The sequence below is a fragment of the Oreochromis niloticus genome, linkage group LG17 (genome assembly GCF_001858045.2).
Source record: "Oreochromis niloticus isolate F11D_XX linkage group LG17, O_niloticus_UMD_NMBU, whole genome shotgun sequence".
NCBI classification, from domain to species: domain Eukaryota; kingdom Metazoa; phylum Chordata; class Actinopteri; order Cichliformes; family Cichlidae; genus Oreochromis; species Oreochromis niloticus.
This window is the reverse complement of record NC_031981.2, coordinates 892,629-964,406: the sequence shown is the minus strand read 5'-3', so window position 1 is coordinate 964,406 and position 71,778 is coordinate 892,629. Positions and strand designations below refer to the sequence as shown.

General features: G+C 44.1%; 4 protein-coding genes across 4 annotated transcripts; 2 read left to right on the top strand and 2 right to left on the bottom strand.

Annotated features, from left to right (window-relative positions):
- Window positions 1–3,305: 3,305 nt before the first annotated feature.
- LOC102076024 (toll-like receptor 1) lies at window positions 3,306–7,036 on the bottom strand. The gene is made up of 2 exons (XM_005460356.4): window positions 6,978–7,036; window positions 3,306–6,682 (listed from the first exon to the last, which is right to left on the bottom strand). Exons 1-2 carry the CDS (start codon window positions 6,989–6,991, stop codon window positions 4,213–4,215), a joined length of 2,484 nt encoding a protein of 827 aa, XP_005460413.1. The 5' UTR covers window positions 6,992–7,036; the 3' UTR covers window positions 3,306–4,212.
- A 22,827-nt stretch (window positions 7,037–29,863) lies between these two features.
- mkrn1 (makorin, ring finger protein, 1) lies at window positions 29,864–44,397 on the top strand. Its single transcript, XM_003455632.5, has 8 exons — window positions 29,864–30,090; window positions 30,714–30,845; window positions 37,418–37,599; window positions 38,988–39,211; window positions 40,603–40,817; window positions 41,609–41,719; window positions 42,185–42,329; window positions 42,768–44,397. Exons 1-8 carry the CDS (start codon window positions 30,017–30,019, stop codon window positions 42,978–42,980), a joined length of 1,296 nt encoding a protein of 431 aa, XP_003455680.1. The 5' UTR covers window positions 29,864–30,016; the 3' UTR covers window positions 42,981–44,397.
- A 117-nt stretch (window positions 44,398–44,514) lies between these two features.
- tmem121b (transmembrane protein 121B) lies at window positions 44,515–51,040 on the top strand. Its single transcript, XM_005460357.4, has one exon. It carries the CDS (start codon window positions 46,893–46,895, stop codon window positions 48,069–48,071), a length of 1,179 nt encoding a protein of 392 aa, XP_005460414.1. The 5' UTR covers window positions 44,515–46,892; the 3' UTR covers window positions 48,072–51,040.
- A 4,459-nt stretch (window positions 51,041–55,499) lies between these two features.
- il17ra1a (interleukin 17 receptor A1a) lies at window positions 55,500–69,358 on the bottom strand. Its single transcript, XM_003455654.5, has 11 exons — window positions 69,140–69,358; window positions 68,183–68,207; window positions 67,679–67,825; window positions 66,984–67,105; window positions 66,141–66,267; window positions 65,608–65,655; window positions 65,372–65,526; window positions 62,468–62,539; window positions 62,231–62,321; window positions 58,460–58,564; window positions 55,500–58,312 (listed from the first exon to the last, which is right to left on the bottom strand). The coding sequence occupies exons 1-11, from the start codon at window positions 69,230–69,232 to the stop codon at window positions 56,907–56,909; spliced, it is 2,391 nt and encodes a 796-aa protein (XP_003455702.1). The 5' UTR covers window positions 69,233–69,358; the 3' UTR covers window positions 55,500–56,906.
- Between the last annotated feature and the right edge of the window lie 2,420 nt (window positions 69,359–71,778).

Sequence of the window (71,778 nt, the reverse complement as noted above, 5' to 3'; positions counted from 1 at the left end):
AAGAAATATTGTATCTTTGAAAAATAGATCCCAAGGGCAACATGTACAGAGAGAATAACATAGGGCCCAAAACAGACCCCTGGGGCACACCACAGAGAAAAGGAGCAGAGGAGGAGGAGTATTGCCCCATAGTGATAGAGAATGACCTCTCTGAAAGATAAGATTTAAACCATGATAAGGCTGTGCCCTTAAGGCCAACTACATGCTCTAACCTTGATAATAAAATGTTATGATCTACTGTGTCAAACGCAGAAGTCAGATCCAGTAAGACTAGAACCACAGAGCAACCTGAGTCGGTGGTTAAAAGGAGATCATTTAAAACTCTTAGCAAAGCTGTCTCAGTACTATGTCGAGGCTTGAAGCCCGACTGGAATTTTTCAGGGATATCATTGGAATCTAAGAAGGTCTGAAGTTGTTTACAGACCACCTTTTCCAGGATCTTTGACATAAAGGGAAGCTTAGAAATTGGTCTATAATTTGAAAGAACACTATGGTCAAGATTAGTCTTCTTAATAACGGGTTGAACAACAGCATGCTTGAAGGCAGAAGGTACGCAGCCCGAAGACAATGATGCATTCAAAATTAATAAAATACAAGGCCCAATAGTATTCAACGCTTCTTTAAAAATACGGGCAGGGAGAATATCATGTGGGGAATTGGAGATCGTTAAGTGGTCAATTATTACCTTTACATCAGAAAGAGTCACAGGCTCAAACTGCTGAAAGACAGCAGAGCATTTAGAAACTGGAACTTGATGTGAAACTACAGATAAAAACGGGGCTCTTAAAGTAGTGATTTTTTCAATAAAATACCTTAAAAAACTTTCACAAAGAGCCGGAGAAACCTCCTTGTGTGCTGTAGCACGAGGATTAATCACGGAGTTAAAAATCTTAAAAAGAGCGTGGGGCTTGTGACAATTGGTCAAAATAAGACCTGATAAGTAGGCAGATTTAGCAGCTTTGACAGTCTTCTGATATTTTGACAGACAATTGTGGAGGATTTGCGCTGACACTACAAGCTTATCCTTTTTTCGCTTCCTCTCAGCACGACGGCATTCGCGCCTGAGAGCACGGGTAGTTTCATTCAGCCAGGGTTGGCATGACGACTTAGTACGCTTAGTCTTGTGTGGAGCCACCGTGTCCAGAATAGAGGAACATGTAGAATTAAAAAGGTTATTAAGCTCGTCAGCCGATAAATCCACAAGACAAGTGGAGTCGCGGAGCGCCGAGTTGGCAAAAAGAGTAGAGAAGTTAGTGATGGTTTCAGAGTTAATCGAGCGCATCTGGCTTGATGGACGCTCGCAGTTAAGCTCCATATGTTGTAGCATAACATTAAACATAACCACAGAATGATCAGAGATCCCAGAGTCCTTGATATCCGTTATACAAATATCCAGACCGTAGGACAAAACTAGGTCAAGCGAATGGCCTTTTAAATGCGTTGGTTCACTTACCCATTGCGTAAGATTAAAAGTGTCAATAAGGGCAAGGAAATCCTTTGTTAGTGTGCTTGCCTCACAACAGACATGTATATTAAAATCACCAACAATTAAAACACGATCGTAGCGTAAAAACAGGCTCCCTAGTAGTTCAGCAAACTGAAAAATAAAATCCTTAACAGATTTCGGGGGTCGATACACCACAGCACAAAGAATTGGGGGAGCACAGTTCAGTTCCAGTAGTTGCACCTCGAAGCTGGTGAAAGAGACGGGTGGAAGTTCCCGAGATCGAAATTTGTGTTTAAAAATCGAAGCCAATCCTCCACCTCTGCCAGAGATCCTAGGAGAGCTAGCAAAGGCACACTCTGGGGGAAGAAGTTCTGAAAAAGCAGAAGATTCCTCAGGACGAAGCCAGGTTTCCGTCAGATAAAGAAAATCCAGCCCAGATGAGACGAAAAAATCGTTTAAAATAAAAGTCTTGTTTGCCAGCGATCTAACATTTAGCAAAGCCATCCGAAGTGTAATCGGGTTGTTGCTCGTAGGAACAGATCTCAGCAGGCGAAGATTGCTGTAGTTCACACCACCTCTGGAGAGCCGCACCCAGCTCCGAACAGGTGGGCACTCGGCCGGGGAGTCTAGGTAAGCATAGCGTCCAACAGGACTTATCCAGCGGTGGCAGGGCAGTCTATAGCAGAAGCGATCCCAGAGAGCATGAGAAGTGGATAGAGTTTTTACAAATGCGTGGTAACTGGTCGCATCAAGTGAGTTTAAGTAAGCCTTAAGGCGAACACGAATACCGCTCCGTTTACCCCGTCTCCTATGACGTTTCCTAGGTGGAAGGGTAGCTGGAAAGCAGCGTAAATGATCAGAGATATCCGTCGGAGTTGAGAAAAAGTTCCCTGATTGCCACTTGAAACCAGGCGTTTGGTGAGTCAATGGCTGGAGATTCAGAAGAGTTTGACGATCATAGGTAAGAAGCGCAAAGGCGTCAGGATAACACAGAGAAAATAGAATAGCAAACAGTAGACAAAGCTCGAGGAGACGGCTCGCCGCAAACACTGGCGCCATCTTGGATGACTTGGATGATCATGTGTGCTTCATTTTTGCAGGCTTCATGTTCCTGCCACAGAATCTATATATCTTCCTCATTACAATTACATTACATGTTACATGTATTTATATATATGTGTGTGTGTGTGTGTGTGTGTGTGTGTGTGTGTGTGTACATGTTTCACGCCTACTGGCTGAAGAGAAGCTGACTGCACTCCACGAACATCTGCAGCCTGTGGACACCTCTCTGTTGAGGAGGATGACTCTAAAAAAAAAGTCTCAACACAAATGTGAGATGGGTGATAAGTAAATGCAGCTTTTAGGCAGCTGTTCCAAATAGCTTCCATCTTGGAAAGCCACTGGCTGCTGTCAGTCCTGCCTGAAGTCAGCAGAGTTTAGCCTGTAACCTTTGTCTGTGCTCTGGAGCAGTCTGTCACAGCGTAGCTCGTGTTCCCTCACATACTGGTATATTAGTGTCTGAGTTCATGCAGTTCTGGATGTTGCTTCGGCTGAACAATCATGCATCTTTATTGCCTAGTGTAATTTTACGCTGTTAGGTTATTTTGTGGCAGTGTTGTAAGAATCCCAAATCCAAACAGTTCAAGGACAGGACAGACCCTGCTGTACATGAAGATTTCTCTACATGAGCTGCTGAGCTGCTGGGGCTCAGTCACAGTTGTCTTTAGGGAATAGATGTTTGTTTTTTTCTCATCTTTATAAGATACTTATGTCCCAAAACACCATTTTACACAGCATGCATCGAAGGAATAGTATTGAGTTCTCAGAGAAGGGCTTTGCCAAAATATGAAAACACACACATTTTTAATGAAATGTTTATTTAACAAACAAACTAACTAAAAGATATAAAAGATAAAATAATAATCTACTGATGACAGTTTCTATAAAACACCTAGTTAGTGACTAGATAACATAGCAGTTGTACCTAGCATTATATAACCAATCAAAAAGTGTAAATAACATATATTTATTCACACAGACAAAATTCAGTCTTCTAAAGTCATTGTGATCAGAGTCGTTTCTGCAGTTTGTACAATGGCACTGATGAACAACGACTGCCAACATAAACTGAGAGCAAAGACATGACACGGAAATAGGCCTCATTTCTTTTTCACTCACTCTGTGTTTATCTCTCTCTGCCTTTAATCATTTGTTATTATTAATCTCTGCCTCTCTTTCACACTGTGTCTTTGTCCTGTCTTCCTCTCCTAACCCAGATATTTGCCCCTCCCAGAGCCTGTTTTTGCTAAAGGGTTCTTCCTGTTAAAAGGGAGTTTTTCCTTCCCACTGTCACCAATTGTTGGGGTTTTCTCTGTATTATTGTGATGTCTCTACTTTACAATACAAACCATCTTGAGATGACTGACATAGTGATTTGGTGCTATGTGGACAAATATGTCACCTGTGCTGTACAGCAACATCATTCCTTGCTATGTGTTGCAAAGTGTCATTAAAAACAGTAGATGGAGACACAAAGCCAAAGCCACATCAAAACAGACACCACATTTCTCTGTAGGCGAAATACACTGGATCATTGAAATACTGAAATATTTCATATTTAATATTGACCAGTTATTGATTATATTTACAATGGTTTGTTTTTATTTTTCATTGACAAATATCATTTTTTATCATCAACTCAAACCTGTTTCATTGTGCACATTAATATGTGCAAATTTTACGCTTGAATAAAATTGTTTCCCGACTTACATTTGGTCTGCAACCAGAGGTACTGTATCTGAAATGGCCACTGCAATGTCTTTCAGAACAACAGATTTGTCTGCAATATGCAGTGTGGATTTAAGGCTTGCCCAGAAAGTCTGCTGCTTCCTGTCATCTTTTGGCCACTCAAGGTATGTCTGCTGCCTCAGCAAACTCCGGAGTCTCAAATACTTCTTGGGAAGAGAGTTTGTCGGAATGGGCTCCAATAATATGAAGACCAGTGAGTCCCGATGGACACTGATGGCTCGGTGCTGAGCGAAGAAGAGCTCGTAGTTGCACCATTCGCTTTGCACAAAGTGTTTGGAGAGGACAAACAGCGTCTTGTAGCTGGACTCAACACAGTTGATGATGTTGTCTATGATCCACTCTCCAGGGACAAAGTCTCTCTCATGGACACATAGGGAAAATCCAGCACCTTCCAAAGTGGGAACCAGGTGGGTGTCCACCCAGTCAGAATCTTGATTACTGTAGGAAATGAACGCATGATAACTAAATGATGCATTGTTCAAAATATTGGAACGTTTCTTGCCTCTCCTTTTCATCCTGATCCAGACCCATAACATCTTTGTATACCATGCTCCATCACATTTATGAAAAGCCAGACCTACGGCTGCAGATATAACTATTAGCACGGGCAGCGCAACTGCAGCTTGAAGCCACATCTCACACGACAGCTTACTGGGTTTGTACTCTGACAATGGCAAACCTGCAAATGACAGTGGTGTGTTACATGTATAATCTAAGGGCCAGTCCACTATCAAAGAATTGTTGAAAGCAGTGATGAACCAATAGGAGTCACATGAGCAGACAAACGGATTGCCTCCAGCTTTGAGTTTCTGAAGCCTGGGAAGCCCTGCCAAGACCTCTCTCGATATAGATGTGATAGCATTCTGGTCTATGTGAAGACTTAGCAGAGCTGGGACACTAAGATCTACCGGGATAACCTGGATGCTGTTGGAGCTAAGTGTAAGATGTGTCAGCTTGGAAAAGCGAGTCAGATCCTTTTGCATTATGGACGTTATTCCTGTCTTTGACAAGTCAATCTTCTCAAAGTCTGATGACAGATATGCAAAGACACTGTTGCCCAGGTTGTTGTTTCCAAGGCTAAGCTCAGTCAGCTGAGCAGGCCAATAGCATTCCCCATCCAAGTGGATGGAGTTGAAGCTGAGATCCAGAGACTCTAGTGTGTTCATCTGATGTGTCTTCTGAGAGATAAAGGAAAGACTGCTGAAGCGGTTCCTGCTTAAAGACAGCTTCCGCAGTTTAGGAAAAACAGAGCTGTGTGAACACGGAGTCCACCAAAAGCCCGACTCTGTCAGCAGGTTATCTGACAGATCAAGAATCTCCAGTGATGGCAGGGCAGTCATGACTCTGCAGGGTAAAATATTCATTCCAGTCCCAGAGAACTTTAAATAGGTCAGTCTGGAGAAGGCCTCAAAGCTCATGTTTATCGTGGGATATCTGTATTGATAATGATTCACACCATTAAAGATAACTGAGGAAAGATTGATTGTGTGATTAATGGTTGGTAAATGAAAGCCATCTGGTGTATCCTCATTGTAAGTGATGTTGACAAATGAGAGCTCATGGAGAGGGGAAAGCCACACGTTCTTCATAAACACCACCATAAACGTGCTGTTTATCCAGGTGTTTTCTAAGGTGAGATTCTGTATAAAAGGCATTGTTCTCAGGTTCTTAAAGGGGTTGTCGCTCACATTGCAGCTGTCTGGAAATAGAGAGATGAATCGCAACATTTTTGCTTGTGTCACATTCAAGTCCACAAGGAGGTTCTCAAACATTCCAAAGGTTCCACAAAAAGATGCAAAAAGGGACAGTTTTTTGAGAGACTTGATTTTTGCAAGAGAACCAGATTCATACTTTTGCCAGTGAGTTCCTGCTCCCAAAGCCAGATGCTGAACAGAAACATTCATCAGGGCATCAAAGTCACCGTAGCTCACTGACAGAGCAGCTGGACTACCCAGTGACAGGAAGTCTAGCTTTGTAAAGTTCTGAAAGCATGCCGGTAATTCATAGCTGGTATACAAATTGTTGGCCAGATCAAGAATTTTCAGCTGTTTCAAGGAAATGTCAGGGATGAAAGGTAAGTCATTGTTAGATATGTTGAGAATTTTGAGTGCTGGTGTGTGGGTAAACACTGTGGCTGAAATCTCCCGAAGACCACAGTGAGCTGCTTTCAAAAAACAAAGCTGGGATAGTCCAGAAAACTCAGTTCCTTCCAGCGTTTGGATGGCGTTGTAGGAGATGTCCAAATACTGTGTTTCGTTGGAAAGACTTGATGGAACACTGGTGATATTTTGATGTGAGAGGTCTTTGACACCTCGCATTGACGTGACGCATAGTTTGAATCCTTCGTTATTTTCCCTAATAGCCGTGCAGTCCGGTCTCATTAGGGACACGATGACTATGGTCCCAATCAAAACAGCCACAGATGTGCTGAAAATACCAACATGAATAAAAGAAGTCATTCAAAGACACAATCATTTATTGTGCAAGGAATATCTTAGCACAGCTATGTTTCCAAAAAAATAGCACCACCTGAAATGTAAATAAAAGTAGAATGCACACCATTTAAAGTTTACAGTAAAGTATACGGCCATAATAGGATAATTTGAATATGATTCCAGCATCAAACAGAGAATTTGACTGATCTGAAAATCATTGTATTCAGTTTCAAAGCTTTACAATAAAATAGAAAAATAGATGTACCAGAGATGAACATGTACGTTACCTTTGTGGAGACATAGCTTCAGCTTCAACTATGACAAATTCAGGTCTGAGCTGTGTGAATACTTTTATCCTGCTCTTAAAAGAAACTGTTCCTCTTTTTCCTCTTTTAAATTCCTCTTTCTCTCTGGTTCCTTTCACATGACTTTCCACTGAGAAAGCAAATGTTATGTCTAAAGGTTGCACAACTGACAGGAGAAAAAAGTATTTCCTCGTAGGGTCTTTCCAATACTATGCAAAAGTCTCAAGTATAATTTCATTTCCTCATATTTTGCTGGGAAAATGAGAAATGGGTGCAACAGTTTCTTAAAACATGTCCAACCATATATGGAAGCACAGTTTAAAAGGCAAAAACAGACTTTTTACAATTCTTTTGAACTTGACATTATTTGATATATTTATAGTCATATTTGATATGACTCCCTTTATTCTTCAATACAGCCTGAACTCTTTTGGGCAAAACTTTTTGTAATTACCTCGGGAATAGTTCTCCAGCCTTCTGAAAGGACACGTCTAAGCTCTTCTTTAGATGCTGGATGCATTTTGTTCCATATCCTACACCGTTTAATACTTTTGAGGTCTGGACTCTGGGAAGATTCCTTGATTAGTTCCATTGTGTGGTTTTCTATACAGCTGTGATTAGGATCATTGTCAAAAAGAAGCTGTTGCCAACCAATGGTTTATAGACTCTGCATCTGCAGTTCCACACATTTTGACAAAATACCCAACACCGCTGGCTGAAAAGCACTGTGCTATACAAATGGTCATAGTCGCTCTTGACTACCTCCGTACATACATTACAGTCTAAGGAGCTTGGAGAGAAAGTGACTGGACTTATTTAAGATGTTTTAACTCTTCACTTCTTCCGTTTTTTTTCTATTTCTTATGCCTGCACGGCATTCGCAATCACACCCGCCTGGTAAAACACGGGGACTCAGGGGTTGGTGGGTTGTTGTGGTGTGTTTCATGTGCAGCTGGCAGCCTGTGAGCTGCAGCCACAGCAAATAACGATGGCTCGAAACTATGATCTGTGGTCCTGCTGTGCCTTATTCACACCACACTGGTGCCGAAACCCAGGAGGTGGCACGGCGGGTCCTTACCGGATCCAGGTAGGGGAGGAGCTGGCCCAGATGTTGGCCAAAATGGCGGCAACCCAGCGGAAGCAGGCGGTGGAGGTGCGTCGCCAGCAGGAAGAGCGGATCCAGACCGAGCGCCACCTGGAGAGGATTGGGGAGCTGGCGGCGCTGCTCTGGGCCTGGGTGCCACCCCCGCAGGGGTGTCCCGACGATGGTGAAGCGGTGGAGGGGCCGCGTGAGGCACCTCAGCAGCTGGAGGTGGTAGACGAGGCGCACAGCGGTCCTTCCCGGCCGGAGGAGGGGAGCAGCCGGGTGAAGGGCTACTCCTGCCGGGAGCGGTGGACGAGCCGCTCCAGCTGGAGGCAGCGGACGAGGCATGCGAGGGTCTACACCTGCCGAAGCAGAGGAGCTGCGCGACGGGCTGCTCCAGCCGGGAGCGGTAGAAGAGCCGCTCCAGCCAGAGAGGGAAGATGTGAACGAGGGTCCTGTCCAGCTGGGAGCAGTGGAGCAGCTGCTCCAGCCGGAGGCGATGGTGGAGCCGTGCGGGGAGATGGAGGTCCCCGTGTCAGGGGGTCCCGCGCGACCTGAGGCCGACAGCGAGACGCGAGCTGTTCCGACACAACGGACGCCGGTCCAGCCGCCAGTGAGCGGGGGCTCACAACTGTGCCTGCAGGGCTGTGCCGGCTCGCCAGGTGACCGGCCTCCAGACCAGCGTCGCTGCCACCGCTGGAGGCGTGGACGGCCCCTGGGAGGGACAAGGCCCTGTCGCCGGGCTGGAAGCCGGTTGGGGGGAAGTAGGTTCGGCCGGATGGCTCCCCGGCCTCAATCGGGCGATGGGGGTGTGTGGCGAGGCGCAGTCGGCGGTGCCGTGCGGACACACCTGCACGGCATCTGCAATCACGCCCGACTGGTAAAACATGGGGACTCAGGGGTTGGTGGGTTGTTGTGGTGTGTTTCATGTGCGGCTGGCAGCCTGTGAGCTGCAGCTGCAGCAAATAAAGATGGCTCGAAACTGTGACCCGTGGATCCGCCGTGTCTTATTCACACCACATATGGACACAATTTTTAAATGCTGTTCATCTGCTGCAGATATTTTTTTAAGCCCTCCACTTCTTCTTTAGACGTTTACTTGTCCAGTTTCCCCAGTTTATTAACAGCACGCTGCACACCACGCCGAGATCTACCAAGTTTTTGGCCAACAGCTTTTTGTGAATCACCTTGTTGGTGCAAAAATGTTATTTTATACTCGTCAGTTGGGTTTCTGACTAATCTGGTGAAAACTGGTGAAAAATGTGAGAAGTGGCAGCACTCAAACTGTCATGGTCTCTGTGTCTCCTTGGTGGACCTAGGTTCCAGGCCACATGTTGTTTTTAGTTTGTGTCTCTCTCTCTCTCCTGTCTCTCACCTGTCTGCCTGGGCGGAGCTCAGCTGGGCTCCGGCCCTTGGCCCACGCACCTGCCGTGAATTTACCTGTTTACCTGGACTTCTGGGCTGCTATTTAAGCTGAGCTTAAATAGCAGTACTGACGAGTCACTCTCGTCAGCCCCAATAAACCCTGTTTCTCGTGTGATTTCTCTGTTTATTCATGTGATGCAGTCATGTGACCAAATAACCAAAGATAGCGGAGGGCATTATACAGCAGTTGTTTTGTTTGCTCTCAGTTTTGACAGCGCTAAAAAAGATTATTTTTAGTCTGTACATGCTCCAGATAGCTTTTCTTCAAATTCTTTAACTCTCACTCGCTTTGGCAAGTTTGTACTTTTGTGTTACTCGCAGCAACCACTCCACCTCATCGTTAGTCCATTTAAAAAACTTGGTGCTTTTCCTTGACACTTTGCCGCGATGTTTTAACGAACCGGAAAGTAAATAAACGGCAGACAGAAATGAGGCAGGCCAAAACTTCATGCGTTTCATGCATTCGCTGTACTGGAACGGAAGCGTTTTTGGCCGTTTCATTTTTGGTTTTTTTGGTTTTTTCCCGCCTGTCCCGTTTGGTTCTTATGTCATCAGAATTATTGTCTAAAGGCCAAGAAAGATGCCCAACGGATTTACTTTACCAAATGGACCATCCCGGCCTTGCCGTATTGGTCCATTTGATTGACCTTTGTTTTTATTGTTTATTTTATTTTATTTTCAGTTGTTACATATGGGACAGACATGACTGGGGGAAGGAAAAGGGAGAAAGAAAGAGAGGAAGGGAAAGAAAAACAGCGGGGAAGAGGAACGGTGATAAAGGGCACAAAACAAAAAAGAGGTGGGGGGACAAAAAATACATATATATATCAATCACCTGGATCACCTGTTGAGAGAAAAAAAGAAGAGAAAACAAGCAAAAAAGAGAGCAATATAATAAACAACATCATCGCGATAATCTATGTGAATATAACAGTAAATACTAAATATTGAATATTATTGTGCAGCAAGTAGGATTGACAGCGCACAGTTTGTATGGAGGAGATCCAGGCTCCAGACATCCAGAGACCCTCAGACCACAAGAGACCAAGGAAGACCTACGGAGGGGGAAACGTGCCACTCTCCCAGAAAGAGCTGAGGAGAGCCCCAGATGAGGGATCACTCAGCAGCCCCGGAACAGAAGCCAGAGGGGGTTGCAGTGACGTGCCTGTGAGTTCCGCTGGCAGCCAGCTGTGCCAGAGTGACCAAGACCCAGGACCAGAGGCCGAGGGCACCCCACCCCCCGAAGGGGCCCGAGCGAGCCTTAGGCGCCAGGCCCTGACAAGCAGCCACCGGGAGTGAGCCGGTGCATACCTGAGCGCGCAGCCCCGGACACCAAGAACCACCAATGCACCGATGTCTGAGGGCGTCAGCCACTGGCAGGGGGAGTGGTAGGGGTAGCACCCAGACCCAGGAGGTGTCACCCTCTTCCCTGGGGTGGAGACAAGCAGAGCGCTCCCGACTGGGAGGAGGGAGGCCCCACATTCCAGACCCCAATCGGACGGCCAACTCCTCCGCCCTGCCCCAATGGGCAACAGAGAACGGGGGTGTGTGACGACTCCAAACCTCCCTCCGCCCAGTCATATGTGGTGTTGATGCATGTGTGTTCTAAGGTGCATTTAAAACCCAGGAGGGCATGGAGCTACCTCCCAGAGAGCAGTAGGTTAGCGCATAGCCCCTCCTGAAAACCCTCAATGTATACATGTATTTAAAATTGAGAGGTGGGCACCGGCGCCAGAGGTGAGGTTGTATACCCTGATGGTCTTCTGGATGCCGTGTGGCATGCCCACCCCCAAGGTCCTCAATGTATGTGTTATGAGAGTGTGAGTAATGTGAATGTCTAAGTTGTTGAAGAAATAGAGACACAGGCAGCCAGAAGGGGACGGGGGGGGGGGGATGCCTCCCCTGCACCCTGGTGACACACCTGCACCCCAAGGCCCTGCATGTGTGGGTGATTGTGGTGGAGCGGGAAGAGGGAGGCAGCTGGAGATGGGGGTGAAGGAAGGGAGGGGAAAGGGGCCCCTCCCTGGGCCAGCTCCCCCGCTGACCCTAGTAGGCACCCCCACACGCTGGAACCCACCAGGGCAAGGGGGCCCAGGCCCATCCGGACCAGGGACCAGAGCAGCAGCACCGCCCAGCCCCACAGAGTCCGGGGCAGCCCACCTGACCCCACCACAGAGAAAACTCCACCCACCCCAACATTCACTCATCTCCCAGACTACACAACACAATAGATACCCAGGTTGAGTTCTTTCTCCACCTCTCCTATAATCTCTCCCCCACCTGCAGAGTGAACTCCTGGAGACCAGAGAACTTCTGCATGATGTAACAGCCTCCCCACCAGTTGAAGAGCCCCCGGTTGGCTCGATGCACCAGAGGCCCCCCGCGCCAGGGCTGAGCCCCCATGCACCCACTCGCCCACAACCTCGGCGACACACCAACCAGGCCCCAAGCCCATAAGGCCCAGCCAGAGCCCCAGCCTGGAGACGGAGCACCCCCAGAATCCCACGCCCGCCCCGAACCCACCCAGGGGCAGCCAGGCTACCAGGTCAGTAACCCACATCCATCAGCATAGACCAGGGGTGTCCAAAGTCCGGCCCGCGGGCCATTTTTAATTGGCCCTCAAGTAATTTTATAAATAGAATAGAAAATGGCCCGCACTTCAACTTTTGCTTGAGTGTATTGCACTTCTTAGTTTTAACACCAGGGGGAGCTGCTGTTGATCAAGGCAGTTGCTCCACCAAAAAGGACAATCACAGAAGAAATTTACCCCAAGTTACCAAACATGGCAGAACCAAAGAAGCGAAAGGTAGAAAGTGAGTGCAGAAAATGTCAGACACGGTGGGAGAGTGAATATTTCTTCAAAGAATTCAAGGGGACGTGTGTCTGTTTGATCTGCACTGAAACTGTGGCAGTTATGAAAGAGTATAATGTACGATGTCATTATGAAACCAAACATCAGGTCTATGCATCCTACACTGGTGCTGAGCGAGAGCAGAAATTAAAGCAAAGGGTAGCTGTCCTGCGGGGTCAGAAACAGTATTTGTTTCGTGCTCAAATTGTCCAGGAAAAGGCTCCAATAGCAGCTATGAGGTCGCCCAACTCATTGCAAGACATGGCGAGCCTTTTTCAGATGGAGACCTCATAAAACGCTGCTTCGTTAAAGTCACCGAAATAATGTGCCCGAAAAAAGTACCTCAACAGGACTTCAACAACGTCAGCATGTCCAGAAATACAGTTGTGCGACGCATTGAAGACTGTCAGCCAACATTAAACTGCAGCTGTCTGATAAAGCTGTGCTTTTGATTTTTACTCCATCGCATGCGATGAGAGCACCGATGCCACAGACACCGCACAGCTGCTAATGTTTTTTGCAGGGAGTGGAAGAGAGCACGAGCGCTTTAGGTGAGTAAAAACTATATTCCACAGTACCCGTGTGTTAATAAGCATGCATGTGCAGGTACACATGCTTCAAATATCAATAATGCGCATCAATTCTGTCACTACCCTGCTTTTGCGCACCACTTTCTTATATGCGTTTTTCTTGTTAACACACAGAGTACACACCGCTGTGCACAGCGCACGCACACGCAAAGTCAGCTGATCTCATCTGATGCAGATCTGCTCCTTGATCAGGTGACATTTGTCCGGATTTTTGGCACGAGTGGCGTACGATCAGCACCGCAGCCGGATGGCCCGATTTACATACCCAGCGCAGCTGATACTCACCAGAATAATTTACTGAAATTATATGGACTCCTGTTATTAAGTCCAGTTCAGTCTGTTAATGTTGATAACCGTTTCAAACGAACGTTAATAGGTGTGTTGCTAAGCCTAAGAACTTAAATAACAAGCTTGAAATGTCCCCGTCCCATTTTCCCCTTTATTGTTTTTTCTCTGTGCTGTAAATCTTCTGTCCAAGAAGAAATCTGCTGCTGTTCTGAGAATGAGCTACCAAAGCTTTTTCTGAATAAATCAATAAAGATCCATTTATGGAAAGTTGTGATGAAGGCAGTTTTGTCTTTAATTATATTCAACAATATAACATATTTGACCACTTTTAAATGATTTTTCTAACTTTAATACGCTACAGTTGAGGTTATATACCTAATTTTGTATGTGGCCCTCAGTGAAAAAAGTTTGGACACCCCTGGCATAGACCCTCCCCTAGCCCCGCTGCACGCAGCCCCAAGGAAACCATCATCTAAGCTCCACCAGAGCCCGTAATAGGTCATGACCACAACCCCGGTTTAGTCCTCCAAGGAAGACGCTCCTGGGGAACCCCCCGACGCCCCAAACCTGTCCCTACCCCCACACCAATCACAACAGCGAAGGTGGGACCAAACTAAGACCCCCCACCCCACTAGGTGATGGAGCTGATCAAAGGAGCCCAGAGAAATTGATCTGATGTGGTGGCAGAGGCTGTATCAAGACTAATGTAATCTAATAGATAATTTCTATATTGGTTAGAATTAAGATTATTTTTATTTTTCCAGTTCATGAGGACTGTTTTCTTGGCTATGCATAGGGCAGTGAAAACCATATGGGCTATATTCTTTCTGTAGTGACATTATCTAAGCTGCCCAACAAACACACGAAAGGGGAAGTTGGAATGTTACATTTCAGACACTTTGATAAGTCTTCACATATCTCGCGCCAAAACTTCTGAACTGGTGGACAGAACCAAAGAGCGTGGATATAATTGTCCGGTGAATTGGTTTGGCAGTGTGAGCAGTTGTTGGAAGACGTAAAGCCCATCTTGAACATCACATGACCTGTATAGTGCACTCTATGTAGTATTTTGTATTGAATTAATTGAAGACTGGGATTTCTAATTAAATGAAAGGTTTTTAAGCAAATCTGAGACCAGAAGTTTTGGTCTAAGTTAACTGATAAATCCACTTCCCATTTTGCAATAGGAAGTGATATTGATTCATCTGTTTTAGAAAGCATTCTGTATATTTTGGAAAGTAATTTGGGGGTTTTAAGAGTAAGAAACTGAACCACACTTGATGGTGTTTGTAGTTCAACTTGACCGGGTTTAAATTTCTTTTTTACTATGGATTTAATTTGTTGATATTCTAAAAATCTTTTCTCGTTGATCCCATATTGTGTAACTAATCTGTTAAATGGAATAAATTCAGTTCCTTCATCATCATCATCATCATTTATTTATATAGCACTTTAAAAACACACAAGGCTGACTAAAGTGCTGAACAATAGAAACATAATAGATACCATAAGAATAATAAATACGATAAAATAATAAACATAGCGAAAACAATAAAATATAAGTAAATACAAGTCAAAGTCCAGCGAATAAAAATTCGTTTTCAATCTGGATTTAAAAACCAGCACTGATGTCGATTGCCTAATGTGAACTTAACACAGAAGCTCCTGTTTGAGAGATATGATTTTATCCACAGGAGTGCCACGCCAGAAATGCCCACACAATGCTGTAATCGAGAGATCAGCAGGTCGTGATGCACTGTGTCAAATGCAGCAGTCATATCTAGTAGTATAAGCACTACATGTTTACCACAGTCCGTCGCTACCAGAATATCGTTCATAACCTTTATGAGAGCTGTCTCTGTGCTATGAAACGGCTTAAAGTCGGACTGAAAAACTTCAAACATTTGAGAGTTGTTTAGATAATCCATCAGCTGACTGTGAACAACCTTTTCCAAGATCTTACTCAGAAAAGGAAGTTTAGAGATGGGTCTAAAATTTGACAATACTGAAATATCTGAGCCTGGCTTCTTAAGTAAGGGATGAATAACTGCATGCTTAAACTCACTTGGTACTTGACCTGACAAGAGGCTGGTATTGATTATGTTCAGAATATGTGGTCCAACAGTAGGAAACACCTCTTTCAGAAAACGGGGATGAACAACATCATTCGGAGAACCACACGGTTTAGCAGTTAACACAAGCTTCTCTAGTTCAGGTAGAACAATTGGTTGGAAATCAATAAGCAAATTTAAACAGGGAACATGCACAGCCGGGTCAACAGAAGATAAAGTGGAGGGTCTCAAACTGGCAACCTTATCCACAAAGAAATTAAGAAACCTATTACACATAACCTCAGAAGATTGCAAAAGAACATGATCCTCTGCATTCAGTACAGAATTAATGGTATTATCCAGAACACGAGGGTTATGTGAATTAACAGCAATAAGTTGTGAAAAATTGGAGTTTTTGGCGGTCTTTACTGCCCTCTGATAAGCTTTCCAGCTCGTCTTAAGAGCTTCCAGAGAGACGTACAGCCTGTTCTTTTTCCATCGTCTTTCACATCTCCTACAGTCTCTTCTAGTGACTCGAGTAAAATCGGTTAGACTGGCCTTGGGTTTACACTGCCTGAATCTTAGAGGTGCAACAACATCAAGGACAGATTTACAAACAGAGTCCAGATGACAGAGTAATCCATCTACGGAGGACGACTCAGGGACTGGACACAAGTTGTTCAAATAGTGTTGAAAAATCTTCAGCAGTATCTGAGCTGAAGGCACGATAGCATCGCATAGGTGCAGCCCGTTTAACAACAGGACTAAGAGGAACAACGTCAAATAAAATGGGCATATGATCAGAGAATACGGCATCCTCCACATGTAAGTTACAGACAGATAACCCATATGATAACACCAAATCCAATGTGTGACCACGTTCTTGAGGCACCTTTAACAGATTGAACAAGATTAAAAGAGTTCACCAGGTCCATGAATTCCTTAGCCAGGGGCTTCCCTGGGCAACAGACGTGTATATTAAAATCGCCGAGCAGCAGGATCTGGTCATACCTGTTAGGATGCCTGGGTCGTTGACCCAGGGCTTTTGAGTTTATTATATTATTTATCATTTCTAGTCTTTGGTTTCTTAGAGTTCCGTCTTATGGTTTATGTCTCTGTGTTCTATAGTTGCTGTCTCCCCTGTCGGCTGTATCCCCTTGTTAAGTTCGTGTCTCTGTGTTATGTTTCCTGTTTTACTTTAAAAGTCCGTGTTTCATGTTAGTGTATCTGGTTTTGCTTTCCTTGTCTCGTTAGTCCTGATTTGCCCCAGCTGTGTTTCCCTCCTGTTGCCCATTCCCTGATTGCTCCCTCTATGTATTTAAGCCCTGTGTTTCAGTTTGTCATTGTCGCGATCTACCATTTATTATGCTGTGTGTTTTGTCTGCTTGCCTGAGTTTGTTTGAAGTCTTAGTTTTGTTACCTTTTTTGAGTTCAGCATTAAAGCTGTTTTGAGTTCACCTTTTTGCCTCTGAGCGTCTGCACTATGGGTCCACCATTCCTGCCTGCACACAGCCTACACCTAACAATACCGGGATGCACAGTCAGCGAGAAACTCCGAAAACTCAGATAAAAACTCCCTGTTATATTTAGGAGGCCGATAAACTATTGCACACAGCAACGAAGGCGAGTGGCCCAGTTCACACAGGCAAAGTTCAAAGCTGGTGTGGCGTGTCCATGAGGATAGTTGCTTAAACTCAAAGTGTGATTTAAAAACAACAGCTAACCCCCCACCACGACCAGAAGCTCTCGGAGCGCTAAAATAAGCACAGCCAGCGGGCAGTAGTTCAGAAAAGGCGCTTAACTCACCGGGTGAAGTCCAGGTGTCAGCCAAACAGAGGAAATCCAATGCATGGGAAGAAAAGAAATCCTTCAGGATGAAGGTCTTATTCGCAGGCGCATCGCGCACCACTGCCCAGTATCCTACTGGCCAACGTACAATCACTGGAGAACAAGCTCGATGACCTAAGAGCAAGAGTCACCTTCCAACGTGACATGAGGGACTGCAACATTCTGTGCTTCACGGAGACATGGCTGACCCCCACCGTGATGGACCAGGCCGTAACTCCGTCGGATTCATTCTTTGTGCTCCGCGCGGACAGGACGGCAGAGTCGAACAAAACCAAAGGTGGAGGAGTGTGTTTCATGGTAAACAGAAAGTGGTGTGATGCCAGGAGCATTTCTACTCTTTCCAGCAGCTGCTCGCCACATCTGGAATTCCTGAGCATTAAGTGCCGCCCTTTCTATCTGCCCTGTGAGTTCACCTTGGTCATCGCCATGGCGGTCCACATCCCACCCCAAGCGGACACAGGTATGGCTTTGTCCGAACTTCATGATGTGCTGAGTTCGCTTCAAAACAAGGATCCGGGCGCAGCCCTCATTGTAACAGGAGACTTTAATAAAGCGAACCTCAGACAAGTCATGCCAAACTTTTACCAGCATGTCTCGTGTCCGACGAGGGGGGATCGAATTTTGGATCACTGCTACACGCCATACAAGCAGGGCTACAAAGCTGTCTCACACCCGGCTTTTGGGAAGTCTGACCACAACGCCATCTTCCTCATTCCCCAGTATAAACAAAACATACGGAGGGAAGAAGTAACCACGAGGGAGGTGAAACGGTGGTCTGCCCAATCAGAAGCTACGCTACAGGACGCACTCGACGACGTCGACTGGGACATGTTCAGAGCATGCGCAGTCGACATCAACGAGTTTACGGAAGTAGCAGTATGCTTCGTCAATATGCTAGCGGAGGAGATTATCCCCACTGCGAGAGTCACCACATTCCCAAACCAGAAACCGTGGATGGACAGATCGATCTACGCTGCAGTAAACGCCAGGACCGCCATCTACAACGCGGGTCTCGCCACTGGCGATATGAGCGCCTACAAAGCGGCCTCATACGGCGTGCGGTGAGAGATGCCAAACGCCGGTACCGGGAGCGTGTGGAGTCCCGCTTCCACCAGGGCGACACACAGAGTATGTGGCACGGACTACGCACCATTACGGACTACAAACCCAGGGACACTGCGCCGATCAACGCCGACTCTGCATTCACCAATGAGCTGAACCAGTTCTACGCCCGTTTCGAGGTTAGCCAGGCGGCTAATGCCATCTACCGCCTGACTACCGAGGACAGTGACGTCATCAGCGAGAGACCGGTGACCAGCTTCGCGGAGCATGACGTCCAAGCGGCATTGAGGAGAGTGAACACAAGGAAAGCGGCGGGGCCAGACGGCATCACCGGCCGTCTGCTGCGCTGCTGTGCTAACCAGCTAGCAGGTGTGTTCACTTACATCTTCAACGAGTCCCTGGCGAAGTCTGTGGTCCCCACATGCTTCAAAAGATCCACCATCATCCCGGTGCCCAAGAACAGCAAACCCTCATCCCTGAATGATTACCGGCCAGTTGCGCTGACCTCGGAAGTCATGAAGGTGTTTGAGAGGCTGCTGAAGAACATCATCTCCTCCTCCATCCCAGACTCCACAGATCCACTCCAGTTCGCCTACCGACCCAACAGATCCACTGAGGATGCCATCGCCCATGTCCTGCACACCACCCTCAGCCACGTGGACAAGAAACAGGGTAACTATGTGAGACTGCTGTTTGCTGATTACAGTTCAGCGTTTAACACAATAGTGCCCAGCAGACTGTTCACAAAGCTGAGGGACCTGGGACTCAACAGCCGTCTGTGTGCGTGGGTGTTGGACTTCCTCACTGGCAGAACTCAGGTGGTGAGGGTGGGTAGGTGTGTCTCCGACAGCATCACCATCAACACAGGAGCACCACAGGGGTGTGTCCTCTCACCACTGCTCTACTCCATCTACACTTCAGACTGTGTGGCCACCCACGGCTCCAACACCATTGTGAAGTTTGCTGACGACACAGTGGTGTTGGGCGCCATCTCCAACAACGATGAGGCGGCCTACATGGACGAAGTGAAGAATCTGGCATCATGGTGCCAGGACAACCACCTCCAGCTGAACGTCGGCAAGACCAAGGAACTGGTGGTGGACTTCAGAAGGAGTCAGCACAGAGACTACAAGCCCATTATCATTAATGGAGCTCCAGTGGAGAGGGTGCAGTCCTTTAAGTATCTTGGTGTCCACATCTCCTCAGACCTGACATGGGCTGCCCACATTCAGGTCCAGACCAAAAAGGCTAGGCAGCGCCTGTATCACCTCCGACAACTAAGGAAGTTCAGGGTCTCTCCAAAGATCCTCAGGATCTTCTATACAGGCGCTGTGGAGAGCATCCTCACACAGAACATGACATCGTGGTTTGGGAACAGCTGTGTGAAGGACCAAAAAGCTCTCCAGAGAGTGATCCGTACAGCAGAACGCTGCTGCAGGATTGCCCTCCCCCGGCTTCAGGACACCTACACCAGGAGATGCCGGACTAGAGCAGCGCAGATACTGAAGGACCCGTCCCATCCTGGCAACAAACTGTTCCAACTTCTACAATCTGGTAGAAGGTTCCGCATCATCCGGGCAAGGACAGAGAGACTCAAGAGGAGCTTCTATCCTCAAGCCATCCGGGCCCTAAACCAACCCCCCCCCCCCCCCCCCCCCCACACACACACACACACCCGCCCTCTCACATCATCTATAATTGACTGAGACTCTCCTCCAGACACTCAATTCCTTTAACTTTAAATATGTTTATATTGTCCATTCTGTAAAATAGTCAGATGTCTATTCATATTAATGTACAGAATTCACCTGCTTGCTGCTACTACTGCACATTCACCCAATGTATATACTATATATATATATAAAAAAAAAACACCCAGCGCGCCCCTGCGGGCGGTTTATCCTTCAAGCTCGGGTCCTCTACCAGAGGCCTGGGAGCTTGAGGGTCCTGCGCAGTATCTTAGCTGTTCCCAGGACTGCGCTCTTCTGGACAGAGATCTCCGATGTTGTTCCCGGGATCTGCTGGAGCCACTCGCCTAGCTTGGGAGTCACCGCACCTAGTGCTCCGATTACCACGGGGACCACCGTCACCTTCACCCTCCACATCCTCTCGAGCTCTTCTCTGAGCCCTTGGTATTTCTCCAGCTTCTCGTGTTCCTTCTTCCTGATATTGCTGTCATTCGGAACCGCTACATCGATCACTACAGCCATCTTCTTCTGTTTGTCTACCACCACTATGTCCGGTTGGTTAGCCACCACCATTTTGTCCGTCTGCATCTGGAAGTCCCACAGGATCTTAGCTCGGTCATTCTCCACCACCCTTGGGGGCATCTCCCATTTTGACCTCGGGACTTCCAGGTTATACTCGGCACAGATGTTCCTGTACACTATGCCGGCCACTTGGTTATGGCGCTCCATGTATGCCTTGCCTGCTAGCTCCATGTATGCCTTGCCTGCTAGCATTTTGCACCCTGCTGTTATGTGCTGGATTGTCTCTGGGGCATCTTTACACAGCCTGCACCTGGGGTCTTGCCTGGTGTGATAGACCCCAGCCTCTATGGATCTTGTACTCAGAGCTTGTTCTTGTGCTGCCATGATATATATATATATATATATATATATTTATAATGTTATTCCTCTACACCCCCCCTTTTTTTGCACATGTCGAGGAGCGTGTCAGGATACATTTCACTGTGTGTTATACTTGTATAGCTATGCATGTGACAAATAAAGAACCTTGAACCTTGATCTGGCATTTATTAAACCCAACCTGAGGGGAGCTGGTTCGGAGACCTCCGTGGCAGTGACAACCAGATCCACCGGTCGAAGGTTTGATCGGTCCATTCGCCTCCAATGCAGATGCCGAAGAGGGAAGGATTTAACAGGGCTGCTCCCGATAGAGCCGACAACGGGAACCAACCAGGAATCCACAGCGTCCAGAGCACGCGATGGTACCAAGAGTCGTGGAAAAGATTGACGAACGGAGCGAAGATCATGAGGAAGGTAAGAAATCCGGATTCTCAGCTTAACGAGGCGACCTCCATGGGTACCCCGTCTCCTGCGTCGCTTCCGCATATCTGGTGGCGGTGGTAGGGGATGCCAGCGTGATGGTACTGCTTCCAGGTAGGGAGGCAGAAAACCCTGGCTATCTTTACCAAACCGAACTGAAACTTTGGTGGATGAGCCGATTTCCAATAAAGTCTGACGATCATACAACAGTGTTGAACTGACATGTTGCACAACATTAGCTAAAAACAATAAAATCAAACAGATAAAAAAGAGCAGCGTGCCAAACACACAGGCGCCATCGTAGGTAATCTTCTAATATATGTTCTAAGTATTTAATTCCTTTACAACTCCAATCTGGAAAGTTGATCATATTATTGTTTTGTAATATGTCAGGGTTATTCCAGATAGGTGTACATTTGCATGGGATTAATGAAGACTGTTATTTTTAGAAACTCCCACCATGCTGTCAGAGAGGAGCTGATGCTGATGCTTTTAAAGCATTCATGTCGTTGGATGTTTGAGCTGATAAATGGTAGATCTGAAATCTCGAGATTATTGCAAAGTGCTTGTTCTACATCTAGCCAGGGTTCGTCTAAGAAGCTGTGTTTTAACCATCCTGAGATAAACTGAAGCCTGTTGGCTAAGAAGTAGTGCTGAAAGTTAGGTAGTTCTAATCCTCCTTTATCCTTGGTCTTTTGTAGTGTTTTTAAGCTTATACGTGGGGGTTTATTTTTCCAAAGGAATTTAGACATAATTGAATCTAGAGATCTGAACCAATCTTGTGGCGGTTTAGTTGGGATCATTGAGAATAGATAATTTATTTTTGGCAAGACCATCATTTTTATAGCGGCAACCCTTCCCATGAGTGATATGGGTAGACATTTCCACCTAGCCAGATCGCCTTCTACTTTCTTGAAAAGTGGGATATGGTTTAATTTAGTTAAATCTGCAAGCTTGGGAGAAACATTAATACCCAAATATTTTATATTTCCCGATTGCAGTGGTGTAGAAGAAGAATTATGGAAGGAGCAATTAATCGGAAGGACTGTAGATTTTGACCAGTTAATTGAGTAATCTGATATTCTTGCAAAAGAGTTTATCAATGCAGTTACCCCAGAGAGATTGGTTTGTGAGTTTTGCAGAAAAAGTAACACATCATCCGCATAAAGACTGACTCTATGTTCCACGTTCTTGCATTTTATGCCCTTAATTACTGAATTCTGTCTAATTGTTGCTGCTAGTGGTTCGATAAAAACTGCAAACAATGAAGGGTGAAGTTTCGGCCGTTTCAATGTGGACGCACAACTCTGTGAAAACGACAGAAAACACTAGTGTGGATGCAGAGCGTTTTCAGATGAAAACGCCGTTTTCAAATCTATCCGGGCTAGTGTAGACGTAGTCAAAGAGTGAGACGGAGGAAAGACCAACTGCCGACTGCTCTGTTTACTCTGTTTTATCTTTAGATCTGCATTGTATGGGCTGAGATGTGTTTACAGTGCACTGATGCCTGAGATCTAAGCAACATGTTATCAAACTCTGTTGATTAAAACTCCCTCTCAGTACATTTTCACTGGACTATAGTGCAGGTTTGACTGGAGTTCTGTGAAAAACATTCATAGAAACAGCTGAGAATAGCAGAACAACAATGCAATAAAGCCTACGCCCATCTATCTTTCAAGCAGTCAAGTTTTCAGACAAGTGTTGCTTCACCTTTGTCATCATATTGCACACCATGTGAGCTCAGCTTCAAGTTGGACTTATCTGTTATAAAAATAATAACAATATCTGTTCTAAGTAATTTATAGTGTTTTAAAATTCAACCTGTAATTCTGGGAAATATGATACATTTGGTTTAGCTAAGCCAGTATTTAAGTTCCCTCATGTGTCAGCAGGTCAGTCTGCCTCATGTTTGTTTGAGGTTTTCTTAGTTGTTATCTTGAGGTTAGTTTATTGATGTGATGGTTACCTGAACAGGGTCCAGTAACCATCACAGTGGCAGACATCCAAGAAAGGGTCTCCAGTATGAAGAACTGGACAGCACCAGGCCCCGACATGGTTCACGCCTACTGGCTGAAGAAGCTGACTGCACTCCACGAGCGTCTGGCAGCACAAATGAACCAGCTGCTAGTTAACGAGAGACACCCAGAATGGCTAACCGAAGGTCGGACGGTCCTGATCCCCAAGGACCCCAAGAAGGGACCGGTCCTATCCAACTACCGACCAATAACCTGCCTCAGTACTACATGGAAGCTCCTGTCAGGCATCATATCGGCTAAGATGAACAGGCACATGGGTCAATACATGAGCGGGGCACAGAAAGGGATTGGCAAGAATACCAGAGGCGCAAAACACCAGCTACTGGTAGACAGAACAGTCAGCCGAGACTGCAAGACCAGACTGACCAACCTGTGCACAGCCTGGATTGATTACAAGAAGGCCTATGACTCAATGCCCCACAGCTGGATACTGGAATGCCTAGAATTGTATAAGATCAACAGGACCCTAAGAGCCTTCATCAGGAACTCAATGGGGATGTGGCGTACAACACTAGAGGCCAACTCCAAGCCCATAGCACAAGTCACCATCAAGTGCGGGATCTACCAAGGAGATGCTCTGTCCCCACTGCTGTTCTGCATAGGCCTGAACCCCCTCAGTGAGATCATTAACAAGACTGGCTACGGATACCGACTACGGAACGGAGCGGTTGTCAGCCACCTCCTGTACATGGATGACATCAAGCTGTATGCCAAGAGTGAACGAGACATCGATTCACTGATACACACTACCAGGCTATACAGCAATGACATTGGAATGTCATTCGGACTGGAGAAGTGTAGTCGGATGGTAACAAAGAGAGGGAAGGTAGTCAGAACTGAGGGGATTGAACTACCAGAAGGCAACATTGCAGACATAGAGGACAGTTACAAGTACCTGGGGATCCCGCAAGCGAATGGGAACCATGAAGAGACCGCTAGGAAAGCTGCAACCACCAAGTACCTGCAGAGGGTCAGGCAAGTCCTGAGGAGTCAGCTGAACGGTAAGAACAAGATCCGGGCCATCAACACCTACGCCCTGCCCGTGATCAGGTACCCTGCTGGGGTAATAGGCTGGCCAAAGGAGGAGATAGAAGCTGTTACAACCCGGCTCAAGGCCGCAACATAAAAGAAGATGAATACCAGGTTGTGGGTGAGAAGAGGCTTTATCTTAAAATGGACAACCAGGTTGGCTAAAAAATGGCTGGTGCCACTAAGGCAAACACAACAAAAGAGATGGACAAAATGGTGAACGGAGAACTAAACTATACTGGGAAAACTAAACTACTGACCCTGAACAGAAACACAAACCTGAACACAAATAACCGCGAGCAGAAAACAGATGACGGTTGGGCAGCAGGGAAACACACGGATGAGACATGGTGGATACACAGACGGACCAGCCAAAAAACAAAGACAGAGGACGCGACTTAAATACACACAGGGAAACACAGGGAGATTACACACAGGTGGGGAACACAGCTGGGAACAATCAACAAGACGAGACAGAGGTAAAACTGAACACACTCACATGAGACGCAGACCTTCACAATAAAACAGGAAACGAGAACAAATCCTTAAACATAACAAAACAAAACACTGACAACATTAAATCATAACATTTCCCCCCACCCAAAAATCAAACATTTAACCCCAAATGAAAATGTTTGATTCATGACCTAGAGAGCCATGAATGCTGTAGTCCTGGAGGACCAGCGCACAAGGCACTGGCCGCTATTCTGCAGGCAGACGGAATGCTGAAGCGGTCCTCCGGACCCTCCAGCGAAGACGGACGAAGGCTGGACAGGCCCCTCGGACCCTCCAGCGGAGACGGACGAAGGCTGGACAGGCCCCTCGGACCCTCCAGCGAAGACGAATGTTGGCTGGACAGGCCCCTTGGACCCCTCTAGCGGAGACGAATGAAGGCTGGACAGGCCCCTCGGACCCTCCAGCTGAAACAGAATGCTGAAGCGGTCCTCCGGACCCTCCAGCGAAGACGAATGATGGCTGGACAGGCCCCTTGGACCCTCCAGCGGAGACGGAAGGCTGAAGCGGTCCCTCGGACCCTCCAGCGACGACGGAATGCTGAAGCGGTCCCTCGGACCCTCCAGCGACGACGGAATGCTGAAGCGGTCCCTCGGACCCTCCAGCGATGACGGAATGCTGAAGCGATCCCTCGGACCCTCCAGCGGAGACGAATGAAGGCTGGACAGGCCCCTTGGACCCTCCAGCGGAGACGAATGAATGCTGGACAGGCCCCTTGGACCCTCCAGCGGAGACGAATGCTGAAGCGGTCCCTCGGGACCCTCCAGCGAAGGCAGACAAATGCTGAAGCGGTCCCTCGGATCCTCCAGCGGAGACGGACGAAGGCTGGACAGGCCCTTGGACCCTCCAGCGAAGACGGAATGCTGAAGCGGTCCTCCGGACCCTCCAGCTGAAACGAATGAAGGCTGAAGCGGTCCCTCGGACCCTCCAGCGGAAACGGATGAAGGCTGAAGCGGTCCCTCGGACCCTCCAGCGGAGACGGATGAAGGCTGGACAGGCCCCTTGGACCCTCCAGCGAAGACGGAATGCTGAAGCGGTCCTCCGGACCCTCCAGTGGAGACGGAAGGCTGAAGCGGTCCCTCGGACCCTCCAGCGAAGACGAATGTTGGCTGGACAGGCCCCTTGGACCCCTCCAGCGAAGACGGACGAATGCTGAAGCGGTCCCTCGGACCCTCCAGCGGAGACGGACGAAGGCTGGACAGGCCCCTCGGACCCTCCAGCGAAGACGAATGTTGGCTGGACAGGCCCCTTGGACCCCTCCAGCGGAGACGAATGAAGGCTGGACAGGCCCCTCGGACCCTCCAGTGGAGACGAATGAAGGCTGGACAGGTCCCTTGGACCCTCCAGCGAAGACGAATGGCTGAAGCGGCCCTCGGACCCTCCAGTGAAGACGGAATGCTGAAGCGGTCCCTCGGACCCTCCAGCGAAGCCTGACGAATGTATCCCGGACGAGCCCCCACATTGTTACGTTCCCCCCGAAGGGGTCTAGGCGTGCGAGTGAGGGGACCAGTAACAAATGAGTCCAGAACAGAATGAAAGGACAACAGACAGGTGCTTTTAGTAAATAAAATAGTCTTTATTATAAATAATCTTAACATAAAGAGCCGGCAACGCCGTTTGACCAATAACACTTAGAAAAAGGAAAAGGTTGCAACAACAAAGAACACAACCAAACACAAACTCCACACCACGAGGAGGCACTTCCAGGGGCCCACAAGCTCACCCTGTCACTAGCAGCGGCTAGCTTTACTGCTGCCGAGGCCCACAAGCTTTCCCCCCACTGACATAAAGACAAGAAAGCTCCTTACCATGCATGGAGGGTTTCACCCCAAGTCCAGCACCCTGAGGCTGTACGCTAAGCGGAAGGAAGGGGGCCGGGGACTGGTGAGTGTCAGCACCACAGTCCAGGATGAGACAAGAAACATCCACGAATACATCACGAAGATGGCCCCAACTGACAGCGTGCTCAGTGAATACCTCAGGCAGCAGAAACCCAAGAAAGAGGAGGAAGGCGAGGAACCATCATGGAAGGACAGGCCCCTGCACGGTATGTACCACCGGCAGATAGAGGAGGTGGCTGATATCCAGAAATCCTACCAGTGGCTGGACAAAGCTGGACTGAAAGACAGCACAGAGGCACTAATCATGGCAGCACAAGAACAAGCTCTGAGCACAAGATCCATAGAGGCTGGGGTCTATCACACCAGGCAAGACCCCAGGTGCAGGCTATGTAAAGATCCCCCTGAGACAATCCAGCACATAACAGCAGGGTGCAAGATGCTAGCAGGCAAGGCATACATGGAACGCCATAACCAAGTGGCCGGCATAGTGTACAGGAACATCTGTGCCGAGTATAACCTGGAAGTCCCGAGGTCAAAATGGGAGATGCCCCCAAGGGTGATGGAGAATGACCGAGCTAAGATCCTGTGGGACTTCCAGATGCAGACGGACAAAATGGTGGTGGCTAACCAACCGGACATAGTGGTGGTAGACAAACAGAAGAAGACGGCTGTAGTGATCGATGTAGCGGTTCCGAATGACAGCAATATCAGGAAGAAGGAACACGAGAAGCTGGAGAAATACCAAGGGCTCAGAGAAGAGCTCGAGAGGATGTGGAGGGTGAAGGTAACGGTGGTCCCCGTGGTAATCGGAGCACTAGGTGCGGTGGCTCCCAAGCTAGGCGAGTGGCTCCAGCAGATCTCGGGAACAACATCGGAGATCTCTGTCCAGAAGAGCACAGTCCTGGGAACAGCTAAGATACTGCGCAGGACCCTCAAGCTCCCAGGCCTCTGGTAGAGGACCCGAGCTTGAAGGATAAACCGCCCGCAGGGGCGTGCTGGGTGTTTATATATATATATATATATATATATATATATATGTATATATATATATATATATATATATATATATATATATATATATATATATATATATTTAATGGTTTATACCTTGTGTTGGGGGGGGGTGTTGTGTGTTTCTGTCTTGTTTTTATGGACATGAAGTCTGCCAATAAAGATTGAATTGAATTGAATTGAAATTTTGCATTTACGTGAGCAGTATTTTAGTCCTGCGTATCACCTCCACGTATCAAATGTCTCGAGGTAAAGACTGTTTTGAATTGACTCTATAAAAATAAACTGAGCCAAATCCTTAATTTGCCCTATAAAGTGGTTTGTAGCCAAATGCATGCAGACTCATGCTGTTCCCATCAGCCTCAGCTGTATTTTGTGTTTTCTACATTATCAAATCTTCTCAAACAACCAAAAATGTTGATGATTGTATTAGCAGTATGGACATTTCAAAGATTTCTATTTTTGTGATTGTTATGATTATTTTAGTCCAGATTTTTCTAGTTGGAGAAAAGGAAACTCTCTTCTTCGGTAATGTTGTTTACACTGACACATTATGGTTGGGTTTAGTTTTCCTCTTATGGCGGTCTCACCTCACGGCCCCATAGAAACTCTGCTATTTGTAGTTTGTGGCTGAGAGCTTAATTGTTCAGGCACAACTTCCCACTGACAGTCAATGACAGTGAATACATCCTGTTGGTCTACAGAGGGAACTGTGTGGGCAAATGAATCTGATACGCAGTTTTAAGGCTGTAACCTGATGCTAGCTGTTGTGTTTGTGCAGCGACCTGCAGAGGTTTGGTGTTGAACATAAACTGTCTCTGTTCATTGGATGGATAAAAGGCTGAAACAAATATATTGTATATATAAATATATATATTTTTCTCTACAGCGACAGAAGTGTAATTATCAGAAACACTGCATAATAACACAACTAAAAATGCCACTTGTCTTAGCCTTGCAACCTTAAAAAAAATTACCCGGAAACTTACAAACAGCACATTAATGGTAACCGAACACTTTTACAACACTTTTTTCTCTAATTCCAAGAAAGTGGAAGTAGAGAAAGGGGAAATGAAGAATAAAGTTTGACAGGGTAAGAATGAATGAATCTGATTCTTGTAACCGGGTGATGCTTTACCACTTACTCTGTTCATTGTGTTAGATTTCTTTGTTTAATGGTATAAATATATTGGTAATAAACACATTACCAACTCATGACGCTAAAAAGAACCTAACATAGTCAGTGGTAAAGACTTTGATTTTTATCTTGTTGCTTAGGCTGTGGGCGGCCAACCTGGCAGGGCTGGGTGGGACACGGGCATCAGGTGGGCAAGCTGGGGAGGAAGTGACTAAAGCTTTAAAATGAAGTTGTCTCAAGACATTCTGCCATGACCATGACAACTTAAAGAAATCTAAACTTGTGTTCTTCAGCTTTTTTGTTTTCAGTGAAGCTAATTGTGACCAAAACATGTGAGCATTTTGATCATGAAAGCTTGAACGGTGACAAAGGTGATTTCTATTGTAGAAGGAATGCCACGGGCGTGTTCAGCTGTGAGATCTGCTGTGGATAATGGACCATGACCCTCCCACCAGTCCACACATGTGGAACAGAATGAATCACACCTCAGTGCACCCTGTCACTTTATACACCACAACATATATTTGTCCTTTTATATTTATATTCATACCTATATCAATATCTCTGTTTCTACGCTCATTTTATGTGAGTGCTTGATGTTTCTTGTGTATTTCCTGCAATGACAACTAAATTTCCCTCTGGGACTAAGAAGGTTTCGCTGATTCTTCGTCTTTATATTGCTTATTGGCGGTTGGCAAACAGCAAAATGGTGCATTAGCGCCACCAACTGATGTGGAGTGTCGATTCTGGTATCTGCCAAAGGGGGCTACTTTGATGAGTCAAAAGTTTAGAAGATATTTTGGTTCATAAATTGATTTCATGATTTATTTTTTAACTCCAGTTGCGTATTTGTACCATGCTTTCATTTCAGAGGAAAATGAGACATTAAACTGCATAATTTTCAATAAAAAAAAACTTGGGGTGTTCTAAAACGTTTGTGTTGTTAAATTGAATGATATCAGACAGACACAAATATTTGATGGAACCTTCCGAGCCTGGTTCTTCTTCATGATTAATAGAAATGATGCTTGCTTCAACTGATCCTGATTATTTAGAAGGTTGCACATCTAACCCACTGCGGGTCTGCTCCTCACAGTGTGTGCCAACGGTGCCGCGTAGTGGACAGCGGTCTGCACGGAGACGGGTTTTCGGTAAACTTCGACTTAAATTGTCCACAAACGAAAGATGCCGAGCTCGAGCGAAACTGTCCGGAACATCCGGCTGTAGCTTCTCAACATAAACAGCAATGGCGGAGGCAGCAGCAGCGTCAACGGCGGCTTCAGCAGTAACAGGCGGTTGGACAAAACACGTAACCTGCAGGTAGGACAAGACAATAGAACTAGCACATTTAGACGGCGATGGCACACCGTGTCGTTTGACGCCAGAATAACGCTGCCAGGGCAGCTTGTGAGTGACTGACGGGAATGTCTTTCAAGGGTCCGCTCAGCTGTTCGCGGAGCTAGCTGTGATGTTGTCATGTTCGCTGTGTTGTGGTCACACAGCAGCCTGGTGTGCTAGTTTAGCCGCCGTCCTGCTAGCTACGCTTTCAACAATCAGATCGGCAACGCTGAACTGTAAAGCTAGTGTCACACAGCGGCCCCTCGACGAAAGCTTTGAAGCTAATCTCAGCTAGCAGTTCTCAGTAGTTTCACATTAAAACCAACAAATTAATCGGCGTTTAAACCAGCGGCTTTAACTAGTTGTTGCCTTTCGGTGTCATATCATCTGCTAGGTTCACATCCGGACCAAGCTAGCGCCGCGGTCCCTTAAACATGACCGCGATGGCGTTATGAGTATGAAAGTAAAAGATGACATCGACACGCATTTGATTTGCTTACATCCAAGTGACTGGCAGGCTGCTTTTTAACGTTGATACTGGGATCTAAAAGGAAACGCGCTGTTTAATGTGTTAAGTAAACTTTGATTTTCTTTTGTTTTTCCAGATATTTCATGCACGGTCTGTGCAAAGAAGGGGAGAACTGTCGATATTCCCATGACCTGACCAGCAGTAAACCTGCCAGCATGATTTGCAAATTCTTTCAGAAGGGAAACTGCGCGTTTGGGGACCGTTGCAGGTAAAGACTGAACTGACACCAGAACGGGAATGTGCACCTGAGCGAAACTGAGCTTGCATGTTCGTGGTGCGATGCAGCAGCCCTGTAACGTGTTTTCAGCTGAGAGCTGAGCTGCTTTCTAAAAGTGGCAGCATAGCAGGTTTGCTAGCAGGGCTTCTCAGAAGTGTTCCCCTCAAGTAGATGTGACACCTGAGACTGCGCCTTAATGTCACCATGTTGTTGGTCTGTGTGTGTGGCAGCTTTATGTGGGGTCAGGGGTCACAATCACACATGAGGACCTGCTGTTTTGCTCTACTGGATGAACTCTTGTATTTAAAATGAGTGCCTGGGTCGTGCTGTGCATTTTACACACATGGCTACACACAGTGTGACTCTGTCTTCAGAGGCCGAGATTAGTAGGATGACAGTTTTAGAACATGCATTGACAAATTTAATTAAAATCTGACAGAGTATGACTTGTAAGTAGCTTATTTTGTAGAAGGACTTGTGGCAATTCTAAGGGTGTTTTAATTTAAATGTTAGCGAATATTTTTTTATTTATATATAAGTACACACAAGCATTAGATTATTTATATTGACCAAAAGAAGATGGTGAATTTTCCGCAGGGTTCTGATTGCTTTAGATTGAACAAGTTATTATTTATTCTTACTGTTGCAGAAAGAATGAAAGAGATGAGCAGCTCTTCATTGGTTCAGCAGCGAAATATAAACAAAATATACAACAATATACAAATGTTTCTTGGCACTTTACTTCTATTCTTCTCAATTTTAATGAAAATACAGTTGTACAGACCAAAACCTTTGTTAACAAGGTGAAGATTGTTTCAACCCTGCGTTGTTTTAGCACACAGCATGTTTGTATTATATTAGTAAACAACAACATGCATACATACTAACGAGGCTCAAACATGCAGAGGTCTTTTTGAAAAGTGGATTAGGCTCCCAGTCAAGTCCTCAGACAATCAGCAGAGACAGTGTTTGCTCCAGTTAGATCCTCTTCGCTGGTGAGTCAGTCTGAGGACCCCAGCAGCAGCAGGGACTCAGTGGTTTCACACACACTCGCATCTTTCTTTAATAGCATGTTTGCCTTTATGAAGCCTTCACTTTGCTATGTAGTACTGAGTTACTGTTGTGTGTGGTGTTGTTGTTAAGTCACGTTCCTCCCTACCTGTGATTGAGCTGCACCATGGACGTGCTCTCGTTATTTTGGAGGCTCCACAGGCCTTTGCACCCTGCATTGAAAGTCCAGAGAAAGACTCTCGCTGTGGGGGTTTATTAAGGTTGAATTCCCTGGGCTCTATCTATTGTGATGCACTCCGTTTTGTTCTTTCACTGTGTCTGTCTCTCTGCTGCTTTCTCTTCTGCGGCCCCCAGGGCCAGACAGGGTGCACTGCAGCCTGCATGGCAATTGCATAATGCTCCATCTCTGTGTGTCTGTTTCTCTCTGTTGCTGGGTTCCCCAGGTTCACTGTGCTGCAGCTCCCTCCTCTCATTTCTTTATGCATTGCCTCAGCACAGTGCCCTCCCCTCCCCACTTATTCAACACTCCACAGTCTAGGAATAGTCTGCTTGTGCTCTGAGCTAGCCTTAACATAAAGGAGAGAAAAAACAAGCAAGGGGAGAAAAAGATGCATAAAATAACAAAGCAGGAAATGTGCTGGTAATTAAGATTTACTCAGTAAATGGTTAAGAAAATGACAAAAGAAAGCACCAGAAAAGCAGGATGATGCCATATTGAGCCCACATTGAGTCAAGGTGCATGATTTGTACCTGATGCATGCACACCTAGTTGTTCAGAGATAGCACAGGTAGGACTGAGTTTATGCAATTTTGAACACAGGTAAAAGGAGAGCCACAGGGACGTTTAATTCTAACAAATTATGAAATGGAAAGTGTGTGTAAGGTTTAGAAATGGCCTGCTTTCATTCAAAGTCATGTTTACCTTGTGATCTCTGTCCCAGTTATGATAGGGCAATAATTTAATTAAGAGTTTTAGATCTCGCTGTAGAAGTCACATTCTGCACTTTTACTTCTTGCTCTTGCAAAGGCTAGATGGTGTTACAGGGAGGCAAATGTAAGAAAGAATAACATCCCTGAGAAAACTGTTGGTGTCCTTTGGGTGCACAGTAGAGTATACCTACTGTCTCTGTGCATGGATCTCCAGCTGCACAGAAGAAAGGGCTCCACGGGCTTACATATGTTGCCCAGTGGATAGCTGGCTGCTGGCTCCCCTTACATAAAGAACCACAAAGCTCAGATTATCTCAAGAACATGAATAAAATCCTTCATGAGAGCTCTTGTCCCTCAGCCATCACCATCCTGGATGCTGCTAAGTTAAAGACAATCAGATCCAAAATGACCTTTTATGTACAATGTTTACGCTGTTGGTATTTACATTAACACCGGCAAATGGGGACTAGTGCAAAATGGAATTGTGTTTGTTTGCCAGCCAGCTGCTGCCACTGTATCTATCTAAGGAGGTAGAGCAGGTCATCTACTGATCGGAAGGTCGGTGGTTCGATCCCTGGCTCCCCCAGTCTATATGCCAAATAGCCTTTGTAAGATATTAACCCCAAGTTGCTCTCCGCTGCATCCATCGGAGTGTGAATGTGTGTGAGTGTTGGCGAGAAAGCACTTAAAGCAAGAAGAAAGTGCTTGTGTGAATGGGTGAGTGTGGGATGTTGTATGACGCTGTGGGAGAGTAAAGTGCTGTATAAGAATCTGCACATTTAACAGTTTTCTTTTTCTTAGCTTAAGTTGAATTTGAGTGACGGTCGTTTTTTGCACTGAGAGAATTCCTCAGTTTAGTTCTTCAGTCTTTTAATGCTGCAACGACATTAAGAGTCTGATTCTGATGTGTTGCTGCCATCAACTTTAAACAATTATTACTGTTCATTGCTCAATTTAAAAATGTGATATTTCTTCTATATTCTATTGTGAAGAAAATATCATTGGGGTATCTATGTTGATGGCATCCTAACATTGTTACCCCTGTTGTAAAAGGCTGATGGAGTATTGTCATCACCTGGGCAGGTGGGCGGCGTGAACATGTTTCTGAATGGAGAACAGTTTTAAATTGATAACATTGGAGTGTCTACGAAGAATTGTGGACAAGTTTGAATCTCAGTGACCTTGACCTCAAGAAGGGGGGTCACGTTTTCTAAAAAATGTTGTGAATGCAATAACTTGAGAACAAGGCGACGTAGGATTTTGAAACTGACACCACAGGTACATCTGCTAGTAGACTGAGGGGTGCCTTGGGCCCCTGGCAGTATTTTTAGAATTGGGATTGTTGAATGCTTAGAATCTTTGATCTTCTTTAGCCGTCGGTTATAATGAAGTTGACTAATAACACGCATTAATTAACAAACACTCCCCACATCAGTTTAATGGATCAGTAAAAGATCGGATAAACACGAATATCAAAATGGCCTGCATTTGTATGGCGCTTTACTCAGTCCCTAAGGACCCCAAAGCGCTTTACACTACCTTCAGTCATCCACCCATTCACACGCACATTCACACACACATTCACACACTGGCAATGGTAAGCTACATTGTAGCCACAGCCACCCTGGGGCGCACTGACAGAGGCGAGGCTGCCGGACACTGGCGCCACCGGGCCCTCTGACCACCACCAGTAGGCAAACATGGGGTTAGTATCTTGCCCAAGGATATCTGGCATGCAGCCTGGGATCGAACCACCGACCTTCTGATTAGTGGCTGACCTGCTCTGCTACCTGAGCTACAGCCACCCCAAATGTGTTTAAAATGGATACCAAACAAAGTATAACGGAGATTTATCAAATGGTGTCCTCGGCATTTTTTCTCAGGAGACAGAACACAGTCCTGTCCATCTGTTTCTTGATTGTGTGTCCATTTCAGGATTGTGGAGGTGCTGGAGCCTATCGAGGGTACACCCTGTATAAAACTGTTACAGTGGAACATTTAGTTTTGAACATTTCTGCACTGTGAAGGGTGGTGTAATATTTTTACAGGCATCACAGACTTGAACATGTGAAGTTTTGAAAGTTAAGAAACTGCTAGTGGGACAGTTCAACTAAACCACACACGTCTACAACATAAATCAGAAGCAGTGCATCCTCCTACCTGATACACTTGCACAGAAACAAGCGTGTCAGGTAGAAGAGAAGGATACTGATGATTGTTTCTCCCCCATTAGAACGTCTGAGGAAGACGACTTGCTGTGCAGCATGAATCTCGTACCATTTACCTGGATCTGTAGTCCCTCCCACTCCCACCAACCCCTCATGTTCATCCATGCACAGACTCCAACACAGTTACATTTGCTGTGTTGTTTTGAGCTACAAGCACACGTTTTGCCACATGAGGTGATCTGATTGGTCAGATCTGTTTATTTGGATCTAAAACTCAGGGAAAAAAATCAAGCTTGTTAAAAAAATTAATCCCTCAAATTTTTCCAGTGAAAATAAACAGCCAGTGTGAACAGCGGCGTTAAAAATATACAGTCCAACAAATATTTTTAATGAAAGGAACCACGGATGTTACGCGTCTGCTGTGATGGAAAATATTAACGGTACTTTTAACTGTGACCTCAGTCCTTCGGTCAGTACCCAGAGCTTGAGCAGTACCTCTCAGCTCTCTGTTCTCCCACCACGTGTGACCAGGATGGGAGAATGAGATAAACTATACTACCAAATGGATTCACTTGTCTCCTTGACTGACATCCTGTTCTTAATCTATAGGCTTCAATGTCCATCCTTCCTTTGCAACCATAACAGCTTCAACTCCTCTGGGAAGGCCTTCTACAAGCTTTATGGAATATGGGAATTTTTGACCGTTCTTCCAGAAGCGAGGTCAGACACTGATGTCTGACACACACACACACACACACAGACACACACACAGACACACACACACACACACACACACACACCTTTACATTTGCAGTCAGACAGGTACCGTTCTCCTGCCAAATCCAGACTGGTTCATCGGATTGCTGGACCCTAGAGTGATTCGTCACTCCAGAGAACACACACATGGAAGCACGTGTTTTACACCACTGCATTGCACTTGTAATCTAAGGCTTGATGCTGTTGCTCGCCCTATGAACCCCATTCCATGAAACTCGCTGCGCACGGTTCGTGGGTTAATCTGAAGACCATCAGTTTGGAGGTCTGTAGTGACTGACTCAGCAGAAAGTTGGTGACCTCTGCGTGCTGTGTGTGTCAGCGTGCCCTGACGCTGCTTTATTTATTTATTTATTTATTTATTTATTTACTCCCCTTTTAAATATGGCCCACCACCAGGGCTAACGCTAGGAGGCTAATCTGTGGGTTGAACCATATCAATAATTTTAAAAGAAGGTTTAAATTCATAACGTATTTATTTAGTTATGTATTTCATTAATTAAATCAGTTGTTTACTTATTAGACAGTTTAATTGAACACTGCACCGTCTGAGAAATGATGATGTGATTAGTAACAGTCTTTTCTAATTCTGTTCTGTTAGTATGAAGCACAGGCGTATAGATGAGTTTGTCCTGTAAAGAGGCTCGTGCACCTCTCAAATGGCTGAAGTCGTGACTGAGCATCTTTATCATCAGCAGCTGGGAACATCGCCTCAAAGAGAGCGAGCCTCACTCCAGAGCTTCTCCACTGCAATCGAGATTCCTGAACTTTGGAAACTTGTTGTTTTGGACTGGAAAAACTTTTGGACAGAAGCCGTTTTAGTTCCTGTTTGCACCTTTTTTTTTATATTACTAGCACTTTAATTTGTATAACCTGAGTTTTTTTTTTTTTTTTTTTTTTTTTTATTCTGACCATCCCATTAAGTAATATTTAAAATACATTTGACTATTTTCAAATTGATGTTTCCTGGATGATTATTCTAATTTGCTGTGGGACGAGACGACAGGCTGATCCTCACAGGTGGGTGGACTTGAGCAGGTGAGGTACTGGCGACTAGAACAGCAGGTTTGTCCACAGGAAGCGGAGATGAGAGTGAAATAATCGTTGACTAATCAAAGACAAGTTAGCAGATTAGTTGGATGCCAGAATTATTTTAGTTGTAGCCCTACCGACCACTTTGTGGCTGAGTTGCTGTCATTTCCAATCGCGTCCACGTTGTTATGATGCCACTGTAGTAACAATGAAATTTGCTGATTAGACTCTTGCACAGGTGACCTCCCATCACGGTACCATGCTAGAATTCACGGCGCTCCTGAGAACGACCCATTCTTTCACAGATGTTTGTGGAAGCAGTCTGCAGGCCTAGCTGCTTGATTTTATACACCTGTGACCCCAGAAGTGATGGAACGCCTGAATTTAATTATGTGAATGTCTAAACCTGGTATATTGTTATTAAGCTCCTCCACTTGGGGCAGCGACTTGTCCCAGACTCGGAGTGGGTGCTCCACCCTTAGATGAATGCATCAGGAACAACTCTGAGTTTAGAGTCTTGTCCATACTTTAACATACGAGGAGCCAAGACTGAACTTTCTGATTAATGTAACATAATGTTAAGAAGTGATGTGTTGTTTGTATACTGTTACATTGTAACAGTCCTGGTGTGATGTTGTTGTTCTCCAGATTTGAACACTCTAAACCAGTAAAGAACGAGGAACTGCCAGCCTCCCAGACGCTGCCGCTCGCCTCCGTCTCGCTGCCCAGTCCAGCAGATCCTGAACCCAGTGGGCCGACGCCTGGACCAGTGGTGCCTGACTGGGTCAATGCTGCAGAGTTTGTTCCAGGACAGCCCTACTGTGGACGTGGTGAGCAGTCAGGATTGATAACGTCATGATGCATACTAATGCTGATGCTTTTGCTGTTATGGTGGAAACATCTTTTAATTATTCACACATGTTGTCACATCGATGTTTTGTTTTCCTGACATTTAAACCCAAATAATGTGTGTGTGGAGCCACAGTACACATTTGAGACTGAAGGCGGCGTAGCCTGTTGGGTCTAAGTTAAGTCAACACCGTTAATGAGAGATGTAAAAAATAAAAAATATGCTTTGTAGCAGGACTCAAACAAATTAAACTGCTGTAGACTGCTAGGGATGGGAATTGATAAGAATTTAGCGTTTCAGATTCCATTATCCATATCCATCGATAATGCTTATTGATTTGATTTCTTATCAGTGCTCTTATTGATTCTCATGGGTTTCTCATAGCTAAGCTATGCAAACATTACGTCTGTGCAAGTTAATTGCATGTCGTGGGTCAAATGTTTGTGCAAGTTGGAGGCATTTCACCTCTTTGTTTTGATCAGTGTTGGAGTCGTTAATCAAAAGTAATATATTACACATATTAAAGAGCAGACGTTTCTTATAAGGATTGCAGTACAATACTTAATTACTCCCAGGAGGAAGTAATTTGTTTTATTACTTATATTATTTTTGAGTTTCTCAAAAAAAATGACCTGAAATTTGTTGACTTGTAATTACAAACAATATAAACCTCCAGGCTACAGGAGCACACACCAACCACCAATAAAGTTTCTGAGTATTTGGGTGTGAACACACAGCACAGATAAGAACCAGCACACAGAGACTTAGAAGTAGAAATGGAGGCTGCGACCTCGTCTGCTCATCAGTTTGTTACCCACTGAAGTTCAGGGTCTGGCTGCTGGGTTGGCATTCTTGCGTTAGCCTGCTTGCAAAACTCTGAAGTTGTGTTAGCAGCATAATGCAGTTGTTTCTGTCCTGGATGCACTTTGCATTTTACTCTCATGCATTGTCCTTATATCCACGCTTTAGATTGCACCGCCACCATTTCCTCCTCCAGTGCACACAAACTGAAATCAGCTGATTGTAGCACACGTGGAGCCCTTTTGCCCACGTACCCACTCTTATGAAAGGTGCTGCCAGTGACAGACTTGCTGCTGGCATTAAAGTTTAATTAAAATGAAAACAAAAAACATTTGAGTTAAAGGCGTTTGAAGGTCTCGCTTATAATGGACGCAGCTGTTCAGGGTGCACCCAGCCTCTCAGCCTGTGATGGTTTGGATGAGCTCCAGGAAAAACTGTGAACATGCAAAGAATGTGAAGCTCAAAATGCTCCACTTTAATGATGCTGTGCTCCATCTGAAAACACAGAGCAACTTCAGTTGTTGCGTGTCTGTGCGTGTCTGTGCGTGTCTGTGCGTGTGTGTCCAGCTGAGCCAGTGACTGTGGAGAGCACAGTCCCTCTCATTGAGGAGTTTGACCGTGATCCTGCTCTGGACAACGAAGATTTGAGGAAGCAGCTCTGTCCATACGCTGCTGTTGGAGAGTGTCGCTATGGAATCAACTGTGCTTATCTCCATGGCGATGTATGTGACATGTGTGGCCTCCAGGTGCTCCACCCCACTGACAACACTCAGCGCTCAGAGCATACCAAGGTAACAGTTACAGCACAGCCTGCTGGTGGCTCACAAATTCCATCACAGAGTTTGTGCAATAATTTTATTGCACAAACTCGATGATGGAAACCAAAAATCTTTGAGATGCACCTTACTTAACCCTTTAAGCCCATCGGGGCGCGCACGCCCCATTTTTAAATCCCGGTGGAATTACAACCACATAAGCTAGTGCAATTATTTATGTTATTTTTTTTGCATGTGAAACTGGAGGAGTTGTACTTATGTAACATGGATTCAGCTTGTCCCGGGTCGCAGTTTGCTTCCACAAATGGCTTTGCAAAAATCGTGTAAAAAGCGCTGACAACAACAAAAACATTATAATCCAGAAACATCTGATCTGATCAGCTGTTCATAGCACTTCCTACATTAGAATAAATGTCAGCGCGAACTAGTGCATGTGTGCCATTACCTGCGAAAACCGGAAGCGTCTTTTTTTTGTGGGAAACGTAGTTTTTTTTTTTTCCCTACAGGGTGTTTTTAAAAGCCGTGTTTGACTTTGTGCCTCTGTGTGGTTTCTGCGAGGCTTAGAGCTGAAACTGCACTGTTGGAAATCCTTTATTTTGATGCTGGTTTTTTTGCAAATTGTGCAAAACAGTATTTATTTTCATTTGTCCTGCAGTTGATAAAAATTAGTTTCATTTTTAGGATACACTATGAAGACGCTCAAAATAAATTTCCTGCAGTTTGCGCAACTTTTTTGCATTTACAGTTTTGAGGGATAAACCTCTGAAGTTTCTCTAACTAGAAATATGTGCAAAAAACGATTTTCAATTTTTTTGTAGTTTATTGCACTTTTTTGCAATTCATGTAGTTACTATGGGCTTAATGCATACATATTATCAAAATTTGGGGATATAACAGTTGTATTGATGTACAGTAACTTGCTCCCAAAAATGGCATCATGTAAAAACATAAAGATAAGCTCTGCTTCTGTGGTGGGCTTTAAAGGGGACATTTCACTAACCATAGGTGGGCATATATGTATTTGAGCTTGTGTGGGTTTAAAATATAAATTTAAACTTGTGTTTCCAGTTGTTGTTTATTAGCGATCCCCTCCACCCTGGAAAACGAACAATTTAAAGAAATCATTAAAATCCCAGACTCACACCGACGTTCGTGCCCATGAGTGTGTGTTAATGGGGCAGCTGCCTTATTTGCGACTCTTCCCGTGGATTTCTTTTCAAGATTCCTTCAACCCGTCCTTTGGATCTGTCTGCGTTACTCCTGCCTGAATGCAGTCTGACAAAACAACAACACCCAATTTACAAGAAGCTGATTAAAGCCCAGAAATGTTCTACATGCAGTGAATGCCTCTCAGTTGTGTTGATTCTTCAGATCTTCAGCTTACTGAAGGTCATTCCCTGTTTTAGGCATGCATTGAAGCCCATGAGAAAGACATGGAGATATCATTTGCCATCCAGCGTAGCAAGGACATGATGTGCGGCGTGTGTATGGAGGTGGTGTTTGAGAAGGTCAACCTTAGCGAGCGCCGTTTTGGCATCCTCTCCAACTGCAACCACTGCTACTGTCTGAAGTGCATTCGCAAGTGGAGGAGTGCCAAGCAGTTTGAGAGCAAAATCATCAAGTAAGTGCTTCAGTCTGTTATTGCCTTGGAAAGAAAGTAGAAGTGACATTGTAGGTGTGGAGTAAGAGTCTGTAGGACATCGGCACTTGTTGTTTCACGGCTGGTCAGGGTAGACATTTCCAGCCGTTGTAAATGGTTCTTGTAGCGCTTTTCTCCTCTACCTGAGCACTCAAAGCACTTTATACAACTTGCCTCATTCACTCATTCATAGCAAGGATGGGAGCGTGAGGATTTTTGGCAGGCAGACTGGAGCAGCCAGGGATCAAACCGAGATGAGCTGCTCCACCTCCTGAGCTACAGCCAACTCACACACTCGAGTGTCTGCATAAAGTGAAATGCAAAAATATTATTAGGAAAAACGATGCTCATAGAAAACATCAGGTTCACCGCAGATCTGTCAAGAAAACACACATCACCTCTTTCAATACGACGTGACGACTTAGCTGATAAACACTAGCCTAGGTCTGACTGCTAACCCTTCTCTCAGGAGGTGGAGCAGGTTGTCTGAACCAAAAGGGTGATGGTTTGATCCCCAGTTGTTCTAGTCCACACGTCCACGTGTCCTTGGTAGCGTGCCTAACCAAGGACACTTGGACATCCATCGGAGTGTGAGTGCATGTTTGGTTGTTAAAAGGAACTTCCAGTGTTTTATTCGGTTCCATTTTATTTATATAGCTCGTAATCACAACAATAGTCACTTAAAGCCACTTTACATTGTGAGATAATGACCCCAACAAATATGTGAGACTGGGTCAAAACAACAAGATCTTGTTTGTCTTTTTTGGGGGCAGGTCTTGTCCAGAGTGTCGAATCACATCCAATTTTGTCATCCCAAGCGAGTACTGGGTGGAAGATAAGGACGACAAGCAGAAACTCATCCAGAAATACAAAGACGGCATGGGGTAGGGTTTGCATGACACGCCCACACTCACTAAAGAGCATCGCTGCTGCAACAAGGCGTCGCACCATCTGATGTATACACGACATATTGTATAGTGTGGAAAACGGTGACACAAAGACGCTGAGACAAAGTTGTTGTTGTTCATCTTTAGTTTTGACTAAACTAAATGATAATGGAGTAGCGCAGGACTGAAGCTGAATCTTTAAAAGGCACTTATTATAACTAAGCCTCTGCAGCTGGCCGGTGACAGCAAGTTAAATCCTGCAGGATGAAGAAGGCAGACTTTTGAATAGGAAGCTGTGATCAGAGTCGCAGCAGTGGGATGGTGAGTGCACAGTGTGGGGAGTCGTGATCAGAAACTAAAAAAAGGACTTTAGCTTGCTCGATTCCCCTGCTGTGGGGCTTTCCTGGTGTGAGCTATCCAGACGGCATCTTTATTCTCTGGTTTCCTCTTTGCCTTCTCCAGAAGTAAACCATGCCGATACTTTGATGAGGGTCGCGGAACGTGCCCCTTTGGCTCAAACTGCTTCTACAAGCACGCCTTTCCTGATGGACGGCTGGAGGAAGCTCAGCCTCAGCGAAGACAGACTGGATCCAACAGCAGGAACCGGGTAACTTTTTCTGAACTTTTTCATATCATAGCGGGGCAGGAGAGTGTGTTTATCTTCTGCTCTGGACACCCACTGCAAGTCTGCGGTGGGGGGACGGGGCACGTGCAGTTTGGTGCGTTGTAGAGGGAAGAAAAACCTTCAGCATTGGATTAGCAGCTCGTAGGAGTGTGAAAGGTCACGAGACGGCCAAGAGTGAACGCAGGACCCCGTCACAGCTATAAGACGCACCGGCTCAGACAGTTTTCATAAGCTACAACCACTATCTTAAAAGTAAAAAGGAAGGGTTGACTCGAGGTGTAGCTGCAAGGCAACGATGGTGCAGGAAACATTAGAAGCAGCCGTGGAATACAAATACGAAAATGTAGCTACACTTTGTCCATATGGTTAAAAGCACAAATGTGTGTTTCGTTTTGTGCGTTTTCTTCCGGTTCCTTTCAGAACTCGAGGCGAACACCGCTGTGGGACATCCTCGACGAGCGGGAAAGCACCGACTCCTTCGACAACGAGGACGAGGAGATGGTAACGTTCGAGCTGAGCGACATGCTCCTCATGCTTCTCGCCGCGGGAACCGACGACGAGGTGACGGATTCAGAGGACGAGTGGGACTTGTTTCACGAGGAGCTGGACGATTTCTATGAGATTTACCTATAGCAGCCCCAACCACCGACGCCCTACATCCACCCTTTGCCCCTCACCCCCCCGTATATACTAGACACTAGAATGGACTGTCTTGTGCGAGTGATGGACAGTAGCTTTCCCTCCACCCCTGTATTGTGGCAGTGCCTTTAAGCAGGCCATTAATAATGAACTTCTAAAATATTTAAAACACAAAAAAAAGGAAAAACCAACAAGTCAGTGCACTCGTGCTAAACATTTTCTAGACATTTATTCTTGTGAGTCTTTCTCGTGTGGTCCATGTTAAAAGGAAATGATAAAAGAACTCGGTATAAAATTTAACAAAGATTATAACTTTCTTCAAATAATAAAAATTGTCAAGTTTATTTGTGGGTGAGGGTTTGACTTCTTATCTAGCCAGGTGTTTGTACATAATCCTGAGACTTTACAGATGCACTCGAGCTTACTCGGCACCATTTACTGTAATCGTGAGGCCGTGTTGTAAGATTTTATAGATGGTTTTTGAAGATCGGAACTTTTTGTTTATGAACGCTGACGACGGCAAATATATTGTGCTGATGGTTAATAAATTGACCGTAACGACCGACATCTTCCACTGCGACATATTTGCTACAGTTCACGCCATTAAAGCATTTTATACCTCAACAATAAACTGTAGAAAATCCGACGATGAACTAAAGTGCCCTGATGCAGGATGGGCGTCTTTGTTACTGTCAGGCTTCACTTATTGAACAGCTCCAAAAACTCAAAGAAAACAAAGGAGTTTGTGTTGTATGGAACAAATTAGGTCCACATTGTGACTGATGGCAGCTGAACAAAGGTTTGGGCGTCGGGCGTTCTTCGGGAAACCCTCCTCCTGAGTCTCCATGTAACCTGTTTCTCACCTGAGACTTTGAGCTCAAATCTCTCTGACACATCAATGTGATCGCCCAATGTGATTCTCACTGTTACAGCAGTACTACTGAACAAAATGCAAGCCCCAGTTATGTGTCTAAGCCACTAGTGGACAGAGTTCGTGAGCTGCTCAGTAAGTGAAGCATCTGCTAACCCCGTGCACGCAACGACGCAGTCTGTGGGTGTTCACCTGTATTTGGACATAAGGAGAATATTTGCCCCGTACATGTGCAAACTGCAGTATCAGTCAAATAAATGATGTAAGCACGGACACTTTTGAAAACTACCACCCTCTAACCCCAACTCCGGGGACTTGAGGTACCACAGAGCAAGCCCTCCCCAGAACCAGCTCGAAAGTCACTGCTTGAGCTCAAACGGACTTCAGTAAGCCTTGATGCTGAGACGCTGACCCACACACTCCTGACAGCTGGTGCTGACTTGTTGAATGCCACTGGAATGCATATGTTTATACTGAAATGAGTGTTTTCAATGTTCCACAGCCATCCATCTTAACTTGACATTAAAGTTTAAAAAGCTCTCTGCTGTGTCGACTTTGTTCATGGATCCTGTCAGCTTTACTAAAGATTCTGATTAGTAGTTGTTTTTAAGAACAACAAATTTCAGCCTTTGTCATTTCTTGTGGGATTAAAACAACAACCTCTCATTTAGCTTTACTTTCATGTGTTTTGGATAATTGTCCTCCAGTCTGTGCTCAACGTCGCTGCTTGCTGGAATTCTTGAACGGTCTTCGGTGAAGAATTCCTTCAGTTCTGTGACGTTTAAAAATGTCATTGAAATTCTAATAAATTTTCCCGATAGTGCTAAATGTGTAAACCAGCTGCTGGTCAAACTCGTATGGCCCTTTTTGTGTGGAGATTGAAACTGGGAGTTTCCACAGGCTTCTTTTCATGTGCTGTTGTAATGAATTTGTCCCAAATAACAGATAGTTTACGGTTGCATATCGATCATTTCGTAACCTCCTTGCCACACCCAAAGGCATATGAAACCTTTATTTAGGAAAGCTTTTTTTTAAATTTTTACTTTTTGGCCAGCTGGCCAAAATTACAGCGCGCAGCATCGACTCATCCAAGAGGTCACAAAAGTCAGAAGAGTCCCCAGAACAACGTCCACAGAACTGCAGGCCTCACTTGCCTCAGTTAAAGTCAGTGTTCATGGCTCCATCATAAGAAACATGTCCTGCATGGCAGAGCTCCAAGATAAAAACCACTGCTGAGCAACAGGAACATAAAGGTCATCCTGATGACCCCTGACACTTTTGGGAAAATACTCTGTGGACTGACGAGAAAACAGTTGAACTTTTTGGAAGGTGTGTGTCCCGTTACATCTGGGGTTAAAAATAACATTTCAGAAAAGGAGCATCATGCCAACAGTAAAATACGGTGGTGGTAGTGTGACGGCCTGATGCTGTTTTGTGGGAAATGGAGCCACAAATTCTGCCGTCGACCAAAACATCCTGAAGGAGAACGTCCCAACATCTGACTGTGACCTCAAGCTGAAGCGCACTTGTGTTCTGCAACAGGACAATGATCCAAACCACAGCAGTGAGTTCACCTCTGATTGGCTTAAGAAAAACAAAAATGAAGACTTTGGAGTGGCCTGGTCAAAGTCCTGAGCTGAATCCAATTGAGACGCTGGTGCAGGACCTAATTACAACAATTCTGCGAGCAGAGAGGGGGAGCTGAAAGCGGAGAAGGACAAAGTTCCTCCGCAGTGAAGTAAAACTCAGTTATTGCCAGTTATTGCAAACACTTGACTTCAGTTGTTGCTGCAGAGAGTGACACAACCAGTTAATAGGTTCCGGGGGGCAGTCACTTTTCACACAGGGCCAGGTAGGTTTGCATTTATTTCCCCTTAATAATAAACACCTTTCCACTTTTCCATGTAAATGATCAGCTTGTATTTATTTAAATAATGAAGCTGACAGCAGTGATATGTAGAGGTGTATATATATAATATTCAGAATATATAACTGAAGCACTTTAAAACAAATTTGAAGAGGAATCAGACGACTGAACATTTGGTTGATTTAAGTTCAATCAACGTCATATTTGAACAGAAGAAAAAACTAAGCTGATGGAAATTTAAAATGAAATTGATATCAACAATAAAAAATCTGTTTTTCTTTACATAATGTTTAGATCTGAATTTAACTCAGTTCACAATTTAATAGATTTTGTATACGAGGAAGAGAGTAACCAAAGACCTGATCTGCTCTGTCAGGGATTCATCCCGGGAGAGATGGCCACAGTGTCACCATCCCCACCGTGAAGTGAAAGTGGAGTCAAAGAAACGCTGCTGGAGTTTTTTCAGTGTTTTATGAGATATACTGTTTACTCACAGGAGTAAGACCATAAATCAGTAAGGAAGAAACAGCTGTGACAAACGTCCCTCTTCATTAACATTTCGGCTCCTTTGCACTCCTCTGCAACTCGGGTCAAATGGTAAAATGTGATCATCTTGGTTAAAAAGGGGGAGGGAGGGAGGAGCGGGGCGGGCCCGTCCAGCCGTGATGGGCGGCTTGACACAGACTGTTGCTTTAGTAGGAACTCCAGTGCTGTTTGCTCGGAATATGTCTGTTTGTTGATGCTCCAAAATGTAGGTGTGATCTGAAATCCTCCATTCGGATTAAAGAGGTCTCTGGTCTTTAAAAAGGATTCATATTCAGTTTTGTTCTTACACGCGTGTTAGTGTTCAGCGTGCACCTGATGGAGAGGGGACTGGGCTCGGGCGAACATTGACGCCTGATCTGACCCAATGGCAGCACATGATGTGATAAACCGAAACTAACAGCAACTACACAGCAATCAAAACATTTTCAACAGCAAACTACTACTTTTACATTCTTAGACGTGAAAATGTGTGAGAAACGAATGAAAATGAGCGCAAAAGCAGAGGAAGGATGGAATCCGTTCCACAAGTCCGTGCCTTTCTTTGCGCCTGGCTGTTTCTCTCCACCTTTAAGGCAGCTGGAAGGAAGAAAACAGCTGAGAGGGAGGCGACCGCGCAAATACAATGGTCACTGAAACTGCAAAAGACAATCCGAAGGCCGATTATTTCCCACCCGAAGCGAGCGATTGCCCCAACTCCCCCCTCTCCTTTTCCTCCGAAGACGGCCAGCTAAGCAGGAGCCGCGACACCCAGACCACCAGCGGCAGCATCATCCCGGAGGACAGCGGCAGCATCCAGGCCCTGGTCACCTCATCCGCAGCCGCCGCCAGCATCATGACATCAGGGGAGTTCGTGCAGACCGCTCCCCTGCTGGCGCACAAATCCAAGAGGAGCATGCTGTACAAGGCGCTGTGCTTCCTCCTCCTCATCTTCCAGGGCGGCGTTCTGGATTTCTACCTCATCATCTTCACGGACCTGTACTGGTGCTCGTGGATAGCCACGGACCTCGTGGTGATTTCGGGCTGGGGGATTTTCTTCATGAAGAACGCCCGGAGTAAGAGGGAGCGGGCCTGCGGCTTTCACCAGAAAAGCTCCATTTTCGGCTGCAACCTCGGAGAGTTCACCTACGCCTACCTTGCATGGCTCATCTACGTCATCGCCTGCACCCCTAAGGTGGTGCTCATCCTGGAGACCTCCATCCTGGAGCTGATCACGTTAAAGGTCCCGTTCGGAGCGACCGGCTTCAAAATCGTCATGCTGCTGTCTGCGCCGCTGCTCTTCTGCCTCATCAACTCCATCATCGAGGACCTGAACGGTTCGACGCGGCACCACTCCCAGAGCTGCTTCATGGGCACCTGTCTGGACCTGCTGGACAGCTTCACGCTGGTGGAGATGCTGCTAAGGAACGAGATCCCCACGCTTTACCTGAAGTACACCGTGATCTCGGTGTACTTTGTGGCCCTGGCCGTGCCGGTGGTCTGGCTGTATGAGCTCACGGCGTCCGAGCTGCGCTGCAGGTGGCTGTGGGCCCGTTTCTCCACGGGCCTGGTGGTTAATGCGCCCCTGCTGGTGGTCAGGTGTTTCCAGGTCTACATCTACAAGATGCCGGTGTCGGTGTTCATGTTCAAAAACATCTTCTTTTTGGCCTGTAAGCTGCTGGAGCTGCTGGAGCAGTGTGTGGCGTTCCGTGGAGTCCGCAGGCTGGCTGGCGGCAGCAACCCGGCCCAGTTCTCCCACTGCGTGTCCGAGAACGACATGTGTCCGCACGGGTATGTCAATACTCTGGCTGTGGCTCAGTCCTAGAGCCGTGGCGGCCGTCTCTGCCTGTGACGGCAGGACAGACATAGCTGGAACCTGGAAAATCCCAAATACAACCGAGTCTCTGCCTCGGGGTGCTGGCTTTTGGATTCACGTCCACACGACAAGCAAAGCAGCAGGAAAAGCCGAAGTATCAGACATGTAGGCAACAATAAGATAAGCAGTACAGATAATGGCATTTTAGCTGCTAAGAAATAGACAAAAAACAAAACTAATTTTCTAATCAGACTGAAAAAACGAAATCTTCCTTTTCTCCTGCAGTGAGCTCCGGTTGGGCCTCCCAGCTGCATTTAAACATAAACTAAAATATTATTAAAGGGCCTTGAAGAGGGCTTCATCTCTGTGTTACCCACTAACAGAGGTATCATTCGTGGGAAGACATGAAAATGTTCAGCATAAAATCAAAAAATGGGGTAAAGGCAGAAATTCCATCAACTGAAGGCTGTAGAGGCCTAATGTGCTCATTCAGGTCCCTCTGTGTTAGTGGGTCCAAAGGCAGCTACTTAATGATCTCATTATTTCAGTGACCCTGATTTGAAATTTGTATTTCCAAGGTTTAAAAAAATCTGCCACGTAGCAGCTCCAGGGTCCCGTTAACCTGACAGGCCGAGTCACCAAGCGCCGTGTCAGACTTCAGACAGGCTTCACTCACTAATTAAACAGCAGGGACCACATTTGGCCTTTGTTATTAATCGATGATGCTTACTACCAAACGACTTTGTGATTAATCACATGCAGAGCTGTGAAAAAGTATTTGACCCGGATTTCTTTTTTTTGTCGTTGTTTGCATATTTGTCACACTTCTGTGTTTCAGATCATCAGACTTTCGAATTCTAATATGATATAAAAATAATGCGTCTAAATACAAAATGTACTTTTATATGAGGAATGATGATTTTATTTATTGTTGGAAAAAGTTATTCAAACCTACCTGGACCTGTGTGAAAAGTGACTGCCCCCCTAAACCCAATAGCTGGTTGTGCCACTCTTGGCAGCAACAACTGAAATCAAGTGTTTGCAGTAACTGGCAATGAGTTTTACTTCACTGCGGAGGAACTTTGTCTCAGTCTGATTTACATCAGGACTTTGACTCGGCCATTCAAAAAATCTTCTCGTTTTTTTACCATTTAGAGGTGGACTTGCTGGTGTGTTTTTGTGGCCATTCCTGGGAAGGTTCACCCCTGTTCCAAGTTTTCTTGGTGGATGGCATTGTAACCCTGTCAAGCTTCATTCTTTCTCCTGTGTCCTGATGTGTTGTTTTTGATATCTTTCAGCCTGCTTCACTTTGTCAGACACGCTCTGTGTAATGGATTTCTGGATTTCAGGTCTGACAGGTCTGACCTGAAACAGGTAAACGTGACAAATATGCAAACAAAAAAGAGAGAAAAAGCAGAAACAAGGAAATACTTTAACAAATACTTCTTCACACAGCTGTACATGAAGCCTTTTAATGGGGCCCTCAGAGGTTTGTCTGCTTTCAATACAAGTGTGAGCAGTTCTGCTGAATCCACGGCCATATTGCAGGCGGTGGTGATGTCACGCAGGATGTTGCATAAAGCGCTTTGAGTGCTCAGACGGAGCAGAAAAACACGATATAACAAACCGCCCATTTACCGTTTTACTCAAATGACTTCTTACTTTACAGGATGACGTTATTTTCAGAACATTTGTTCCCATTTGTGTTGGAATGTGGAAACGATGTCGCGTACCTGCCTCTGATAGCTGCAAGGTAAACTCGATGAGCTTTCTGCGTTTGGGGCAGATGGCGCTCAACGTAAGAGGTGAACAGATTTTCCATTTTCTGGACATGCCTGGTGTCACCTGTACCAGCCTTACAATGAGCCCTCTTCAGACCAGCCAACAGGTGCTACAGTCAGACCCAACACCTGCAGGAGACTCCCGAAATACTGCTGTGTCTGTTCAGCCTATGACCTCAGAGGGGCAGCAGCTAGACTGTGCTGAGATCAAACTGCAATTTGAAAACTCCAGATTTAAGTCCTAACACTGGGTCTGCTCCACCTAATGTACATTAGTGTTTTCTATTAACGACAGTGATGTCTGCTGGTCTTTAATCGTACTGAAAGTAGAGTAGACTTGTGTGTAAGTTGCTTACAAACCAGCAGTGCCACGACCCCCATTTTTACAGTGCTACAGGCCCCCGAGGCTTCTGTCGGCATGATCCTCTTTTACTCCTTCTTCACTCTGAGTTCTGATTCTGCAGTTCTCTTGGTCACAAATGGGCAGAGTTCAAGCTCTCCAATAAACAAACAAACAAAACTAAGTAAATAAACAAAAAAACATCGAATCAAAGGCTACATTATTTCTTCATCATTTCAAGTTTTACCCCAGAAAAGCTCAGCACACTCTGAGCACGTCTGTTACTAACATACTGAAACCAGTTTCTCCACAAAATCAAATTCAAGGAGAAAAATAATGATTATAAAAATTTTTTCAGTATACAGTCACATTATTACAGCTATGGCTGCGCTCATCTATACTCTCTCAGTCTGATTTTAGCTTCTCTCACTATCAGCTGTGGTGCAGTGCATTTTGTATGGGATGTAAGTGCCTCTCAGTGCGTTACGAAATAGCAGGCGATAGCTAAGAACCATGATGCAGTGGTTGCTTAGCCTTCAGCTTTCTATGTGAAGGCTAAACATACGTTAGGTCATTTTTGAAATTTCTAGCTCTGTTGTTTAACTGAGCTGTTGTTATTCTCTGCCTGGAAGATTCCAGAATCTAAAAAAATTAAAATGTTCTGGACGTCAGCGTTTCCTTTGCTCTGTACGGCCTTAAGCTTCTGTACTGGATACACAGTCGGTAAGAAGCTTTAACCTCCTAGGACCTGCCGTCCACATATGTGGACATCACATTTTGGGTTATTTAGACCAAAATACTCAATTTTGCTCTACAAGGGCCTGATATCCACTTACGAGGACATTATACTGCTACTGTTCTATCAAAATTTTAAACGAATATCCTCATATGTGGCTCTGATTTTTCATAAAAACAAAAATAAGGTAAAAAAAAAATCTGGTAATTCTTTGTTTTTACATTCATCGGGCCCCAATCAGCCCAAATATCAAAGAGAAATTAAAAATGCATGCCGTGGAAGAGTTTGGGTCTTAGGAGGTTAAGCAACACTAACACGTATGTGTATATAAATGAACTGAATTTGTATTAAAAATTCATGTTTTCAGAGTGTATATATCATTTTACATAGATGTGACCTGAGGTGGGAGACAGTCTACATCCAGGTGATGCTGGGGAGGGCACAGGTATCATGAGAAAGTATTTACCCCCTTCCTGAGATCTTCATTAGTTTTGGCATATTTGTCACACTTAAACATTTCAGACCATCAAACAGATTGTAATATTAGACAAAGATAACCGGATTAAATACAACCTAATAACTCGTTGTGCCACCCTTGGCAGCAAAAACTGCAATCAGGTGTTTGCAACAACGCCCACAATTTGAAGAATTTTACTTCAGCCACATTGAAAGTCTTTGACGACATCCACATGGTGGAGCAGTGTGTCTACTACACGCTTTGCTGAGTTGAATTATTTGAAGTCATCCGGGTGTTGAAACAGCAAAGCAGCCCTAGAACACCACACCACCTCCACCACGTCTGACTGCTGCAACGATGTTCTTTTAAAGAAGTGTGTTAATGTGTTAAAGGCCAAATTTAACGGGACTCAAAAGTTTCAAATGTCTCACAGGTTCACAGAATATTATCCCCAAATTCTTGGAGCTCATCAGATGGTTTATTTTATTTATGTTTTTGATAAATGTAAGATGAGCCTTTGTTTTATTCCAGTTACTTGATTTCAGTTCTTGCTGCTGAAGGTGAAACAGTCACTTATTTGGGGGGCAAGGGATTTTTCCACAGAGGACCTTTGATTTCTCTTTTCCCTTAATCAGTGAAATTATCTTTAAAAAACTGCATTTTGTATTTACTCAGGTGATCTTTATCTAATATTAAGATTTGTTTATTGACCTGAAACATTTAAGTGTGTTAACTATGCAAATAATAATAATAATAATAATAATAATAATAATAATAATGATAATAATAATGATGATAAGACACTTTTACATTAGGGTGGTGCAGTACTACTGACTGACTTTGTCTCTCTCCTCCTTTATGAGCTCGTTGTTATGTATTTTGCAATCACGTCTGGATAAAGTATATAGTATGTGTGCAATATCCAAGTCTGAGTAATCTGAACTTAATTTAGTGCCTGTTGCTTTGGAGATGAGTAAACTCGAGAATAATTGAATGACGACAAGCGTACGTGTGTTTGTGACCAGTGTGTGCAGCGTAGATGATTGTTGAGGAAAGAAAAGACGAAGTCGTCGTCGGGGACGTAACAGAATTATAACCTGTTTGTTTCATTTGGCAGGCAGCAAACATGCTTTTCTTTTTTTCATAATTTCAGTACAGATTAGAAACGAATCTTTTTGTCAAGAAACGCTTGTTTCTAATGCACTTTCAAACACATTGATTAAATATATATATATGTATGGTTACTATATTTAAGATTTTTAGTTTCGTTGAGAACACACAAGAACACACAACCTTCTCACAGCAGATGAAGGAAATTTGTTTGAGCGAACCAATATTGACACGTCTGCATGTCCAGCAGCGGCAGGCAGTTTGGTGTTAGCGCTGTCCAACTCTTTACAGGCTGAACGACAAAGAACATATTGCAAAACAGACTGAATAATGATATACCTGTCATATACCTGTGACAACACGATGATGTGCTCGCTGTCAAGGTTAAACCTGTATGAAGGAGTTTAAAGCCTTTTAACTTTCACGTTGCAGCACTGTTTGCCTGGAGGAAGTTCAAAATGTGCACTTTGCTTAAAAGATGGTTTTACTGACAAACACTTTAAAATGTGGTAAATATGCAAAAAATTGCAGAAAATGTACACTTTATTTGACTCGTTCTTCTCAGTGTGTCAGCCCTGCTCCAGTGTTAGGAAGTGATTTAAACTGAAACTTGTGTAATGTTGTTGCACGAACCCTTGAAAGCAGTTTTCTGTTGTGTTTGTGTTGAGACTATCTCTCTGCCTTAAAAATGTTATTATATTATATGTGGTATAGTATGACAATGTGTAAGGCAGAACAAGCAGGAGAAAGTAGGGCACCAATAGACTGTCTGTCTTACACCCCCCCACCCCCCACCGAAGGAATATGACAGGCTGGATCTGACACATCTAATTCAGTTCATCTGTATTTATATGGCACCAAATTAACAACAAGTGTCACCTTAGGATGTTCTTTACATTACAATAATACAGAACAGTTAAAGGGGACTAACCACCCAGCAGAACCAGGCTGAGGGAGGTGCACAGGAAAACAGACACACCCACGTGGAAGAGAGCCAGAGATGAAAAATAACTGATGATTAAACACAGAGTGGTGTATTAAACATGACCTAAAATGAAACATTGCATCATGGGAAGCCCCAGCAGCCTCAGCCTATTGCAGCAGGGTTTGGGGTCACCTTAAAGCCTGCCCTTTAAAGTAGAGAGGATACCTGTCAGATCTGCCAGATCTCTGCTCCCTGACAGCATTCTCTCCTGGCAAACAAGGCTGAAAGGGAATCACCGCACTGAATTCTCCTCAGTGCACTCGGAGCTTCCCATCCCAAGAAGGATGGGACATCATGGCCTGTGACAATCCTTTGTTTCTGCAGGAAATGTTAGGGTTTTAGGTTCCCTTCAGCTCGGTACTGGTGGCAGCCGAGGCAATCTGTGTTGCTCCCTACAAAAACTGCCATAGGAATCTTGTCACACTTTTTCTTAAGGGACCTCATAGGGTCACGCTTTACCATATTCCCTACACCATCTGGTGACCAGCTGTCCCTCTGTGGGATTTGGAAGAACAGTGCTGATGGCCTTCCATGAGCCATTTTAGCACCTGTAAATGGTGGAGTCTTTGTGCCAGCCAGTGAATTGAACTCTAGCCCCTCTGCCTTCCATAAAATAATGAAGCAAAGGCTAGTGGACCACTGTTGTGAGGGTAAACCTTCTTGGTCCCAGGCCCACAGGACAGAGCAACAGAGCTGGGCAAGCTGGTTAAGACCAGCCTGCCATGTCAAACCGTTCAGGTCTGTGAAGATGATGAGGTAGAAATCAACTCCCACTCTAAAGGTGTGTAGTCTTACCACTACACTATCCAGCTGCATGGATCTAAGCTACATCTTATATAATCCTCATATATGTGGGATACATAAGGTGGAGTGATAGTCTCTTTACTAAGAGAACTTGGGTTACAGTGTAATCGTTCTTTGAGGAGAGAATAAGAGGACATTCATCCAGTTAAACTGCTTCCAGTTAAATACATGAATGTAAATGGAGTAGAAACTGGCTGCCACTGTACCAGGACCAGTCTGTAATCGCTGCATCTGCACAGCTGAAGTCATGTTAGCTGACACCTGTACACATTCAGATGTCTGGAACTGAGTTTCATGTTTAGCAGAAAAAAGTGAACTTTGATTTTTTTTTATTATTATTGCCTTTTTTAATGAGTGTTCATTGGTGTTTAGAGATATTCAGACATGTTGTTCTCTTGGCTTTGTTTCTTTTATTTGTTTGCTGCTTGGCATATATTACCATAGTACTTCAAATGATATATTTTATACTATTTTTGTATTATTTCCTTGTGCCAGTAATCTCTGAAACACTTGCATATGTATACAGTGTTGTTGGAAATGCTCCCTCACAATTTTTGGGGGGATTTGCACATGAAGCTTGAGACACAGTTTAATAATAAGCAGGACCATATCTAGATTAAACTAAGCTGATGTATAGTGGGTCTTTACCTGCATCAACAAGCACAGTGCGCAGTTTTACTGAAACTACCAAAGGCTTTAACAGACATGGAGAGTCAGCGGAGCCGGTCATGCCACACAAATCGAAATGATTTCTTCTTCTTCTTTAGCCCGTGTGACAAACAGTGTGTGTGATTTTAACACTCCTGTATCAGAATATACAAACTTTCCTTTTCTTCTAAGTTGTTTACACAGATGTTGATGAGTTTTACAGAGGGGACCTTACCTGTACTATAAAATTGTGTGGTGTATATCTGTACTGATATAATCGAATCTATGTAGCCAACTCTATGTGTAAGACAGAGTCACGCGGTTGAAACCTGAAATAAATCAGAGGAACTTTCAATTAAAAAAACTTTACAGAGTGTTTTTTTTTATTGTGGATTATGTTCTGACAGAAGATGACGATTGAAAATGTAACAGAAATGTACAAAGCATCAAGCATAAAAATAATATCTATACAGCAAACAGGAGAAAAAAAGTGAAACATCAGATTTCATGTTCAGGTCCTTCAGAACCAAAGACTGTGTGTTTCATGATGACAGAAAAGAGCTCGTCATTCATAGCTGTGCTGTACATGTGTGAACACTAGCTAAACAGCATCATATTACAGATGCACTCCCAGTCGTTGGTATTGTGCGCCAGTACAGTCAACTACATTCTACATCAGTGCACCCACCAGTAGACTGGAAATGGAAATGACCCTTTCTCAAGGGAACAAATACAAGACTGTGATCATCTGAAAATATTCATTGATAATATTAATTTGCCTCCAACTTCAATCACTTCTTGTTTGCCTGATTTAGGTGTCAGGTAGGTGTGTGTTATCTAAGGCTTATCCAAGCCCCTCCCTCACCCATTGATTGGCCACTAAACTTTTATTCTTCCATCCATCCCTCCCTCATCCTTTTCAGGGTCGTGGGGGCGCTGGAGCCTATCCCAGCTGTCTTAGGGTGAGAGGCAGGGTACACCCTGTACAGGTCGCCAGTCTGTCGCAGGGCCAACACACAGACAACCATTCGCACTCACATTCACACCTGTATATATATACAGGCATATATACATGTTTAGTGATTTTCCAGAGGCTTAAATGTACCCCTGCTTCCTCTCTGGCCTCATTCAACATGCAGCTTTAAGGCCACATGTCCGAGGAGACAAGCTGACAAACAAAGAGTCTGTGTAGGCGGGGAAATGAAAAAAGTCTACTTCCTGTAAGGAACACAATCACACCTCTATAGTGGGCCCTTTAGCAAAAAAAGCTATTACGAATTCATTTACACCAAATGCAAATATTTTGTCAAATTCATGCTGTAACTGTTTTCTACAATATCGCCGGCTCATGTTCCCATGACAACTGTCTGGCCTGTCAACAATTAACAACACAAGTTTTAGAGTAACACAAATATGAATACACTCTGATCCCTAACAGTCACGCTACAATGCTGTAAGGCGTATATTCATACTGTTAATGATTAATGACTCAGCTGTTATCAGCTGCAGTACAACTTTAAAAACATCACATTAGATGCATTTTGGATTTTTCTTTGCAGGTACAAAACTCGCAGTAATCAATGTTCTTTATATCTTTGAAAAAGACACATTTTTAAAAACAACACGACTCCTACGTTTGTGGTTCATGAATGTATCGTCCTCCTGCTACAGTCACATAACATAAACGGTTATTCGCAACTTTAAAGAGTTTTAAACATCCTAGTCCAATAAAACACTTTTTACTGGGTAAAGTAATATTACACAAGCACATTACTGGTCAAGAGTCTTTTGCTTATTGCCCACTTTTAAATGTGGGACTTTCTGGCCTTCCCTTGGATCAGCGGCACCTGGGCAGTCACTGGTTTGCAAACTCCCCTGTGAATGATTAACCCCAAAGAAGAAGCCGACATGAACAGTCTGCCACAGCAACATCATGTTGCCAGTAAGAAATATCATCAAATATATGTATGTCACACTGTAATGTCACTCGAAGTCGTTCCCCTCAGAGCATCTGAGATTCTCTTCAAACAGCTCCTTCTGCAGCTTTGCCAAAGCCACCAGTGACTCGTGCTGGGAGGAGTTTTTTGAGCTGTAGCCTTGATCGGAGCCACTGCTGGGTCCTTTTGGCTCCAGAGCCTCGTTCTCCTCTATCGGCACATGTTCAGAGTTATCCATTTCAGAGGGGGGGAAACGCTGCCTTGGAACGCTTGTGCACGAGGATTCTGGAGAATTAAAGTCCAGAGAGTTCGGCGGAGCTTGGCTTCTGTGGTCCAAATAAGCAGAAGCTTGGTTCAGAGATATCAAGGAATCCTCCTCATTATCTTCAGTGGGAATTTGACTAAAAGGTTCATCCACAAGGGAGATCCAGTTGTGTCTGGGTGCTGGTGGATTGTTTAAAACTGGCTCAGCTACGTAGATAGACTCTGTCAGTACGTTCTCCAGGCCAGATGAATGCTGATGTCTGTCTGTTGGATTGACTGCAGGTATAAGTTCTATTACTGAGGACAGCTGACTCTCTGGGTTCAGTTCAGGGGTGAGAATATGAATGCTGTTGCTGTTTTCATTGATTTCCACGTCATGAACATAGACAGGAAACTCATCTCTGATTAGAGGGACACATTCAAGGACAGGAGGGATGTGCAGCTGTTCAATGAGCATGTTGGCGTCAATTAGGACCTCCTCTTCACTAACCACACACTGCTTCTCGAACCAGTCGGGATTTTCAAACTGGTACGCCTGGAAGGTTTCAATGGCTGTCCTCAGAGCTTTACCAGAGGGACAGTTGAAATATTCATCTGCACCGATTCCCTCAATGTGCTTCACCTGCCCTGGCTGATACTTTTCGATGTCTAAGATGCGGAAGAACAGCTCTTCAAAGTGCTTCATCAGACTGTATTTCACTGCAATGTCGAAAACCGACGGCACGTCTTTTTCGCTGCTGATGTCATCAAAATAAGCTACCATGTACTTGCCCAGCATGCCTGCCTGGTGCATTTCTGGCAGAAAGAGGTTAAGAAAAGGAGTGAGCATGTCGTCTGTGGGCGATAGGAGGTCTTCCTTCAAAGTCACTCGTCCTTGACCACACATGGCCTTCCACTTTGCCTGGACGCCTCGTGAGCACAGCACGAGAATTTTGTCCGAGGGATCTTTCAGCTGCTGCCGCTGCCACTCGAGCCAGCGCAGACGACCCACCATGCCGACTGAGGTGGAGTCGAGCAGGTCTACTAGCACCTTAGTGCCACACTTTGTCTGGAGGAAGGTGCAGAGTTTCAGCACAATGTCTCTGTAGAGATGGTGGTCTTGGGAGTAGATGACCAATACTTTGGGCTTTTGTTTGACTGGCTGCACTTCCTGAACTCCCTTTGGTCCTGCACTAACATTAGTTTTCCCTGAAAGTAGAAGACAACACGAGAGGGTCATCAGCAACTGAAGAGCAAATTTAAACTACAACATTCGTACACAAGTCAATAGAGAGTCACATCTCCAATGAAAACCTTTGAAGTTAGAACTTGATATAGAACTTAAATGAGACTAACCTGGCTTCCTGCAGATGGCAAACGTAACAGCTGCCGTCAGTATACACATCGACACCACTCCCAGGGAAACTAACTTGTAGTCAGGGGCATTATCTGCTGGGATCGCTGCAAGAAACAAAAATAATTCAATGACAGGGAATGTGACAGCAACAGAGTGAATAGATACCTGAGCTACAGTAACTGGTCTATTAGATCGGACTACACAGGCTAGCCTTCGCTCCCCATGTGCTTCAGTGAGCCTCGGCCACCCCGTGCTCCTTCGTTGGACCACTTTTGATAGTTAGTGCTGCAGACCGGGAATATCCCCACAAGAGCTGCAGCTTTGCTCTGACTCTGTCACTCACATCATTATACTTGCCAATGTTTCCTCCTGCTAACACATCAACTATGAGGACAAACTCTTCACTTGTCCCCCAAATAGATCCCACCCACTACTTGGTGTGATGATGAAGAGATAATCACAGTAAACATTTGCTATATTTTACATTCTAGACAAAAATAATTTCCCAAACCTAAGTTAAATAAAGTATATCTTATCTTATGTCATAAATGTTTGTGTGTTTAAATATTTGACAGCGAGTTGGTACAGCTATTATTCTGACTTCTTGCACACGTTACATGTAGGAACCTGAGATTTTACTCCCACACTGAAATATCATTCACCAAGACTGTGAAATGCTAAATTGACTGCTTCTTACGTAGCACTTTTTTCCCCTGCCCTAGCTCTCAAAGTCCTTTACACATCTTGCCTCATTCACCTCTTCATACAAGCACTTTTTTCTATGTTTAAGTGCTTTCCATGTAACATTCGTACTCCGACAGATGCAGTAGAAAGCAACTGACTGGAGCAGCCAGGATCGAACTAAAAACTTTCCAATTAAGCTGGGCAGACACTGTGCGATTTTTTCCAGTCGCGTTATTCAGCTTCAGCTCAAACTGCACGATTGACTCGCAGGGGTTAGAAGTTCATAGGTCACGATGCAGGGTCTCACTCTATACGGCCCGATGCTCTGATGCGACCTGAGTGCTCACACTGTGCCTCCATAAAATGAAGGTTATAACGGAAAATCTGTCGCTCGCTCTCCCTCTCTGTCTTTCACTCACACAGACTCACACCACCACCATCAACTTTGCTAAATTGCTAATGAAAAACATTGATCAGGCAGCTGTGATTGAGCAGCAGTGTAGATCCAACTATTTTCACGGTTGTTGTGGTCGTGATAATTTTGTGAGGCCACATCGAAAAGGCTCAGATGAGCTTTCCAAAGTTCTACAAGTGCCTCCATCGCTTGTGTCCAGATTACACGCTGCACTGCTGTGCTGCTCCGTCTTTTTCACCGACATTTATGTGTTTGCGCGTGCGCAGTGTGAGCGGCTGCGGTGACACCCGCACGACGGTCGGCAGGATTTCAAACAGGTTTGAAATCCTCCCGACCAAGCGATTGATGATCAGGAGCTGGTCGTGAGGTGTTAATCGCTTCTCGTTACCCCACGTATACTACACGATGAACGACGCACGATGAAGGCCAAACTCGGGCCGATCACCAAAACGGTCGCACGACTGAAAAATCGTCTCAAAATGGGCCAAAAATCGCACAGTGTGAGCCCAGCATTAGATGGCACTCCACATGTGTGCGGGGTGGATACGCGCAGAAGCTGAACCGTCATGTGGGCTGGCATTAAGAACAACTATTCATCTCATCACACTGTAGAAACATCGGTAAAAGCCTGCTCTGCCTGCGGCCCCTATTTTTTCTAACGAGGACTGTGAAAATTTTCTCTCTTTTCTGCTTGCAAAAATTCATAACGTGAGAATGAGTTTTACATACTCAGCACCTGTTATCTCGATCTCTACCCCATCCCGGCCCATTGTTTTGGATACTTTCTCTCCGGTTTCACTACCTGAGCTAGTGAAATTAGTGAATTCAGTAAAAGCATCCTCCTGTTCACTTGACATTATACCTGCATCATTATTCAAAAATGTCTTCCAGTCTATTGGCCCATGTGTGCTCACTTTAATCAACTCTTCACTGGCATCTGGTATAGTTCCGGTTTACTTTAAAAACGCTGCTATTCTCCCACTTTTAAAAAAACCTCAACTAGACCCCTCTCTTTGGAGCAGCTACAGACCTATCTCTAAATTACCGTTAATCGCTAAGCTTCTAGAAAAGGTTGTGGCTAAGCAGCTTATGGCAGCTCTAGATAAACATGGCATTTACGATAAGTTTCAGTCCGGTTTTCGTCAGTTTCATTCCACGGAGACAGCTCTTCTTAGGGTCTCAAGTGATATCTTGATGGATAATGATGCAGGAAAATGCTCTGTTCTACTCATGTTGGACCTCACATCAGCTTTCGACACAGCTGACCATCACATCCTCATTGAAAGGCTGAAAAAATGGGTTGGTGTATCTGGAACTGCATTAGAGTGGTTCTCCTCTTATCTCCATCACCGATCCTTTTCTGTGGCAGTCTCCGATTTTAGGTCATCCTCTACCTCCCTTACTTATGGTGTCCCTCAAGGGTCAGTTTTGGGGCCTTTATTGTTTTTCATTTATCTTCTTCCCCTCCAGCATATAATGGGCTCTTTTGAGGACATTTCTTATCATTGTTATGCTGATGATATTCAGTTGTACATTTCTTTTATGCCCGAGGATTTATCTAAGCTTCAGCGTCTGAATGATTGCTTAGATTTGATCAAACGTTGGACGGCTGCAAATTTCCTCCAACTCAACGAGGGGAAAACCGAAGTCCTCGTATGCGCCCCTGATAGATTCCTATCGCAGATAGTGAAAGCCCTTGGTCCTCTCTCACTCTATGTTAAATCCTCTGTCAGGAATTTAGGTGTCACCTTTGACTCCAGTTTCACATTGGATGGGCATGTGAAATCTCTGGTTCGGTCTTGTTTTTATCATTCAAGAAATGTGGCTAGGCTAAGCCCGAATTTATCTCGATCTGAACTGGAGATTGCTATACATGCATTTATCTCGTCACGCTTGGATTATTGCAATTCGCTGTTTATGTGTCTTAGCAAAGGTTCTCTGGATCGTCTGCAGGTTGTGCAAAACGCTGCAGCTAGGCTTTTGACAAAATCCTCCAAGTACTCACATGTGACACCGTTGTTATCTCAGTTACACTGGCTTCCTGTTAAATTTAGAGTCGATTTTAAGATCCTGGTCTTGACCTACAGAGCTGTGCATGGACTGGCACCTGCCTACATCTTTGATCTGCTACAGCCTTATGTCCCCAGCAGGTCTTTGAGGTCATCTGATCTGGGCTTACTTGCTATAAAAAAAATACTAAGAGGAGGACTAAGGGTGATAGAGCTTTTGCCACTGTGGCCCCTAGACTGTGGAACTCTCTCCCCCAAGCATTAAGAACTGTGGACTCAGTAGCTGTTTTTAAAAAACAACTCAAAACTCACCTTTTTAAAACTGCTTTTGGTTAATTTTTTGCCTGTTTTATTTAGTCTTTTTAAATCTTTTTATGACTTGTAATTTTATGTGCAGCACTTTGTGATTCTGTCTTGAAAGGTGCTATATAAATAAAAATTTATTATTATTATTATTAAAGACTTTTCAGTGTTACAGAAGAACTTAACTATTCATTGTCAGAAAAGATGAAACGAAACAAATGTTTATGGTGACATAAATGTTCACTAGTGTACAAGCACAGGAAAATGCTGGGAATCAAACCACTGACTTTATCATTACTTTATAAAGTATTCATCTGACGGAGCATTCAGTCACCCTCACACTCAAACATGATACTGACCTGCAGGACCTTTCGTCACATTGGGGCAAATATTGTGAGTTTTCCTTGGACGGGTACAGTCTTCACCACATTTTGAGAAATAAGGTTTAATCTGCAATAAAGACAAAATGAACTTGTACACCCAGGTCAAATGGGATCCTACAGAATAGTGAAGTATTATCAGAATTAAAATCATAATAATAAAAAATATATTAATAAACTAACATCACTGTGCAGAACAGGCTTGAAAAGTTTTACCTCAACATCAAACTGGCAGCATGATCTTGGCCATGTATCCAGGCTGACTGTTACTTTCAGGGTCTGATTTGCCTGAAAAGGAGTTTGACCAACATTTAATAAACCAATACTGTAAGAATAATATTCTAGACTGGACCACAAACGCTCTCACCACTTTTAAATCACGTCTCAAAACCCATCGATTTAGAATTGCATACACCTGATCTGTCTTAGTTCATTTTTACCTTGCTCAGCTTTTATACTTGAGTTTTGTTTTGTTTTCTTTACCCTATGTCTAAATTTTATTTTGCCATGTTTATTATATTTTATTGCTGCTATTGTTCTTGTGTTATTGTAAGGTGACCTTGAGGGTCTTAAAGGCACCTATAAATAAAATGTATTATTATTATTCTAGACATTTGAAGATTTAGATGTTTAAATTCACCAAATAAAATTCTGTTATATTTTCATTTTCTTTAGGACATAAAGCTTCGTCTTTTTTGAAGTGCATATGCATGAACCTTGTAACACCAAGTCTGGAGTGTATACTCGATACAGTACATCAACTTAAACCCTATACATGCAAATTGATCTTTTATATCTTTTTGTAATAAATGGCTAAATGGTTCAATAAATACTCCAGTTTCAAATAAATTATAATTGTCTGGTAATTATTTCATCAGTAGGGCTTTACAAGGTAACATCTATATATGACTGTAGTTTACACATGATAAACAGCCTTTTCTACAAGTGAGCAGCAAAAAATGAAAAATAAAGTGCAGAGAGAGGCAGAACAAAGTTTCCTGTACTGAAAAAAATGTGTAGAAACTAGGTTAAGGTACAAAATATAGGCCATTGTGATGAGCAGCCACAGTAATGTTAAAATGAAACTGCTTTCATCTTGTGAGTCAGACAGCTAACTGCACATGAACTCTTTAAATACTAAAAAAATTGAATATGTAGGATGATTCAATTCAATTTTATTCATACAGCATCAAATCACAACAACAGTCGCCTCAAGGTGCTTTATATTGTAAGATAGACCCTACAATAATACATATTGTATGACCCCCTATGAGCAAGCACTTTGGCGACAGTGGGAAGGAAAAACTCCCTTTTAACAGGAAGAAACCTCCGGCAGAGCCAGGCTCAGGGAGGGGCGGGGCTATCTGCCACTCAGGAAGATCAATTGGTGTTAGGTCTGCACTCGCAGGCGTGCACGCATGTGTGAGCATGTGTGTGTGTGTATGTGTGTTTGTATACTTGACTTCCTGGTTACAACCGTTTAACAACATCTCTAGTCATTAATAGGGTCATGTCCCCTCACCCCATATATGGCTTAACCCCTTTAATGGTCGAACCACATACAAGCATAGGTGAGCCCATAAAGGGAAGGAAGTGAGCATTCCTTACCAGATAAGGAAACCAGAATCTTACATGCAAGTGTGCCTGTAGTTTGAAACTACAGCTAAATAGCTTCCCCTCAAAATCCTACATTCAAGGATTAACAGAAAAATATCTAATCATGCAGTTCAAGACAAGGTTTACAAATTTTAAGCACAACAATGACAACTTCTAACAAAATCACTTTAACAATTGGAGAAAAAGAGTCTAACTTAACATCAATGGTACTAAGAGTAGCTGTAGATAATATTACATCTGTGGGATGATTATTGGTAATTTTTTCTCTAATGATTAAAATTTTACTTGTGAAGAAGTTCATGAAGTCATTACTAGTTAACGTTAAAGGGATGGTTGGCTCAGTAGAGCTCTGACTGTTTGTCAGCCTGGCTACAGTGCTGAAGAGAAACCTGGGGTTGTTCTTATTTTCTTCAATCAGTGACGAATAGTAAGATGTTCTGGCTTTGCGGAGGGCTTTCTTATAAAGCAGCAAACTATTTCTCCAGGCTAAATGATGATCCTCTAAATTTGTGACACGCCATTTCCTCTCCAGCTTACGAGTTATCTGCTTTAGGCTACGTGTTTGAGAATTATACCACGGAGTCAGGTACTTCTGATTTGAGACCTTAGTTTTCACAGGAGCTACAGTATCCAGAGTCGTACGTAGTGAGGAGGTAAAATTATTAACAAGATAATCGACCTCTGTTGGAGTAGCGTTCAGATAGCTGCTCTGCTCTATGTTGGTACAGGGCATTGAAGATGATAACAGTGGGTGGATTATATTCTTAAACTTAGTTACAGCACTTTCAGAAAGACATCTACTGTGATAAAGTCTACTCTCCACTGCTGTGTAATCAATTATTGTAAATGTAAATGTTATCAGGAAATGATCAGACAGCAGAGGGTTTTCAGGAAACACTGTTAAATGTTCAGTTTCTATGCCATATGTTAACACAAGATCTAGAGTGTGATTAAAGTGGTGGGTGGGTTCTTTTACATTTTGAGAGAAGCCAATTGAGTCTAATAACAGATTAAATGCCATGTTGAGGCTGTCATTTTTAGCATCTACATGGATGTTAAAATCACCCACAATAATTATTTTATCTGAGCTGAGCACTAAATCAGATAAAAAGTCTGAGAAATCAGAGAGAAACTCTGTGTAAGGCCCAGGTGGACGATAGATGGTAACAAGTAAGACTGGTTTCTGAGTTTTACAGCTGGGGTGGACGAGGCTAAGCATCAGGCTTTCAAATGAATTAAAAGTCTGTCTTGGTCTTTGGTTGATTAATAGGCTGGTGTGAAAAATTGCTGCCACACCGCCCCCTCGGCCTGTGCTTCGAGGTTTCTGGTAGTTAGAATGACTCGGGGGTGTTGATTCATTTAAACTAACATAATCATCCTGCTGCAACCAGGTTTCTGTAAGGCAGAGTAAATCGATTTGTTGATCAATTATTAAGTCATGTACTAACAGAGACTTGGAGGAGAGAGACCTAATATTTAATAATCCACATTATTAATCCTTACCTTATTTAAATTGTAGGAATTCTGATAAGAGGAGCAGCGAACAATAACCTTGTAGTTCTCACACAGGTTGTCAGGGCTGAAGTTGACAGCCAGAGCAGGTTTTCCATCAGCTAGAGTGACCTGACTCAGACTGATGTTTGGCTGCCACAGACTTCCTATTAACAGACAACAGGACAGACGTGCTTTATAAGGTTTACTTACTCTCACTGGGATTTAGAGTTCTATCAGTGACGTACCTCTCTCTATGCAGAACTGTGTATTCGTCATATTTGGATCTTTACAACCTGAGTAAACCAAAAACAGTTTCATAAAATCAATTATAGAAGATCGTCTCACGAGGTTCACGAGTCATCTCACACTTATACACATTTCTGGCCTGTATAAAATCTGTGGTTTCTAAACCTGCCATGGGGCATATTTGTGTATAAATTCTGTATTTTAAAAGATCTTTATGATGACAACGAAAAAGGATCACATCACTTTGTCTCAAACATCTTTTACATTCAAGTATCTTCAGGATATCTGCGGCCGTGTGGGAGTTTCCCAACCAGTCTATATGTGATTTATGGAAAAGGAGAAGGTGTGTGACCGCACACACAGCTGGGGCATGTGATAAGTATTTAGTCCAGCTAATCATTCGACTGATTCTATAAGTTCAAAAAATAACAACAAGAAAAAATCTGAACAAAAATGAATAAACAGATAATCCCAAACTACTCCAACAAAAACAAACAGGAACAACCAAACACTGGTTCTGAATTCAACTCACCAGGAACTGTGACCTTTTCCCTGATGTCGTAGCTGCTGTGGTGCAGTTCTGGTTTGGGTATGTTGAAGACAGAGACCTGGTAGCTCTGCCCCGGATCCAAAACCAGCATATCAGCTGAGAATGACCACTGAAAGCCAAGAACAATGCTGAGTGTCAGGAGCACACATGTGAAACCTTTGCACCAGTATGAATACCACTGCTGGGACACGCTGGTGCATTTTTGATCGAACCTCACTCACACAGTGGGATGTACTGAACATGATGGGTATAATCAGTGACATGAAAAAAAATGTATATGGACCTATGGAGTAGTTTTCTGCCAATGGCTGGTTAAAATAATCCAGTACTTCATAGTACTTGTCTAAAAAAAAGTGAAATCCTTGCTCATGTTTAATGATATTTATTTATTGGATATTTTTTGTATTATTTGTAATGATGAAAAAAGACATGTTCAGTTTAATGAACTTTAGCTAAGAGCTTTGCTAAGCTCAGACCTCATGGTAAATTTTCTCCATCATTGCAACCGATCAAATGTGTTGTTATGATAGTGGAGGAAAGAAGATGAAGACCGCGTCAGCACAGGGATGATGCTGCGGTGAGTATGGCGCAGTAGTTATATCAGTAGTTACTTTACAGGTTAAAAGTTTGCAGTGAAAACAACCATCATGTTATCTGTGTACCAAAGCATTTATCCTTTGCAGTTCACTTTTATTTAGAAATCATTTGGTCAGAGCTCATTAAACAATCGTTCATTGAAGTCGAAGCTTTGTCTGCAGTAAATGTATCTAACTGCAGGGATAAAGTTACATCTACATATAACAATACTGAAAACCACACACTCACCTTTTCTCCTGATGGACTTCTCATCGGGAGTTCTTTATTGAAAGAATATCGAACACACAGGTTCTGATTGGTGGATTCCACCAGAACATGAAGCTCGGTGGCATTTAGGAAATGGATACTACCTGGAGGTGAATATAACAGAAAATATTCAGTTTTTTTAAATAATGCCAAGAAACACGAGGCAGTCAGAAACAAACAAACAAAAACACACCCACATATTCTTAACCTGGAGTAAACGCCAAGAGTGTGCACACGTGCATTTTTATTATTAATCTTCTTTTTCTTTTCCAAATAGTTTTAATTTAACAGTTTGTTTCCTGATATCTTATCAGCTTTGTTTTTTACTATTTGTGAAACAAAGTGTGATGAAAATCTTTCAAGGGGTTGAATCAATTTGACTTTTTAACATGTTTTATTTTATTTATTTATTTATTTTGTTGTTGTTGTTAATGCTATTCGTATATGTACAGCACTCTGTGAACTCTGGTTTTATGTTAAAGTGCTTTATAAATAAAGATGGTATGGTATGAAAATGAAAAAACACCCACATTATAAGTAACTGTCCTGACTGCAATCATCATCAGTTTTAAAATCAGGGATTGTTGAAAAACTGATGGATATGAGGGTTTTCATGTTTTTGATGGACAGTATGTGGCTGTACTGTTGTACATGATCATCCCCTCAGACTTACTCACCATCGTCCTTTAACTTCCAACTAGCCTCTAGCACTGGCTGCAGGAGTCCTGCCTCATCTGGCCTGACGTCCACCGACACCCGCAGGTCCTCTGGACTGCTGGGAGTGTAATCATGAACTTTCAGCCACCGTTTGTCCAGACAGTTAGCTGCAAACACACATGCACACATACAGAGAACAGCCAGTGTCATTGTCCCAGGGTTTATTAGCAAAGGTTTTTAGTTTAAGCGATTGTGTTAATTGTTCGTCTCTCTTTTTGTTGCTGTGTTCCAACACTGTGTTTGTTACTTCCTGGATTATTACAGCATGACATCACAAATGACTCTTCAAAAATATATTATTGGTGCATTTAAAGAATGTCTTTCTGTTTGATTGTAAGTGTTTTCCAAATGTTGTTTTCTTTCTCTGTCACCCAGCCAGTGGCTGTGCTCTCTGAACCAGGGTCAAACAAATAAATCTGGGCAATAGCCGACAGCAAGAGGACAGACAGCAAAAATCCACTCACTTTCACGAACTTCACAATTCAATTCCTGGAGAGGAAAAGATGGACAAAAAGAGAACATTAGTAAGGAGACGTGTAATATTCAGTATTATAAAATGCTTTCCATCGGCTCCTCTGTAGGAACCTACTTAAGGTCCTATCAGTGCACATGTGGGGATTTTACTCTCTTTCTTTTTTTATTTGAAGAGGAGTCACATGAATGTAATGTTTACAACAACAACTGTTACAATAATCATTCAGCAAACAGCAGTTTGAATGTCCGAATGTTCAACTTTAAGTTGATAGATATTAGAGCTCTACAAGCCTGTGCCTCATACACCGACACAGGAACACTGCTTATCTGATAAACAGCCCTCAACTAGAAGATTGAACAGCTGTCAATAATTACCATTGTGGGCTGTTATCAGCTAAACTGTAACATTGTTCTTCGCTACACAAACACTAAAGAAAACCAAAAACGATCCCCAAAAGTCTAAACACGACTTTACTTAAACATTGATCATTACATAGCTCAGTCCTGTGACTGCGCCTTCACTTGTTATAGAATCAAATACAATATTGTATTTGATTACCTGTTTGATGATATCATATGATATCATCAAACAGGTACGAGGACTACACTCTATGTAAGGCACTCAGTTAAATCAATTACGAACAGTGCTCAAAGTTCTGGTTTTATTTTAGTTTGAAAAATCCTTGTTTAGAGAAAAAGTGGCCTCGGACGAAATGTAGCTCAAAACTATGTAAGGAACAATAATCTGATGTTAAGAAGAGAAAAATATCGAATTCTTTAAAAAGACAAACTTTCTTTCTCTACCAGGAAAATTCAAACAGAGCAGAAAGTTTCTTTTTAAGTTTGTCTAATATTATTTTCATAACGTATACAAACTGGAACAGGAAGTATTTGTTGTGTTCGACAAACATGGAGCCAACCACGCTTTACTGTAAAATCTTTCTCACCTGTTGAGAGCACTTGAGACGTCCGGATAAAATCCTGAGTGTGGTCGACAGCGACACACACGTTAACACCAGCAGCGCTCGATGGAGGCTCATTTTTAACCTTTCAAATGAACAACAGTCCGCTCTTTCAAAAACACACTTCTCTGTCGACAGTGAAGCGAAAAACCCCGACAGGGTGTAACTGGCGCTGGGCTGGAAAACTTCCTGCTCGGTGTGACATAACCTGCTCTATTTACAGTAAGTTACATGCTACCTTCATGACCCGTGGGAATTTAGAATACTGTTCTGTTGACACTGACGAGATTGAATATGAAACAATGGATGGATGGATAATTTAAGAAACATTTCAGAGGGTTCTAACGCCGAGGGTATAATCGGGATTTTTAAATGGCTGAGGCCATCACACTCGTTCAATCTTAAGAAACACCTCCAATTTTACATTGAACTTGAACTTTAACACTGTACAATACAGAGACAGCAGTAAATGATAGAACAGTATCAGTGAGTAACGTTCATAGATTGTTTCTAGTGTAAACAGAGGAACTGTAAGAATTCAGCCTCCCACGAAGGGTGACTGGTTCTCCCATTTTTCTCACTGACTTTGAACGAAACATCAATTTCCCGTTCTCTTCCTCGTTCTGAGGCTTCATTACTCACAAAGGTTCAAAGCAGAGTCGTGGGAAGAGCCTTAAAGTTCGCGGTGTTGAATATCGGGGGGCGGGTACACTCGGTATTATGTCAGACCTCCAACGCCCGGGTCGGCTGCTCACAGCAGACAAGAACAAACAGCCAGAGTTAAATTGTGAACTGATGGGCAGATCTTTGGAACAACTTAAAAAATTAAATCGGGAGCCTCCACTGAAAAGACTCTACCGCCTCTGCTTTTCAGCCTGGATCTCAGAGTCTCCGGGAGCAACTGGTTCATAGTCCTCGGTGCTATAGGGTTTCAAAAAAAGGCATCAAATTATTGATACTCTTAAAAACAGATAATACCATTTTAAACTGGATCCTGGAAGCTAGTGTAAGGAGGCCAGTAGGGGAGAGAGGGGTGACATGCCAGTTTTACTTAAAGTGACTTTAAAGCGAGACCATGACAGCCAATGGTCTCGCTTTAATTTTATACAAGCCTTTTGCGCCACATGAGCACACGTTCAGAACACATTTAAATTCAAATGAAAATGAAATTAACTGTAATTCTCTTCACAGATCTGACCTAGTTCATAACATCCCACTGAAATAATTATTAATGTTCCCTATTACTTTTTCTTAATAAATGCACACTTAACCCAACCTGCTCTGCCTCTTCGATCCAGCTGGCAGAGACATTTCTTTGTGTGTGCTTAAATACCTTAAATACCATAAACTGGCTTTTGAGTATGCTCAAAGTAATGAACACATAAAGGCTGCTGGTGCCTTTAATTGATCTGTCAGATCTTTGATAGCCTCGTTTCTTTTCCATCTATCTTTTTTTTCTCCATGTGTCGTTTTAATGTCACCCTGCATATGTTCATCTTCCTCGCCACCTGACCAATGGACTTCCCCTTCTTCACTGCTCTGTCCGAGTGAGTGGCAGCCCTGCCTGTCCTCCCTATTATAACTCCATGGCACGATGGTCTATTTCTAATAATATGTTTAAAGTATTCATAAGTTGGGGTGAGTTGTGCCACTGACACAATAGACAGGCCAGCTGACAGGTAAGGCTGAGGATATTAAATGCTTGCAGGCTTTTACCTTGTTTCTATGTGTTTGCTGTAATGTCACTGAGGACACTGGTTTCCTGTCAGAAATGAATATTGCATCCAGTGTGGAAGAAATGGTGAAACACTGCGTATGAGATACAGGAAAAATATCATTGTCAAACACGTTTCCATGATGTTGTTGATTTCACTGAAGGAAAGTGTACTGTTTCCACTCCTGCCTGAGAAGCCAAGTAAGTGAAATAAACTGGACAACGTGTCCCAAAATGGAAACTGCACAGAGAAAAGCCTGACTGATGCAGAAAGGTGTTTGTCTTGGATATTTATCTGTCGGGCATATAAATAAAGTCGTGGTCGTCTGTCTTACGAGTTGTGTAACTTCCTAAAATTCTCCATATTCACTCAAAAGAGAAAGAAAATAAGTCAGACATACAAGAAGAAACATCAGAGAATAGTCCTACAGTTTCTTCTACAACTTGTGGCCATGTAGGTGCCAGAACACGAGGCTGCATTTTGTCAAACCAAGGCTAAAAAAGTCAGCAAAACTGTAAAGACCTACACATTTTTAGACCCTGGACAGCCACATTTTGCACTGAGTGACTCATGAGGTGAAAGGAAAACGCCACATGAGTCAAGAACAGTGAACCAAGAAACGTTTGTAGAGTCACATTTCTGGATTGGAAGCAGCTGCACTTCACAGCAACACATATTTTGAGTTGCCCGAAGTGTACACACAGTGCAGGATGCCGATGTCTCACAATAACAACGCAAGACTTGAGTGCTTGGCCACTCTGTAGAAATTCCAGTCATTGCTGCTAAGGTGGAGCTGTTATTTGGAACTAACGTTTCAAAGGTAATGAAACCACAGGAGCAATGGTGAGGGGCTTCATGCTATTAAAACCTTATAGGGCTGGGTCATTCATGGACCACTAAGAGAAGGCT

Coding starts and splice junctions, on each gene's coding strand:
- mkrn1 (XM_003455632.5), top strand. CDS start 30,017: ATGGCGGAGGCAGCAGCAGCGTCAACGGCGGCTTCAGCAGTAACAGGC. Junction 41,720..42,184: donor AAATACAAAGACGGCATGGG/GTAGGGTTTGCA, acceptor TGCCTTCTCCAG/AAGTAAACCATGCCGATACT. Junction 42,330..42,767: donor GATCCAACAGCAGGAACCGG/GTAACTTTTTCT, acceptor GGTTCCTTTCAG/AACTCGAGGCGAACACCGCT.
- tmem121b (XM_005460357.4), top strand. CDS start 46,893: ATGGTCACTGAAACTGCAAAAGACAATCCGAAGGCCGATTATTTCCCA.
- il17ra1a (XM_003455654.5), bottom strand. CDS start 69,232: ATGAGCCTCCATCGAGCGCTGCTGGTGTTAACGTGTGTGTCGCTGTCG. Junction 65,527..65,607: donor ACAGTTCTGCATAGAGAGAG/GTACGTCACTGA, acceptor GTCTGTTAATAG/GAAGTCTGTGGCAGCCAAAC. Junction 58,313..58,459: donor TGCCATCTGCAGGAAGCCAG/GTTAGTCTCATT, acceptor TTCTACTTTCAG/GGAAAACTAATGTTAGTGCA.